The 72,089-nt window shown below is 32.2% G+C and overlaps 1 protein-coding gene across 3 annotated transcripts; it reads left to right on the top strand.

Moving 5' to 3' along the window:
- Window positions 1-50,775: 50,775 nt before the first annotated feature.
- Window positions 50,776-71,886, top strand: LOC127706340 (caprin-1-like). 3 transcript variants are annotated; one of them, XM_052210889.1, is made up of 11 exons: window positions 50,776-50,977; window positions 57,473-57,535; window positions 58,250-58,336; window positions 59,551-59,712; window positions 61,319-61,862; window positions 63,231-63,263; window positions 66,220-66,572; window positions 67,003-67,135; window positions 68,881-69,027; window positions 69,731-69,853; window positions 70,975-71,886. In XM_052210889.1, exons 1-11 carry the CDS (start codon window positions 50,864-50,866, stop codon window positions 71,070-71,072), a joined length of 1,857 nt encoding a protein of 618 aa, XP_052066849.1. In that variant the 5' UTR covers window positions 50,776-50,863; the 3' UTR covers window positions 71,073-71,886. The 3 variants fall into 3 exon arrangements, with proteins under 3 accessions (XP_052066849.1, XP_052066847.1, XP_052066850.1); XM_052210887.1 differs by having other exon boundaries at window positions 70,972-71,886; XM_052210890.1 differs by lacking the exon at window positions 63,231-63,263 and having other exon boundaries at window positions 70,972-71,886.
- Window positions 71,887-72,089: the final 203 nt, after the last annotated feature.

The raw sequence follows: 72,089 nt of genomic DNA, 5'->3' as shown, positions 1-72,089 counted from the left end.
CATATTCCAGCCACACAAAACAGATCGTCTTGGCATTCCGTCTGAGAATAACACTGCATACCGAATATCTTTTCTGTAATAACCAGTAATTATGGAAATGAGAAGGTTTAATTAAACTACTACTTCTTGGTGATTACTATTTACCATTGAAAGAAGCTATGACCCAACTATGTTTGCCCTTGAATTCAAAATTTAAAAGAAAAAAAAAATTAACAACTGTCTGCTTGAAAATGTCCACATAATATCACTGTAGTTATTGATCAAATTGCAATTAATTTTTACGTTTTACATATTAGGTCATTTTCAATTAGGCATACCCAAACAAAATGACAATCACAATGTTCAGGTACACAATTAACAGCAACCAGGCTCTTTCACATGAATCATGTGGTAACGTAGCATAGTGTAATCCTATTACAATTGTTAAAAGTGATATTTGAAATAAACCTTAAAAAACGATCGAAGACTTGATTATTAATTATTATTAAGTTTATGGTCAAGCTAAATTATTTGCAAATCTTCAATTATGTTTTGAGTCACCTTGTCTGAAACTTTTTATCTCTGACATGATTATTACAACATCAACAGTCTTGTCTGTAAAATGTAATGTTAACGTATAACCCCACCCTTTCAAAATGTGGAAATCAAAATGCTTACTCGTAATGCAGTTGGTGCCATTCCAGGTTAAATCTGCAACGCACTGACAGGTACCATCTAAACACAAAAGTTTCCCACTGCATTCCAATGAATTTCTGCATGTGGAATTAACCGTGTATTCTGTGAAATAAGCAAGAATATCTTGTATAATACAAGTTCAACATATATTACCACCGGAACAAGTTATATTCGGTTTTATGCATTCTGAAAAATTAAAGCAAGTTCAGCTTAGTAGTCAGTGATTCGGTAATGACATGATTTATAACATACCTTTCTTAATTCTCCGTTCATAAATTAAAGAATTAATAAGAAACTAAGGTTAATGAAATAAACTTACACTTAAACATATACAGATTCCTTATGCAACGTCCAGTAATAAAGTTTGAGCCAATACAAACTGATCAACTGGTAAAGCGTTTTAGCTCATTGTTTCATTGAAAGGTTGTTAGTATGAACTGAGTGCAGGGAAATAATGATGATGCTTACCATCCAAATCCAGTTTTTTTATCTGTATTATGACATATAAATAAGATAAATAACTTCTGTAATATAAGGACACTGGTTTAAAAAGTTTGGCTTGGATATGAAAACTTATATCATAAATACTTGTTATGAATAATTTGTTCTAAACATTGTTTTGTTGGTCAATAATTTATTGTTTTATTTGTTTTCTAGCAGGGAGTTATCGTGTAATTTTAATGTGTATATTTTTTCTATAGCAATTGCTTTTCCACTTATCTAACAAATACATTTCAGTGGGGTTTTTTGAACGCATGATAATTGTTTAATAATCATGACACAATATTTATAACAAATTACTTATAAAATGTCAATATAAAAGAAGTTGATAGTTGACAAAACATGGACATTTGCTGATTAAAAACATGTAAGTTATTTCCCTCAATAACAGCAGATCAGTAATTGCAATAGAAAAAATATACAAATTACAATTACACAATAACGTCCTGCTAGAGAACACAGCAATACATTACTGACCAACATAATAATGTTTAGAACCAAATATTTATAAAATGTCTTTTTCAAAGTCAAACTTTTTACAATCAATGGTCCTTATATTAGAGTAAAAAACTTGATCGTCAGATGTCATTAAAACAAGTTGAAATTTTAAAATATTGTAATTGAAATATAAGAAACAGTGCAATTGGAATGTTAAAAATGAAAACCGTATTTAGACTGATTTAACATGACAAAGCTTTGTAAACGTTATTGATATATCATTTCACCAACTTACGGCAACCAAAATAAACTATTTATTTCAACATGCAGAGGCACGCGTTGTCTTGCCAGCCCCCCTTTTTCAAAATCCTGATTCTCTAGCTAACATGTTTTAATCAATCATCATCTCATAACTTGGTTTACTGGTAGTTGTTTTGTGAACATATGGTCTCATAAGAATGCAACGAAGACATTTAAAAGCATGTGGATAGACTTATAATTTCAAACAATTAAAATTTGTATACATTTATATATATAAAAAAATAGACAGAGGAAGAAATATTGGCTCAGCCAACTTTTCTTTCTTGATTTAGAAAAAACTACAAATCAATTTTATATTATTAAGAATAGAAAAAAATGAGCCCAAAGATAAAAAAATTGTGAACAATCACGGGGAGATCAAATATAAAGAATAGAGAAAAATTTGCATAGAAAAATAATGAATACAGAAATGGTCCTCATTCAACCACATAAACATGCCTTACTTTCTAAAATATTTAAATGACATGAACTACAAACAAAGTTTGAAATAAGAACACACTGTCAATGGTATCCTGCCAAATGCCATCCGCTGATCATAAAAGAAAAATGTCAGAAACATGTAACATTACAGTATATGCACTTCATACATTTTATTGTATAGATATTGAATTGAAAAAGCTAAAGTTATTTAAATTTAATGTTGCTAGAAATTTTGAAAATTGCAATTAACTGAAATTCTGTAATGTTTAGTCTACTTTTGCTACGATTGCAATTCAATAAAAAAAGATAAGATTTTGAAAACAATATCGATTTTGGACTTTTTTGTATTTAGTTTTAGTTGGACAACATGAATTTATATAGTTTTGTCATCATCAAACAATCTCTTATCTGACAGTTTCACCTTTTGAAGCAATATATGTGAACTCAATTGACTTTGTTAACAGCTAACAGCCACCAAACAAACCACCATGATATCAAAATAAATAAGACATTGCTTTCCCTTCTCTACTTAGAATTACAAAGAATTCTAACATATTCTCCACTTATAATGTGTTAATTGTACCAAAACTACGGTAGAACATATTTCAAGCAAATTTAATCTTATACAATGTCTCACTGGTTATTCTTTTTGCTTTTATATCTCTCTGATATTTATTAAACCTTTTAAACTTTCAGATTTCTAATTTCAAATTGGGCTTTTGACATTAAAGACGAGTAAGAAACCATGGTTTTTGGCAGGGTTAGTGTTGCTTAATCTTTTGTTTTCTGTGTAATGTTTTGTAATGTTGTTTGTCTTTAAGTCGTCTTTATTCGTGGCTATATTGTTGTCTGGTTGTTGAATTTTACTCTCTTTTTATATGAGGATCAACCACAAGCAATGTTTCGTTATATATATAACCTTGAGTTTTCATTTTTCCTTCTCAATAATTTCTGAATACTGTTGAAGTTGCTCGTTTGTCCTTCTCGATTTGTTCTGGATATTTGTTTTAATGCATCTCGTATTAGTTCATCTGTGTAATTATTTTAAAATAATATTGACAACTTCAACTTTTAAATTAGTCTATTGATTTTAATAATTATTTTACTAAACAAAAAAATGTTGCAAAATTGTAATTTCATATGCCTTTAAGTGATCGTGCTGTCAATTTTTTTCATTTGACTTTGAGCCTTTCTAACATAATTAACTTCTGAAACCTCTTTAACCACAGGATATTTCCAAAGTTTAATTTTAATGAATCCGAACTAGGTCATTGATACCTGGTACAGCATTTCACATCCCAGTTTCTTAAATGTAGATTTGAATCTTTCTTAGTCAAGTAGTTTTAATTTGCTTCCTATTAAATACAAAACTTTAGATTAAGTATGACAAAAAGGTACAATAACAAAAATACCGAACTCCAAGGAAAATTCAAAATGGAAAATCCTTTATCAAATGGCAAAATCAAAAGCTCAAACACATCAAACGAATGGAAAAACTGTCATATTCCTGACTTGGAACAGTCATTTCCTTATGTAGAAAATTGTCGATAAAACCTGGTTTTATAGCTAGCTAAACCTCTCACTTGTATGACAGTCGAACAAAAGTCTATTATATTGACAGCAACGTGTGAACAAAACAAACAGACATAATTGGTAAAATGTCAAAATTAGGGGTACAGCCGTCAACATTGTGTTAAAATCTTAATCACTATAAAAACAAACGAATATGTCAACAAAGAAAATAAAATGGCATAAAGACAAAGCAGATAGGCCAAAATGAAAGACAAAAATACAAAAAATAAACATAGCACAATGACAAAGTACCGAGCCACGCCAAAAGGATATTACAAAAAATAGACTGTAAAAGTTAATAATTTACAAAGACAAATAATATAACACTATAACACGTAATTAAGATGATAAACAACGTCAGTACCTAGAATCTATACTTCAAGACCATCATGTATTATTTGTGAAGTCGATACGGAATATTTATCAACAAGGTCTTGAATAAAGAAGATGTCTGATTTACGTCAAAGGGATAGCAAGCAAAAATGACATAATAAGCTAAAAGAAAACTAGAGGATATTTAAATAAGAAGATGTGGTATGAGTGCAAATGAGACAACTCTCCATTAAAGTCATAATGTATAAAAAGTAAATAATTATAGGTCAAAGTACGGCCTTCAACACGGAGCCTTGGCTCATACCGAACAGCAAGCTATAAAGGGCCTTAAATGACTAGTGTAAAACAATTCAAACAGGAAAGCTAACGCTCCAATCTTATTCAGTAGTGACATAATGAATTCGTGAAGTATAATCAATGGGCTACGTTAGGACGGAGATTAAATCTTACTCCAGGAGTAAAAAAAAATATTTCTTTATCATTTATAATATATTTTTTTAATCATGGAGAGAATAATGTGTTTTAATTTTCACCACATGGTGATAATTGTTTTCTTTTTGAATGTCAAAGAAGATGACATACGAGTGTAGCTGTTATTTCAAGAGGTACTAAAACGCACATAACAAGTTATTTTTATCTAAAAGTTCGAAATAATTGATAAAAAATGCAAAAAACCTGATGCAATTTGGTCCACTAATTACAGAGATAATAGCGTGTAAAGTTCAACTATTTTTACCTTAGGAAAATCCAATCAACGCTACTTCCGGAAACAGCACTAAAACCAAATCTACCGGAAGTGACGAACTGTGGGTCACTTCTTCGGCTTATCTAAACGTTGTTTAATAAATGAACTTTCTTCTGATCGTTGATTTAAAGCACTGCCAATGAATTCGCTACCTATTCAAGGCTCATTCTTCATTATGACCAATTTGTCAAAAGGAACAAAATATGTTTCAGAAGGGAAGTGTATTTATAACGTGTTTCAACAGAAAAAGGGGGGATCGGGGGTTGGGATAATTCAACATTGAGCTTTCAACTGAAAACATTGTTCCTGATCGTAGAACTGAGACAAATTGACGGTCAATATATTATTAATCTAGCTATTAATTTGAAGAAAAAAATATTGAGTCGACTGAGAAAAAATATAGTTTATATTTACATGTACGTAAAGTTGCATAACATCTTGACAAGATATGACGGTAGAGGCTTCTGTTCCATGTAATAAAAATAATTAATTGCCAGTTAAAAACCGGGTAATTTTGTGTAATACCTTTTTAATAATGTTAATTATCAAACTATAAAGTTTATCACTTTATGAACAACAGGTGGCATTTCTGCATGGCCAAGTTGTTAATTACCTGAGTGGAGGGATAATAGCTACTGTTTGATCTTTACAACCTTACTGTATACAGGATGTTTACTTATCAGTAGTGTCAAAGTGCGGACTGTTTTAATTATCAGGATCAAAAGGTGATCGAGAGGATTAATATTTTTCTTGTTTGGTTATTTATTTGTCATTGTTTAAATTTCACATGAAAGAAAAGTGCAATATTTTAAAAGCAGTATGGTATAATTTTTTTTTATTTACAAAAAAAAATTGGTGTGATCATAACATACAGGATTTAGGAAACAAGTTATTTGGGAATGCGCACCCCTTTTTCTAAAGATTTTATATCAATGGTTTTGTTGTAGTTTTAAATGCTCAAATATATTTTAACTTATTTAATAATTCTATTGCTCTTATATTTCTTCGATATAGGTTTTTTCTAATAACAAAAAAAATAATATATATTTACATATAAAATAGGCATGTGATGACAAACGTTCTGAAAGTTACAGGACAGATAGTAACAAATTTGATAGTACAAAAGTCACACATACTATTTTTTTAGTTTTGTTTGAAAACACAGGAAAAATTTCTACAATTTTTTTTGGTTACTTGCATATATTCATTTTACAATTTATGAAATAGTTCATTTAAACCTAGAGTAATGAATAGATGTCAAATTTTATGCATGAAAAGGATATATTTATTGGCACTATGTCATAATGAAACCATTTAAGTACCAATCCACTTTGACAAATTGTTATCTTTACAATTATTTTTTATTATTGATTTTTTCAGAATAAATTTTGTTTACAAAGTTGCCATATAAATAAAAGTTCTAGAAAAAAATACAAAAATTATTTTGACAAATGTTTTCTTATTCACAAAAAAAATAAACTAAAAACTGACTTGTGAATTTTTGTACTGTGACTTTCCTACATTCGTCCGTAGGTAGGACTATGCTCATGATGATGGGTCTGATATAACGTTAGTATATATGACACAAATAGCATTATTTTTACATAAGGTCCAAGGACTATGACAATCATATATATTTATACTGATTTCCATTTTAAAATTTTGTTTGATTTTTAAATCTACGTATAGGTTAATTACAAGTCTATCCAGTATTTCATTTTTAATGAAATAGCTTGATCAATACATATACAGGTTTTTGCTAAACCAGTCAAGCAGATTACTGTGACTGACAGTTCTCAATTCTTCACATTATCTGGAGAATAAACTTATATAATTTTGAAATGCTGCTGTAGCTAACTAAAGTCGTAAGAAAGAGAATTTTTATTTTTTTGTAGCTCAGAAAAACATAGTTTAATTTAACAAATCGAACTCCGTCGTCTTTTGGAAGCACGTGTTGGGAGTGTCCTATTTTGAATGCCGTTTTTCCGCCATGGAAAATAACATGCACGGTTCTACTTCTGCTTCTACCGCCACTTTAGGATGCACATGTTAATATTTTATAGAAAAAAAGGTTGATTTGTACTTTTGGTTTTTCAATACTTTTCTAATTATAAACATTTGATTAAAATATTTATTTATGCGATTATTAAGCCTCGATAAATGGTTATCAATATTCTCAATGTAATAATTGTCACCGTTATATTTTACTTAGCAAGCCGTGATCTGTTTGCATACGATATAACACACGTATTTGATTAGGGTGACCCACTGTGCGTCACTTCCGTTGGGTATAAGTAGTGCGTTGTAGTGGCGTGTTTTACTAAATCGTTCAGGTGTTCAAATGGCAATCTGACAGTAATTTGCAAATATCTCGATAATTACAAGATGAAATTTTATCGGTTTTTTTGCATTCTTAAACGTTTATTACGAACTTTAGAATAAGACAAACATGATTTTAGCGTTTTAGTACCTCTTTAAGACTTTTATATAGTTTTAGGTAATTGTTGAAACCTTGGTTTCGAAGTTGGTAAAAACAAATACAACCGATTTATTATATATAAAACTAAACGTACGTTACATGTGATAAGTGTACCGATCGCTGCGATATAGCCTTTACTAACACAATTCTTTATTAACATTCTTGTAATGGTTAGAAAATAAATAAAATAACACCATTACAAACTTAATCCCAATTTTATATTCTATATTTAGAAATTTAACTGTGACGTCACTTTTTGTGACGTTGATACATTCGTGTGACCCACAGTTTATAATTTTATTGTTGTGTACATAAATTCATAAGAGGTTTCCGTTGTTATTCTGTGGTTTACATGTTGTAATGTACTTTTATATTATTTATTTATGTATTTCTCTGTCCTGAGTGTTCTTGCGTTTATTTGTACTGTGTTCCTGTCTCGTTATGTTGTCATTTGAGCGGTATTTTTAACATTGCTATATAAGCGGCTGGTTTGGCTAGCCATAAAACCATGTTCAACCCATCATTTATTCTTAAAATGTCCTGTCAGGAATATGGCAGCTGTTATCAAATAGTCCGTTTCTATGAATATGGGCGTTTGTTTTTGTAGCAGTTCAGTTTTTCTGTTGTTCCGTTGTTTTCCTCCTATAGTTGATGTGTTTCCCTCGGTTTTGGTTTGTGATCCGGTTTTGTTTTCGCTTAATCGATTTATGACTATTGAACTGCGGTATACTACTGTTGCCTTTATTTAGGTGCTGATTTGGCGGAAAACTATCACAAATCAATCAATAAATTAACAAATGGAGAGTGATTCCCGGAGTTTATAGATATCTATAAATAGCAATAAGCACAGAGATGCATTAATGGAGTACTCATTTTTGTGACTCATTTAGCTCAGTATGTCAATTATTGTCCGAAAATCGGAAGTGTCACAATCCAGTTTCTTTTGAAATGTAACTTTGAATCATTCTTAGTTAAGAAATTCCGTACTACCCTTGAACAGACTGAAAAATATGAAGTTTACAGTCAGTATGACTAAATGGTGGTGTAGAATATTTGTCAGTGAGACTGAAAAAAATTAACACATTTAGAGGTCAACACATATTCTAACCAAGAGGCTGTCAGATTAACAGCTTACCGGATTTTCTTGCATGAAAATGATATTTGCAAAACTGAACCCCTGAATAGGACCAAGTAAATAAATGAATGAATTATATCCTTATCCTTATTTATTCAATTGTGACACATATATTATGTCATGAAAATGTAGTTTAGCACATGTTGTTCCTTGACCAGTTATCTTCAAAACCGTGTCTCAGATTTCCAAAAACAAGAGCAAACCCAATTAAATTTAGTGATTTCTACTGAATTAAGGTTGCAAACTTAATTGAAGGTTTTTGAGAGAATGAAACACAATAGGAAAATCTGAGACAAATTTGTGGAGGTCAAACTGTGTTGCTCAAGACTCTATCAAACATTTTGGGATGCTATGAATAACAAAGAAGCCAATTTCATTCAAAGGTGACATCATAAATTAGCAACTAATTACATAATAATCAATTATTTAATATGTAATAAGGAAATTATCAACATTTGAAAGATTTATCTTTTTTCTTTCTTTTGGTTCCTCATTTATACATTTTAGAGCTAGGTGAAAGGAATTACATCAGTTTAAAGTTGTCTGATTAGGGGTGAAAAAAATCTTTGAATTGTTCTACCTTAAAGGTCTACAAATCATCAACGATATAATATAAAATTGTAAAAATCAAACTTGACCTTTATTTAGTCACAGGAAACAACATATCTTAATTTGAAAAGATTTCGTCAAAGAGTTTATCAAGTTATTGCACAAAGGACACTGTTAGGCTGCCGCCCGATGATCGCCCAATCGCCATACATCACAAAATCAACTACCGATAATTCCCTTTAGAAATTCGGTTAAAAATAGAATAGTGTCTATCAAACAGGTCAAGGGCTAAATATCGGTGATTCTCTTTGAGTTTTTTTTCTGTTGTCTGTAAATTTATCTTTTTTTTTGGTCGGACTCATATAATACAGATTTTCAGTCGATGTAAAACAAGATTGCACATGTAGTCGTGCAAAGCAAACCAGCACTCGTGATTCAATGTGTCTTAAAATAGGATGTAGGTGTCTAACATGTCTGAGAAGTGCTTACTCGTAACAACTGGTAAAAATGAAGTAATTCTGGTCAATAGTCATCGGGAAGCTGGTGACGAAAACAACATATTGAAAACATTTAAAGTATCGGAGAATAGGAAACAGATTGAGGAAAAGTGATTACACGTATATCTGCTTACATAACATGAATTGGTTTCCTTCAGAAGTACATGCGAAAAGTGTGACGCAAATATTTGTTGGACGAACAGACGAACGGAAGAACAGAACAAATGAATATCAGTAGGCGGTATAATGTTTCATTTTTTTTTAATAAGAAATGATCGTTTTATCATCACATTATGATTATTACATACAATTGTCAATTACAAATAAAAGATCCGTAAGGGTTCCGCGGAACCCAGTGTCTCGCCTGCTTTTGCTGTTGTTCATGTTTTCAGTGTGATAGGGGAATGCACATAATAGATTTACAGTTAATGAAATAAAACGTTTGAAATGTATGAAAAAAGTCAACCCACCATTTTTTCTTAAAATGTCCTGTACCAAATCAGGAAAAAGGCCATTGTTATATTATAGTTCGTTTCTGTGTGTGTTGCATTTTAGTGTTGTGTTTCTGTTGTGTTGTTGTTCTCCTCTTATATTTGATGTGTTACCCCCAGTTTTAGTTTGTAACCCGGATTTGTTTTTTGTTTTTTTCTCAATCGATTTATGAATTTCGCATAGCGGTATACTACTGTTGCCTTTATTTATGCTTGTAAAAAATGAATACAATAAAATACGGATAAACAGGATTTTTTTAACAAAATTTACTTCTGGATACTATTTTATGATCATAAACAAGCTTCTGTCCAATTTTGGTAGAAATCCAGGATATTGTAAGAAAGTTATTAAAATTTTTAAAAACAATAATAACAGAGTGAATGTAATGTTAACTGGCTGAAAAACTAAGCCCATTTATAAGTAAAATACGGATAAACAGGATTTTCTTTTTACAAAATTTACTTCTGGATACTATTTTATGATCATAAACAAGCTTCTGTCCAAGTTTGGTAGAAATCCAGGATAGTTTAGGAAAGTTATTAAAATTTCAAAAACTTAAACCATAGAGTGAATTTTTGTGGACGCCGCCGCCGCCGCCGACGACGACGATGGAATGTAGGATTGCTATGTCTCGCTTTTGCGACAAAAGTCGCAGGCTCGAGTAAAAGAAAGAAAATATAGAAAACAAGTAAAATTACAAAAATAGAAAACAACTGTCATATTCCTGACTTGGTACTTACATTTCCTTATGAAGAAAATGATGGATTAAACCTGGTTTAATAGCTAGCTAAACCTCTTACTTGTATGACAGTCGCATAAAATTCATTATATTTAGTGAGCAAAAAGAACAGACATAATAGTTGACACCTTATCATGTTCCATATATCAAATATAGATAAAACCGTTCAGAGTATCTATGCTAAATGGAGAACTCTTATTAGACGAGTGACATTTTTCAAAAAGACGCGTAGTAAACGACTTTAATGCACCAACCTAACATACGGCTATATTATACATCATTCGAAAGCTTATTATCTGTACTTTCTGTTTTGCCCGGTCGTGCAATTTTTGTTAATTCAAGGTCAAAGGTCAAGAATGAACATTCATAAATTTCGTAATAATTAAACAAAATGATCTTTGCTGGTTTTTTATGATATATTTTTTTGTAAAAATCATATGAACATAATAGAACAGAATACCAGAATTCTAAATCAGGTGCACATTAAAATGTTAATTGCGCAATAGGTACAGCAAATTGCATTTTTGAAAAAATCTTTCAAAAATGATAAAATTGCGCTAAAAGCAAAATATTTCTTTATGTATCAATATTTATATGTCAAAAAAAAAATAGATTTATTGTTTATAGGTGAAGAAAATATTTTACTGCAATTAATATAATACTGGTCAGGAATCAGCCTTCTAAAGAAGCTTTTGCAGTTGCCCTTAAAACCACCATCTGCATATTATGATCATTTTGCTTTTCATTGTTTAGATAACACATCGTTTGTTGTCAATATCAAATGAAAATAATTAACCATATTTAAAAGGGGGTAATAAAAGTGAGTTAAGAATATACAAGGTATATATAATAGAAATATGTTTTATTCGATGTCGAAAGTGAAAACATATTAAGATGTTTATTCTCGTTCAATATTCGAATAAATACTGTTTGCACCACACGCTTTCCATCACAAATCATTTATGTTAGCACATTATTACATACTTATTTATTATATTATTTGTTTTTTATCAAATATGACTGAAGTTTTATATTGTTGAAGATTGATAACCCTTCCAGGCCAACTTCAATCACTACTGGTTTAAGGTAGAGTTCGTACATTTCTGTGTAGTATTTCGAGAACTGTTTTTTCGCTTTTTTCATGGTGTTATATGTGTGTTTATTGGAAATGTAAAAATCATCTTGTCCCTACACCCATTTGTGTTTTGTTCTTTCCTTTCATATGTACATCCATTTGTCTAAAAAAATTTGTAATGAGCAATACTCCTCTTACATCGCTTCGTAAATTTTAGTGAAGTTCAACGTTTTAACGTGCACATTTGCATATTGTACAGGAAGGGATTTTATTCATGATCAACACATTCAAATAGAGTTAAATAGAAAGCAATTCAAATTCACCATTACAGTCCTAGTTGTAAGTGATCTCATTTTTAACGCTTCTTTATCTCACATTTAAACATAAAATTTTGTATGGTTTTTTTTAAGGTCAAATAATAACAGACACATAATGCAGTTATGAGATCTCACCATTTCTCACCATTAAAAAAAACAAACCAACAGATTATAACATGCAAATCATTGGAATGTAAAAGAACGATTTTACTTATTCAAGTTATTGTTTGGATAAAGTTTTAGAGGTTTTAAATTAGATACTTCAAATCAACTAATTTCGGCAAATAATTTATTTATTTGACTTTTGTGATTAAAAAAAATAACGCCATAGAATTAACCTCGTTCTTCTTTAGTATGAAAATAAAGTGTGAAAATTATCAAAAATCGCTGCCAGGTCAACAACAGTTGGGCTTAACGCAGCAATATGAAAAATGCTATGTTTTGTCAGAGGTTGCCTACTTTTACAAAACATTCTTGGTGATAATTGGTTGAATTGTTGGTGAGACACATACCCAGTATTTTTTTTTTTCTTCATAGCTTTTTATTCTATATGTAATAATTTAACTATTTAGGAAGTCTAATTATAACCATAATTATTGCTAGAATTTTCACATCAAAAGAAATAGATTGTAAGTCAATGTAAATACAATCCTCATAGACACCAAGCTTAAAATGTTGTACGCCAGACGCGCGTTTCGTCTACAAAATATTCATCAGTGACACTGGAATCAAAAAAGTTAAAAAAAGGCCAAATAAAGCACGAAGTTGAAGAGCATTGAGTACCAAAGATTTGGAAAGGTTTTGTGAAATACAGCTTAAGGTTATCTACTCTTGGGGTTAGAAAAGCCGTAGTATTTGTAGAAATGCAATGTTTTGTAAACAGTTGATTTATAACTATGACCATATCATTGATAATTCATGTCAACGCAGAAGTGCTGACTACAGGGCTGGTGATATCCTCGGGTAGGAAACCCCCACCAGCAGTGTCATCGACCCAGTGGTTGTAAATAAACTCTTAGATACCAGGCTTAAATGATGCACGCCAGACGCGCGTTTTGTCTACAAAAGACACATCAGTGACGCTCGAATCAAAAATTTAAAAGAGCCAAATAAAGTAAAAAGTGGAAGAGCATTGGGGACCCGAAATTCTAATATTTGAAATTCAACTTTTCATTAATTTACTTTGTAACTATGTAATTATCTATTTATGTTTTTAATTCTTTTGGGCTAGCTTAATATCTTTATATAAAAGCCTTTATTTCTTTTAATGATAATCATGAAATAACAAACAAAATAACAAGAAATGACAAAAAGTGTTTAACATGCTGGCAACTACATATTGTAATTTGAATTAGCTCCCTTAATTCCCCTTAAAAGCATGAATCCTGCGTGTATTATTGCCTTCATACATATTTGCATTTGTTAATTGTGTTTCTTCAACCTAATATCGACTACATATTTTTGTTTCACGTAAAACAGCTAAAAAGCAATCTTTTTGCAGATGGTTGTATTTTTGGCAACTGTATAGGTTGTTATGATTGGTTGTGTAATTAGCAAGAAGTGTGATTACAGTAATATGATGATGCAAAAAACTTCATTAGCGCCAAATGAAATATGTTATGTAGTTTTATAGTGATTATCAATTAAATCACAAATAAATATTTTGGTTTTCACTAATTTTTATCATTTTCACTGTAATTTCTGGAAAACAGCGCTACCAATTAAAAATACGTCATTAATATTTTAAAGTGTTTTTGATAATTGACAAATAGTCTCTGTTCTTCTAGTTTTTTACATTTCAATACAGAATTTTATCATTTCAAAGACAGAAAATGCAAAAATACGAACGTCTTGTAAAATGAGAAATTGTCCGTCCTTGACCTTTCATCGCGATTTGACAAAAAATGCACCGTACGAAAATTTGACGACCGGTCAAAAAAGATAGTACAGATGATATGCTTTCGAATGGTATATGATTTAGCCGTATGTTAGGTGGGTGCATTCAAAATGAAGTTGTGTGGTTAATGTTACTCGAATATATACCATGATATAGCTCAATTAGGCCTAACAAACTGTGTACGAAATAAGCATGAATATCATCTTTAAAGCACTTAAACCTAATTCAAATAAAACACTTTGTTTTAAATATCAAAATCTTTCAAATAACACAATTTAAAGAATACTTTTCACATGTCTCGATCAATTGAAGTCTTTGTATCGTTGTAATTTTTTTTTTTTAACGTAACAAAAACAATTTATATACTTTACTTCCATTATTTACCGTTTATTTTCAAATATATGTCGCCCAGTAGTATCATAAAGTCTATAAAATGACACATCAATCTTTGCAATGCCTTCCATCTAACATATATTGGCAAAACAAAATGAACTTCACCAGGCATACTTAAGCTTAAGACAAAAAGCTAACATTTTGTACAAGTAAAGAGTGTTTGATATAACTTACCTGGTTTTAGTTGATCATTCTCGTCATTTATCAAATCAACAAATCTTCCCTCATTAACTGCTAAATTGAATATTAAAATTATAACAACTACTGTTGAATACATTTTTAAGATCATTTATCTTGAATGTTTCAAACCCATATTTTTATATACTTGTTGTTTGGGGTACTCGCAAGGGTTATATCTGACTTCATTTGATTAATTAAAAAAGCTGCGAATATTGCTACAAGACTAGTTGTTTGCTATTTACTTTTTTTAATAGTGGGACGAAACACAATGTTAACAGAAAATACAGTTTGGTTTTTTTTGCGAGTATATTAGTATATTAGGTAAAGATGGCGATTTTTGAAGCGTTGAATTTTATGTGTCTCGCCTTTTTGATGGTTGATATGGGTATACAAATATGGTTATCTCTGGATTTTTCCTGTACGTAAATAACACCCTTGCTGAATCGAAGCGTTCGTTTGCTATGCAGAACGTAGAAATATGCAGCCATACCCGTCCGTTCGGAATTGGGACGTTTAAACACATGACCCGTGTATGTTGAGTGCCACTCAGTGCGTTAAAAAAAATTCATAACAGCTTGTGTGGGGGTCAATAGGTGGCATGTTGCGAGGCAAAATGTTTGTCCCTGATTATATTCATAATACCCTAAATTTTAGAGTTGCAGTCAAAATTCCCCGTCCTTCACAGTCGACCTACTTCACATAACCTACGATTTTATCAATTGGTCGCTTTCTTAATTTGCATAAAATATTTCCCACTTCACTGAACAAGCAACAATCAACCAATCATAATCCAGAAGTTGTTTTTTTTTCAACAACAATATTGCACACGCTGTTAACAATTACTCCACTGATACATCTATCTCACTGAAGGTCCCCGTTTCAGGAGTACCAGAAATTCAGGGATTCTTCAGGTAGATAAATATTTTCATGCATATCAAGGATAAATTACCAATTACCAAGAGGTAGCGTATGCATGGTAGATTCAGGGTTGAAGAAAGGGACGTAAAGCTGCCACTGGCAAAAGAGTATGAGGGAACGGAGCGGATATTTTGCTTTCCAACCTACCATTAACGAGCCCCTCAGAGAGTTTTCGAAAGGGTCTTACGTAACGTGAGCATGGCGTTTAACCTACAAAGGTAATCGGATTTAACATTCCAATTCTTATGGACGTGCATGGTTGCGTATGTATTCATCCTGCAATGCAAAACGGACGTCCCAGTATAGTAAAAAGAAGTGTTGTAATGGGAGTGAGAGAATTGATGTTGCAACATAGTGCAATGAAATGTTTGGAATGTGTGACGTCACTTAAAGTATGTGGTATTTAAGGAATGTGTGTCATCAATTAATATGAAAGTCCTGAAATATTTCAAAAAGGTCATATAATGTTTAATTACATTGTGTATCCTATTCCAGCAACTACACAGTAATCAACATGTCTTCATGGAACTCTCAACAGCTAGACCGTCTTGCAAGTATAAGATCAAGTCTGAGTTCCATATTCCAAAATTATGACTTCCATTTGAAATTGGTAAAAATGACTGGAAGTGTGGTTCTCTTGTCGCTATTAAGTGGTACTGACGAATTGTATGTATCAAATGGAGAAGGCAAATAGGTACAATAGGTCGAAAAGCATTCAGTAACTTTGTATCCCCAAAACGAAATGGACTGCTGTACCCCTATTTTTGACGTTTTTACCTATTATGTCTGTTTGTTTTGTTCACACGCCGTTGTCAATATAATGGATCTTTATGCGACTGCCATACAAGTGAGAGATTTAGCTAGCTATAAAACCAGGTTTGATCCACCATTTTCTACATAAGAAAATGCCTGTACCAAGTCAGGAATATGACAATTGTTATCCATTCATTTGATGTGTTTGAGCGTTTGATTTTGCCATTTTATTACGGACTTTCCGTTTTGAATTTTCCTTGGAGTTCGGTATTTTTGTTATTTTTCTTTTTTTTATATAATACATTATGCGACTACCTGAAACCATTCCAACTTCCAGGAGAGTACTTTGTTACTGTTTGCTTGTATCTAAAAATGTGAGACTTGATTTTCGGAAATATTCAAATGGTAAACCAACAATACAAGGACTGTAATTAGATGTGAATCAGTGGAACTATTTAAAAAGGCTTGAGAATCATACTGACACTTCTATTAAATCTGAATGAAATAGAAACATTTAAAGTTTTATAGCAATTTTTGTAATCTTCATGAATTTTATGAATATTTATTTCTGAAGAGTCAATTCATTTATATTACACCTCACATTTGGAGATACTGTCATTAAATGGAGATTTTCAGATAATTGACCATGCAGTTTATTGCATTTAAGTAAATGATGATGATGATCTTCAAACGACCATCTGTCATTGAATAGTCATTTTTAGATGATTGGTCAATCATTACATTAAAGCAAATGATGAAGGTCATTTTCAAATGACCATCTGATTTCAAGAATTTTCATCCCAAGTAATTTTCAGTTAATTGAGCGATCGTACTATCTATTTTAACGATGATGAACGTTGAGTGGTGAATTTCAACGATTTTCAAATAATTTGAACTTTTAAACAGTTAAACTTCTATACATGTATTTGAGCAAAAATAAATGAATTTATCAATTGAATTATTATGAAAATGATAACATATACAACAAAACAAAGACATTATTTTGTTGTTTTTTTTTTATTGTCTTTTAATAAAAACCAGAATCAGAACAGTGTAATAGAAAGTTCATGTATGTAAAATTGAGGTTTTTTAAAGGCTTAATTGATTATTAAGTACAAATACTGTAATATAAACATAACAGCATTTAAGACTTCTTACTTCGAGATCATACGCACACTTAAAGTAATGAAAAAAGCAGATGAAATTAATTTTGATAAATGACTTTAGTACAAATTGAATGATTTGTTAAGAACAGTAAAACTCCAACAAATCTACTGTATATCTGCATTCAACACAACCAGTGACAAATTCAGTGGAAAAGACCTCAATCACATAAAACTTTCTGTCATAAAAGTAGTATAAAAACTGTATGTACAAAAATGTAATGCAAAACATATTATTATATATAAACTTTACCTATAAAGAAACATGTTCATCTTAAGATTTAAAAAAATGAAGATTGAAACTTGTAAAAAAGGGGTCTGAGGTAAAAGTTGAACGACCTAATAAAAACACATATACTATAAAAAAAAATCACGAATCCGCGTAGTGCATGAGTTAATTATCAGTGTTGTTCAGTCACGAGTTGAATATTTTATATGAGTATTTAAATTCTTTGATTATTTATTCTTTTTATTACATTGACAATGGGCTTTTTAATGGAAATAAAGAAGAAAGGGCAAGGAATTCTATCTTTTTCTACGCATTCACAATTTGTTTTGATGCAAAGTCGTCGACAACGTCTTGGCAACACCAATTGCTGTGTGACGTCAGAGGAGTGAAACTATCGAGTTTATTAAACATGTGAAATTATCGGTTTTTATTTCACTAGGAAATCACGGTAATTCACTGCATCAAAGTAATAAAAGCAATTATCATAACATCAACAGTAAAAAAGTCAAGTTACAGATATGAAAACACCGTTTGACATATTATGTAAATGAACTAAAGTAGAAGAAGTTTGGAGGAAATAAAATGTATTTAACTTGCACTTTGTAACATAACACAAAAATTTCAGCTACATTTAATATACATATGATTCATTTGAAATTAAGAATCTGTGATTACTTAACAGTGTCAAAATTTGGATGAAAGTGATGTTAATGGTAAAAACCAACAGAATAAAAACCTGATTTCATATTACTGTTCAAGACAGATTTGAACACATATGTGGCAAATGAATGACACATTCTACACATTTAAATAGATATTTTAGTTCTTTTGCAAGAAAAAACTTACTATATATAGCAAAGGGAAAATATATGTGTATCATTCAAAATTCAACAATTGACCATGATGGAATCACACATAATAATGTTGATAAAAACATAAACACCAATATCAAAATATTTACAGTGTAACATCTGATTATATACTCAACAACTTAAAATTTTCCATAAGCACCATTACAAATATAAAATTCATAAAAAATTATTGTGAAAGCATAAAGCTGCCATTAAATTATCTACATATTGATAAAGGATAAAAAGATTGAAATTGATAAATTACGGGCGTAAGTACAAAATGTATGATCATGAGAATGAAGTATATACAGTTAAAACAACTGTGCATTAAAACATGCGTATTGAATAATAATCCTTGTACATTTAATAACTATTTACACCACTGGGTCGATGCCGCTGCTGGTGGACGTTTAGTCCCCGAGGGTATCACCAGCCCAGTAGTCAGAACTTCGGTGTTGACATGAATATCAATTATATGGTCATTTTTTATAAAGGAGTAGGTCCAGTAAGACCCCTTTTTGGCCCCAAAATATAGCAGTTTTCCAAAATTGTTAAAATATAAACTTTTAGCTATTTATTGGAAAGAAGAATACTTCTATTACATAAATATGGGCTGTTTTTGACAATACAATGCACATGTATCGGGTACTAGCATCATTAAGTCATGCTAAATTACCGAAATCTTCACAATTTTAGCATTTGAGCTAATTTTTAGACGGTTTTCGTCTTAAATGGAAGTGGCCGCATTCGTGTTCATTCTTAATATTTAAATGTAAGTTGTATTTGATGATAATACATATCATATATAAAGGTCGAGGATGAACACGAATGCGGCCACTTTCATTTTTGACGAAAACCTTCTGGAAGGTGACATATTATGGCATAATTGATAGATATTTAATATTTAAGCCTGAATTTGAGCGTCTTTAGTGACTAATTCGGTCCAAATCTTTCAGATAAACTAATTGAATCTACTAAAGTAGACACTTGAGTGTTTAAAAAGTGTCCAAAATATTTCATCAGATGAACCTGAAATTTGAGGCCAAAATCGGCCCTTACCGGACCTACTCCTTTCCTGTTACAAAACTTTGAATTTTTCGGAAAACTAAGGATTTTCTTATCCCAGGAATAGATTACCTTAGCCGTATTTTGCACAACCTTTTGGTATGTTGGGTCCTCAATACTCGTCAACTTTGTACTTATTTGGCTTTAAAACTATTTTGATCTGAGCGTCACTGATGAGTCTAATGTAGACGAAACTCGCGTCTGGCGTATTAAATTATAATCCTGGTACCTTTGTTAACTATCTGCAATGAGAATGTAAATCTACAGTAAACCATTTAAAACAAAATCAACTAAACAAGTGGAAATATTAAAAATGTGGAATAAAAGATATATAATGGATAAAAAAATTAGGATGCTTGTGGAACAATATTGTAAATATAAACTATGACGAATTTTTTTCTTTTAATATAATATGCATTCTAAAATATTTCGCAAACTTATATAAAACTGATAAACTTAATCGTCCCATCGAAGTGAACTTAGAATGAACGGCTGAAATTGACCTGTTTCTTATTTTTGTGTTATTATTGCTTCACCTTTTCACAAAGTAGATTTAAACCATATGCAAATAATTGCACTGTCCATATAATTCTTTAAATAAAGGACTAAACTGTTGCACTGTCCATATAATTTTAAAATAAAAGGACAATAGAAGATAAATTTGATATTTAATTTGGTCACACTTCTTCACTAGCAATTTACTCCATAGACTATATATTGAGAAAACCTTGCATATTCCATACTTGCAAAAATTTCACAATTCAGAAAATGGATTCAATAATTTATAAGATGAAATATCATGAGGCTATATTTTGCAGCCATGTTGTCTGTGCAGCTTGTGTAATAATACCAAAATTGAGGTTCAAACTATGCTATCTTGCATAGGTAGTGTATGTTCTTATATTGGTACAGGAGTGACGTTTTATTGTGGCCGTATGAATTGATCCAGTCCATGAGGGTAAAAAACCAGATTTTAGGCAGAAAGATTCTGGAGATAGTTTTGTTTGTTATACAAGAAAGGTAACATTGAAAATTGTGTTTAAAAATTGAATGATTATTACAAAGTCAGCCTTTGCACTGGTCGTCTTATCCGGTCTCTGAGGAGAGTTAGGTGGAATACCATCTTGAACTTCATTGTTTGGTTGATTATTACGTCTGTCTTGGTTAATGTGCTGAGGTGGTTTAGGTGGAATAACATTTGGAACTTCATTATCCGGTTGATTATTGCGTTTGTCTTGGTAAATGTGCATAAACGGGTTAGGTGGATTGACATTTTGAACTTCATTATTTGGTTGATAATTGCGTCTGTCTTGGTTAATGTGCTGAGGAGGGTTAGGTGAAATACATTTTGAACTTCATTATTCGATTGATTATTGCGTCTGTCTTTGTTAATGCGCAAGCTTGACCTGGTAAATGCATTACAAGGTGTTGTAATTACTTGATAAATTTATTTTTCGGAAACATTCGATGTAATATTAGTGGGCTTAGCAAAATCATGTACTGCATGTTACCTATAAGCATCAATATTTAAAAAAATAATTAGAATAATGACTTCCACATGACTCAGAAAACGTTAGAATGCATATTTAAATAATCAAGTTATAAAAATCAATCTATCTTAATAGCTTCAGGGACTTCAAAATGTTTTCTTTGTCGGATTCCGAGATCTTGATTTTAATGCATCCATAACAGCAGGCAATCAGGGCGATAACAATGACTGAAAAGAAACAGGGGAAAATAGAGTTATTTCCTGTTTATCATTAGTTTGTAAATCAGAGCTTTATTTTTACCATTTGATAACATTATGAATGCCCTCGAAAGTATTTTAAGCAAAAAGCACAAATAAGTAGACCTACACATTCAAGACAATTTGTGCCAACAGAATTAAGATTGATGATTAATTCCATGTACACTACACAATATTTCTATCGTATACATATTGTCTTCAACATTAAAATGTATATATGAAGATTTTTTATTCAGTAATTAATTGCTTTAACTTTTTTTTTCAGGTATGGAAACCATTTGAGAGAATAAAGCCATAGAAGCATAGAAGTGACAATTGAAATTCAAAATTGAAGAAATGAACTGTGGGATATAATTATATTATGTAATGTCAAAGTATTAGTATGAGAAAATTGTAGTTTAACGAGTTAAATGTTCATTAGTATTTTTAATTGAAATCAATATGATGTAATAAATGTATTCAGTGAATATTTTCAGCGTGGACAGAAAACAACACATACAAGAACTGAATGTGTTCAGCTCAAACAGAAAACAACACAAACAAGAACAGTTTTAAGCAGTAATTTTAGACCTAGTCTTGTGAAATGCAATCTAACATATTCTCCACTTACAATGTGTTATAAATACCAAACGTACGGTGAGACTATTTCAGGTAATTTTGATTTTATACATGTCTCACCGGTCATTCTTATCAAGCCTTTTAAACATTCAGATTTCTAATTTTAAATTATGCATTTGACATAACCGACGAGTGAGAAATCATAATTTTTGGCGGGATTAGTGTGTTTTCTGTGTAATGTTTTGTAACGTTGTTTGTCATTTAGTTGTCTCTATTCGTGGCTATAGTATTGTCTGGTTGTTGCATTTTACTCTCTTTTTATACGATACATCAATCACAAGAAATGTTTCTCTTTATATATTAGCTTGAGGTTTTCATTTTTCCTTCTCAATATATTCTGAATACTGTTGAAGTTATTCGTTTGTTCTTCTCGATATGTTCTGGATATTGTTTCAAATATATTCATCTCATATTACGTTTTAAGTGATCTAATATGACTTTGAGCATTTCTAACATAGTTAATCCCGGAAACCACTTTTTAATATTCTTGTAATGGTTAGAAAATACATAAAATAATACCATTACAAACTTTAAATTCTATTTTTAGAAATTTACCTGTGACGTTGATACATTCGTGTGACGCACAGTTCAAAATTATATTGTGGTGTACTGTGTGTGGAAGGTGTCCGTTATTATTCTGTGGTTTACATATTGTTAAGTACTATTATATTATTAGTTTATGTAATTTTCTGTCATGAGTGTTTTTTCGTTTATTAGTACTGTATTACTGTCACGTAATGTTGTCATTTTAGGGGTACTTTTAACATTCCCATATAAGCGGGAGGTTTGGCTAGCCATAAAACCAGGTTCAATCCACCACTCTTTCTTAAAATGTCCTGTACCAAGTCAGGAATATGGCAGTTGGTAGGAAATATTCCGTTTCTATGTATTTTGGCGTTTGTTTTGTAGCAGTTCAGTGTTTCTGTTATTCCGTTGTTTTCCTCCTATAGTTGATGTGTTTACCTCGGTTTTGGTTTGTGACCTGGATTTGTTTCGCTTAATCGATTTATGACTATTGAAGAGCGGTATACTTCTGTTGCCTTTATATACAGCAGGAAATTTCCAAAATTTAATTTTAATGAATCTTAACCAGGCCATTGATGTCGGGTACGGCATTTCACAACCTAGTTTCTTAAATGAATATTTCTTAGTCAAGTGGTTTTAACTTAAAAATTACTCTCTACCAAATACAATATAAGATTAAGTATGAATAAAGTAGATGTCTGATTTACGTCAATGAGATGGCAAGCCAAAATTACATAAGTAGCCAAAAGACAACTAGAGGTTAACATCGTCCTCAGCAATATGTCAGTCTCTTAATCGTACCTATCAGATAAATAAAGAAGGCTGTTAATGGCTTTTTGTGTATGAGCGTTTCAATCAAATGGTTTTGAGCATTACCGTTCAATTAAGGAAACCACTAAACACACAAAAAATTTGGAATGATCGATTTTAATATAAACGATATTATTCAGTAGTGAAGTAGTGAATTCTGAAAGAAAAATCAACGGGCTACGTAGAGAGGGAGATTGAATCTTACTCCAGGAATAAAATAAAAAAATATTTGTTTATCTTTTGATAAATATATATATTTCATTTTTAATCACGGAGAGAATAATGTATTTTCATTTTGACCAGATGATGATGATTGTTTTCTTTTTTAATGCCAAGAAAGATGGCATACGTTGATAGCTGTTATTCATGACTTTTACCATAGTTTCAGTTATATGTTGACAAATGATAAAAACAAATACAAACGATTTATTATATAAAAATTTAACGTACGTTAATTGTGACAAGTGCAGCGGTCGCAGCAATAAAGCCGTTTTGTGCCGATGCGGCGTAAAGCAATTACCAATTAATTAACAAGTGTAGCGTGATTCCCTTGAGTTATTTGATATCTATGAATAGCCATTAACACCGAGATGCATTAATGAAGTACTCATTTCTTCGACTCTACTTTAACAAACTGAAAAATATAAAGTTTAGAGTCAGTATGACTTAAAGGCGGTGTAGAGTATACATCAATGAGACTGAAAAAAAAATCGACAAGTGTCTATCCAAAAGGTCAAGAGCTAAATATTGTTTGTTCTCTTTGATTTTTTTTTAAATTGTCTGTTGTCTGTAATTTTGTTATGTTTGGTCTGACTCAATATGATAAAAATTTTCGGTAAAAATAAAACAAGAATGCACATGTATTCGTGCTGTGCCTAGCACCACTAAAGTATCTGAAAACAGGATGTAGGTATATTACATATAGACAAAAGTGCTCACTCGTTACAACTGCTAAGCTAATGGTAAAAAATATGTCATTCTGGTCAGTAGTACTCAAGAAGTTTGTGAGGAAAACATTATATTGAAAAAATCAAAGTATCGGAAAATAGGAAGTAGATATAGGCAAAGTGATTACACGTTACGACTCATGTCTGCTTCTACTTACCTAACATTAAGTCGTTTTCTTCAGAAGTACATGCGAAAAGTGTGGCGCAAATGTCTGTTGGACGAACAGATGGACGGATGAACGAAAAAAATGGATATCAGTTGGCGGTATAATATTTTATTTAATGGTAAAAGAATGATCGGTATATTATAATTATATATTCCATACAATTGTCAATTACAAATAAAAAAGAGAGTACATATAATTGTGACAACTCATCATGGTTCATATATCAAATATAGATAAAACGGTTCAGATTATCTTTGACAGAAGGTGAACTCTTATACCATGATATAGCTCAATTGGGCCTAACAATATGTGTGCTAAATAAGTGTGAATATCAACCTGAAAGCACTTACACCTAATTAAAAAAAACTTGTTTTAAATATCAAAATCTTTCAAAGAATACTTTTCTCATGTCTTGATCAATTGAAGTCTTTGTATCGTTGTACTTGTTTTTTACCTAAAAAAACAATTTATATACATTACTATCATTATTTACCGTTTATTTTCAAATATTTGTCGCCCAGTAGTATCACAGAGTCTATAAGATGACACATCAAACTTTTCCAAACCACCCATATGACATATATCGGCAAAACAAGATGAATTTCACCAGGCATACTTAAGACAAAAAGCTAACGTTTTAAATTAAAATAGTAAAGAGTGTTTGATATAGCTTACCTGGTTTTAGTTGATCATTCTCATCATTTATCAAATCAACAAAACTTCCATCATTAACTGCTAAATTGAATATTAAAAATTGTAACAACTAATATTGAAAACATTTGTAAGAACATTTGTCTTGAATGTTTCAAACCGATCTTTACATACACTTGTTGTTTGGGGGTACTCGCAAGGGTTGTATCGGACTTCATTTGTTTAAATTGAAAAAGTAGCAAATTTTGATACAAGACTTCTTGTTTGCAATTACTTTTTTTAAAGTAGGGCGAAAAACAGTGTTACCAGAAAATACAGTTATTTTTTGTGATCTGAGTTCTTCAAAATAATGATTTATCAGTACGTATAAGTATATTAGGTAATGATGACATTTTTTTGAAGCGGCAGTTATACCCTTAGTAAATCGAGGCGTTCGTTTGCCTTTGCGGAACGTAGAAATATGCAGCCACGTTCGTCCGGTCGGCATTTGGGACGTATAATCAGATGACCTGTGTATGTTGAATGCCACTTATTGCGTTAAAAACATTCATAACAGCTCTTGTCGGAGTCCATATAGGTTGCATGTTGCAACATTTCTGTCCCTATAATTATATCGATAATACACTTATTTTAGAGTGGCAGTCAAAATTCACCGTCCTTCATTCCAGTCGACCTACTTCGCAGAACCAACGGTTTTATCAATGTTAATGTGTTCGCTTTCTTGATATGCATAAAATATTCCCACTACACTTAACAAGCAATAATTAACCATTCATAATCCAGTAGTTTTCAACAACTCTCCGAACTTATCCCTGTAAGTGATCCAAATTCGGAAGAAATTACCCCTAATTTATTTTTTAGTAAGAGTAGAAAAGTTCTTTGTACAGAGTCAAAAATATATTAAACTAGTGAAAATTAAATACTAAATAAAGGCAACAGTAGTATACCGCTGTTCAATAGTCGTAAATCGATATAACTGAAACAAATCCGTGTCACTAAAGAGTTTAAATACTATACCACCAAAATATTTTCATTTGCTGTTCTTCAAATAGCTCGTGAATACCTTTTTAATAAAGTATTGCAAACCAAAGTTGTGTATTTTTTTTAGTTGGTTATAAAGGATAAATTGATCCGAAATAAATTCCTTTAATTTGGTAAGAAAATATATAGTTTCCTTTCTGATAGACGTTTTTGGGGGTGTTTGAATGTGATCATCCTATTAATTTTCGGGGTACTTACTTTAAACTATACATTTTCAAACTTTTTCTTATGCATGCTTGCCTATAAAAGAGAGACGAAAGATACCAGAGGGACAGTCAAACTCATAGATCATATAAAAGTAGAACACATTAATTAAAAATGGGACAGTTACATGTGTAGCGATTCATAAGTTTCATGGCAGGCATGCTGCGTAAATCAATTATGCATCAAAATGCAAATGTATTCAATTAACTTAATATTCTTTTGATAATTTTTCTATGTTTTCCATGAATTAATATTGCTGGGGTCAAAGTTTTCTCCTTGCAGAGTCTGATACTGATTACATACATCAGATGGGTTGATGTAAAGCTATGTTCTACGGGTAGCGTCGTATTAAAAGCGAATAATGGAGAATCTGTCCATGGGACACAGATGATGCCCCCGCTTGCATATAACGTTATAACGGGGCATAACTCAAGAACGAAAAAAGTGCCGCCACCCAAATTCGAACTTGATCTGTATTTTATGGTAATAAACATTGTGTATAAGTTTCATAACATTTGGTTGGCCAACTAAAGTTAGAGAACGGAAATTGATTTTTGGGATGTACGTACGGACGTACGGACAGACAAGGGTAATATTTAATGCCCCCTCCTCCGCGGCGGGGGCATAAAAAGTATCTTCCTAGTAATTACATCAATACAAAAAGTAAAATATCTCCTAATACATATCCTACCAAATTCAAATCAACACCGGGTATCCCCATCCGAAATCCGCAAAAGATCCGAATCCCACAGAGCAATTACACGAGACTCCAAACTGTGGGTGAGTAAAATATGGATTCCATTCCCACGGAGGATTATGTTGAATGAAATTAGCGATATTGTTTGAAAAAAAATATATGTTTATTTCTGAAGTGGTAAATAGTGACAGAGAATAATCAGAAACGTATATTCAGTTTATAATCAGAAAATAAGTGTTGTCGATTTATCAGATCAACACTTCTCCTTCTGCGACCCAGAAATGATATATGTAAAACTGTGGAAATTATTTTCATAAATAATATCTTATGAATTGTTGGTAAGAAATACAACCTACTCTCTGTTTTCAACAATGCAATGAATAAATTCGTAGCGATCGTTTTTTTGTAAGGGCATGTTAAGATCCATTTATTACACCTTGTGATCCGTTTATTTGGCAATCGCCAATGGCAGTCAGCAGGGTTTAAGAACATTTGTTGTTCGACCTGTTAGTCAAATGCGTTTTGTTAAAATATATATATATATGACAGCACAACTTTTGGTTCCATATTTAACTACAAACTTCAGGAAATGCCTAAAGATTTCGGAGAAGAAAGAAAATCTACTAGTAGAAAGAAAAAGCTCTTTAATGAAATGCTCAGACGTTATGTGTACAGATACTTCATACATTTAATTCCAGGTAAATCATGAATTAAAGTTTAAATCGTCATTATTTCTTACGTCAGAATTAGTATTTAGAAAATATGTACTGGCTACAAAATCTTTTTGAAAAAAAAAACTATTTCAAGCTTCTAATCTAAATTTGAGTAAAATAATGCATTTATCTATCAAACTATGATTCTTTGCCTTTTTGAAATACTAAAAATGTCCAGTACACACAGTTTATACCATCTGTTAGTGATTAGTTTGAATTTTGAATCGTTACGAACACAATAAATCAATAAAGTGTTGTTAACTTTTATGGCTCTGGGTTGAAACCATTGACGGTGGACTGTTCTTCCCCATGTGTATCATCAGCTCTGTAGTCAGTGTATCGGTACTTACATGATTCATAACGGACATTTTTAAAATTCTCCATTGATAAAATTAACAATCATGAAGAATCTAAGGTTCCAAGTCCCTCAGGTAAAGTTGACCTTATATGAATTTGGTTATATTTTACGTATTCATGAACTTATAAAACTTTGGCGTTCAATTGCGTTCATGGTGACGGTAAATACAAAACAGAAAGGCGCTTCGAACGCAAAATATTTATAAAGTTTATTTTAATCTTCTAGCAAATTGGTTGATAGCACTGCTTGTTGACTGTTGTATCGTCAGATCAGTAGTCAGTGCTTCGGTACTTACATGATTTATACTATAATTTTCAAAAATTCTCCGTTGATTAAATAAGAAATTATTCATGAAGTAAGGCTCTTACTCCCTCAGGCAAAATTAACCTAAGATGAATTTGACTTTCTTTTTATGTCCCTTGTGGTCATATTGCTCTTAATGTATTCACGTACTTCTAAAATCCTGATGTTAGTAGATCCAGAAAAATGATACGGACGCCACACATAAGTAAAATGTTGTCTTCGTTTGATATATTCTTGTTCTTCATATAAGATATCATTTCGGCGATTATAAACACAATTAAAAGAGCATTTTCTAAGTGTTTAATCTGATTGTTGAATAAACAAACACAAAGAAGCATATGCCGACAAAATGCGTTAAGTGTGTGTTTTCTAATGCAAGGGGCCGTAATGTAAAAGAAATCAAATTGACAGTTTTCTTTAAAGTTTATGGTTGGAAGATCATATCAGCCATGAAACATTTACTAAAAATTCAAAAGCATGCACCATATCTAAATAATAATTGACAAAATATAATCAATTGCAACACAACTTGAATTGAATTGTATATTTATGGTCTTCCTAAAACAATTTGGTTGATGATCCGATACGCCTTCAAACATTGCATGTTACTAAAAAACACAAAAAATAACTAATCATTTAAAGAAAAATCCAAAACATGTGAAGGACTAATTGATTGATTGATTGTTGGTTGTTCTACATAATTTCTATTTTAAAAGTGACACCTATATTTTTTATTCATATCGGTCCTCCTTTTCTGGCATCAATCGTAACAGTCACTGTCATTTTAGTTAGAAAATTTCCCAAAAATTGTTCATAGAGGCCCAATTCCTACGTAACTTGCTTTATTTATACATTAAATGTAATTTAATCCTCTTCAAAGTTGTGGTTGATTTTCCGATTTCCTTAAAAAGATGATCGTCAATATTACTAAAACAGAAGGGGAAAATCAATAACAAATTGTATATAAACATTTAAACGCATTTTGTGGTACCAATTGCTTGAAAACTTTTGTTTAATAATATATTTAATATCTCCTTGTAGAGTTGTGACTAACAAGTAACCAATTACTACCTAGAAATTTTAATTTTTGTACTTAATGACCCCACCCTTCTCTTTCGGGAGGGTTTTAAATTTTCATTTTTTGAATAGAGCACATTTTGATGTTCAAATTCATATTTCACATGACTCCATTTGGCAAATCCAAAAAAAAATGCAATATCTATTTTATAAGCAGAAATTATGAAACTTTCAAAGTCAATGTAGAACATGAAAATTTCAAACCTTTTTTCTTCTTTATTTTTTATCAAATGTTTTATGTATTAAGTCAAACATATAACTATGTTAAACTCTTCAATTTTTGAAAATTTTAGGTAGCTAGCTGTTGATTCTGAAATATATGTCCCCCCTAACAAAATTTCAAACTGTTATATCACTAAAACGACAACAGATATCTCAAATCTGCTACGTTTAAGATGATTTGAAGATGAAGTACATCACTGTCAAAACATTGGGGCAATTCCATAGCGCATTAAGGGCACGACGAATAATCAAATATATGATGCAATGTCGAACTTGAGTATCGGAAGTCGTAGAGACATGGGACTACCACAATGAAACTCAGGACCACTTGAACTTTCATAAGTCACAAGGTCAAGGTTATAGTAACCTTTGAAAGTCAAAGTGAAATTTCGTCATGACCTTAACATTGACCGTACCTTGAAGGTCTTAAAATTATTTCAGATTTAAATAGATTCAGATTTTCGTGTTGGTTAATAGGTGGTTTCTCAAATAGTAAAAAAAGTAATATATAGTTCTATGAAAGTAAGTTATCGGTTGCTTGATTACTAAAGTTGTAACATTATCACTATTTTTACCTCTTTTTAAAATAGATCGACAAAATGAAAGTAGCATTTATAGTTAGTTTTTTTTTAATCTACAGCTTGACAAAGCTGCTTGCAACGATACCTCACATTCTTTTGGTTAACCAAAAAAATGATTATCAAAAAAGATTTTATGCTTCGACATGTTTTAAAAACGGAAGAAAGACGTACAGTTTAATGTACTGTTTATCAAAATAACAAATGAACTGGATATATATACAACACAGTGGTTTACCGTCAAGATACAAGAAATTCTGAGATATAAATGGTGTGTTCTTCCTCCTATAAATGACAGATTTGAGAAAAGATTTCATTACTTCGCATGTCTGTTTTATATACTTCTATTTATTTATAATCTCTTTGTTGGTTTTTTGAAAAAATTTTGTAACATATTGGAAACTTTCCAAAAAAGATATCATTAACTTTGTCGTGCATAAATAGGGTGCATGAAAGCGAAACTGAAGGCGGTGGTTTAAACAAGTTTTGGAATAAGGTATGTTTAATTGTTCCATAATTGCACTTAATACCCCATTCAACTCATTTTTGGGGGAACAGGAAGTTGATATTTGAAATATACACATACTGACCTCTCATTTGATATGCGACAACCTTACCTTCTAAGACAATTTATTTGTTTGCACTCAATGACCCCACCCAGCCAATTTTTGGGGGACAGAAATTTGATCTTTGAAATGAACACTTTATAGACTTTCATTTGATATGCGACAACCTTATAAGTTTTAATTTTTGCACTTAATGACCTCACCATTCTCATTTTCATTTTTGAATAGAGCTGATACAGATGTTCAATGTAATATGTCACATGACCCCATTTGGCAAAGTCCACAAATGATGTAATATCAATTTTTTAAATTGAACTTAGGAAACTTACAAAGTCCATCCAAACTTTTTAAGCTTTCGTCTGGTAAAAGAAAGACAACTCAATTGCAAACATGTCTGGTCACCAAGTACAAATGCATTCTATATTTTTCACACATGTAAAACGTATATAAAAATATTATGTGCTTCTGTTGAATTATCTAATAGAATTTTGTTTGATGTTGTAATAACCCGAAGGTAAGCTAATCAAGTTATCAAGTTATGATGATATGAATTGGAGAAAAGACTCTATGTTTTGTTTGTATACTTTTTTATGTTAAAAATCAATATTTCGTTTCCAATAAACGTATTTTAAGACCATTCAGTTTACCCATTCAATCGTTTCTATCATCATGTATCAAGTTGAATCAATGTGTACATACATATATTGATAATGTGTATATGCTATGAGGTTTAAACCGAAAGTAAGTGCAATTTGTGCATTAATATAATATATAAATATAATACGCATTTCAAAGTAGATTCTTTTGAAAATTAATTATTTTTTATTACTATACATCGGTTATAATTAATGCCATCATATCGTTGTTGCGTTTCCAAAAGATAGTATGTCATTTTAATATGTATTTTGTCTTGTCATGTCCATTTTCATAATATGATGTGCTTTTACCATCATATAATAAAACGAGCTCATCAAAAATACCAGGTTTATAATTGTGTACACCAGACGCGCGTTTGTCTACAAAAGACTCATCAGTGACGCTCGATTAAAAATAGTTAAAAGTCTAAATAAAGTACGAAGTTGAAGGGCATTGAGAACCCAATATTCCTAAAGGGTTTCATTTGTCAATTAAATGGTGTGAAACGACATTATAAGATTCACAAAAGACATTATATGATGTGCACTTGTCATTATCATGATTATAGTATGTGCACTTTTTATTTTTTACATTCTTATATTTGCGGACGCCATTACGAGTTGGTTGACCGTTATGAAATATCTGTTTCACAGATGACGACGGATATATTCCTATTGTCATAACAAAAATCCCGTCCTCGTTTCCCCGAATGTGACCTACCAAATAAGAGTTATCATGGGGTTTGTACTTACACGAGCAACACGACAGGTGCTAGATGTGGAGCAGAATCTGCTTACTTTTCCGGAGTACCTGAGAACACCATCGGTTTTTGGTGGGGTTCGTGTTGCTCAGTCTTTAGTGTTCTATGTTGTTTTTTTGTGTATTGTTGTTTGTCTTTTGATCTTTTTTTTTGCCATGGCGAGGTCAGTTTATTTTCGACTAATGATTGGGCATCTTTCGCCTCTCTTTTATGTATAATTTCATTGCGTGTTGTGTTTTAACCATTATAACATGTGTTTTTCTTTATACGATACGGAAAGGACTTATTGTGATGTGCAATCATGATGTATATGCAAATGACTTTATATTATGTGCATACTGCTTTATATTATATGTTATCCTTATAATATGCACAAACATCTTTATATGATGTGGTCTGGTCATTATATTATGGGCTTCAACTATGATATGATGCGGAACGTTTTACTCTACTAGGTGATATGAAAGCGTCTTTTTTATGATGTGCTTTCGTCGTTATAATCATCAATAAACATTATTACGATCAGACTGATTACCACATCAAAGCTGATTTATATCCGCTTATCGACAATCACTTGTAAGGAGAACAATTTAAAAAAAACACATTTATTGACAGAAAGCTTACATGCATAGGTATTTATGATTTTAGATGGCCCTCAGAAATATTGTGATGAGGTATATTCATCAACTCAATCATATGTGGATTCTTAAAAATTCTAAAGATCAATTCCAAAATCTGCAAAAATCACAATCTTTACACTTTTGCAGTGATATCAACACTTCTATTCCACATAATATTTGAAAGATCAACTACATCATCTCATTGAACAGAGCTTTTTCTACAACAATGGGAAACGTAGATACAAATTCCTTGTTTTTGTATTCATATGAAGCAGAATTCATACAGAACTTCCTCCAAGACAAAACAAAAAAATCAAAGTGCAAAATGCTTTAATTCCACTTTAAGAAATATATTAATGATGTTTTGTCACCAATAATTCACATTTTAATGATTGCTTACATCTCATATATCCTGGTGAATAAAGATTATGAGTGGTACCGTAAATACAAGGTCTGCTTCATATTTGATCTTTTCCTCGATATTGACATAGATGGACGACTTCAAACTAGAATATATGACAAACTTAATGATTTCTACTTTCCAATTGTCAAATCCTCAAATATCAGTAATAACATACCCTCTGCTCTATCGTATGGCGTTTACATATCTCAGTTAATACGTTACGTTCCTGCATGCTCACAATAAGGACTTCATTAAGAGGGGTGTGCTCCTTACACATATATTGCTCCAACAGAGTTATGAGTAAGAACGACTGAAATCAACACTTCAGAAGTTGTACGGTCACCATCACTAATTGGTTGACCGATACGGTGTGTCTGTGTCTCATCTCACTAGAGATGTTTTCGCGGTCTTAGATCGTAAGATATCAGTATTGTCGCCTGATCTGTAATTGTACCGATTGTATCCTATTCCCAGATAGAGTTGTTGCAAGGGTTATTAAGCGTACAGAGAACGCGGTACTCACTCTACATAAAGCATCGACGTCTCTTTTCCGACGTACATGACTTCAAATTTATATACCTAACAGAGTCAGACATACGCCCTATCTAAAAAAGACTCAAATGCTCGGGTTGCACATGAAGTTTCTTTAACAACTCAATAATTAACGGTCCACAACTCTTATAGGTGTGCACCTTTCTGTGGGTACAGCAGCCAACAATGTATTATAATCTTAATCACTATTAAAGAAAATAAACAACTATTTCAAAAAAGAAAAGCAAAATAGACACTCTATAGACAATGCACATAAGCAAAAATGAAGGACAAGAATACAAAAAAATGACCATAGTACAATAACACAATGGCGGGATTCATAAATACGCCAAAAATTTATTACCAAAAAAGGACTAAACATTAAGTGTTATAAATATACAAAGACAAATAAAAATCACGTAATTAAGATTACAAACAACGTCAGTGCCTAGACTCTGTACTTCAAGACCATCATGTGATACAGAATATTCACCAAAGGTCTTGGTATCTTCCGATGAACTTTTGTAGAAAGGGAAGTTTTTAGCAAGTGAACAACCTCAATATGTGTGGAATCTCTCTGTGAAGTTTCAAGAATTAAAAACTTAGTGGTAGTTTCGGGTTTGTAAATTTTGCTTAAAACAATGCTGCGTTTCCATGTCTGGAAAATTAAGGGAAATCCTCAAACATTCCATAATAGCAGATGCACCTCAACTTGAGTATGTGTGCATTTTTTTTTTAAATAAAGTTGACTAGACAGAAAACTGGAAGAGGAGTTGATTACACAAAATATGTACATTTCATACTTTACTCAACCCACCCAATCGCCCAACATCACCTTACAATACGACAGTTTGAACTTCGTGCTACCCTCCCAACATTGTAATTTAAACAAAACTTTTAAGCAAATCTGACCAAAAGGATAAAGTGTGCTGTTCTCATCATTTGACGACAGTTGTCTGTTAGCTTTTACAAAATCTCCTCTGATACTATTAGGCCAATTGGAAACAAAATTGGCCCTGTTTGTTTTATGTGTCCTAGTTAGCAAATGTGACGATGGAAACTGTAATAGACAGAGAGAAAAAACATTGACCTTCAAGTCAATTGTCCAAAATTGTCAGTCAACTACGTTTACGTAAAGAGATTTGAACATCGGATAACCACTATTGCCTCGAATGTACCTTATATCTTAAAAACTATAATAGAGAGACTGAAACGTTGTAAGCAAAAACACAGCTACAAAATACCTAAAAAAAATACTTGACACTGTTAAACATGCAGATTTGATTAAATTATCAATGACATGTACAATAAAAATAAATTCTAAGTTAAAGTAAAAAAGACCAAACATTTGCAATTTTTAATTAATGTTTTTTTTTTCCATTGTCTTATATTTACAGTCAAATATAAAGTTGAGCCGACATATTGACTTGCCGAAATAATAAATGTTAGATTAATGCAATAGAATTGAAAATGAAACCTTTGTAAAAAAAATGCTTCCTAATGAGATGTTATACGATTATGAAGCCTGCTAGTCATATACATATATACCATCTACTTGCCACTATAATCCTGTACTGTACTACAACCCTAGATAAATCCGGCGTGAAAAGGCATTACGCAACTAACGAAAGCTATATTTCATATAGCCTAATTGGTCGAGTGGTCTAGGGCGCTATACACAGTGCAGGCGGTGTTGCCATGGTTTATACAAAGAAGACACGTCCATGGGTGCATGTAAAATATTGTTTGGTAAAGGATTTAGGCTTTCAATTGTCTTTAAATTATCAGTAGTATCTTGAATATAAGAGGAGAGTTCTTTAACATGAGGTCTTCAGTGTCTTTTCTGTTGGGTCTTCATTTGCTGAAACAATTGGTCGACTTGGATTGCCTTTTTTGTGTATTTTCGGCAAAATATAGAATCTTCCAGTTTTGGTTTCGTTTTAAAGCGGTTGAAGATAGTCAAAGGTGTCATTATCAAAATGTTTTGTCGTACATATCTTGTAGTGTGGTGTTGATCTTTCGAATGGTATGTTCTGTTGGTTCTGTGGTTAATTGCTCATAAACATTTTAGTTTTGTCTATGTTAACTGATTTGTTCATAACAACCACAGCTCCCCTTTATCGGCGAGTTTAAGAACAATATCCTTTTGTTCTTTTAACGTTTTCAAAGCGATGCTTTCTGCTTTGGATAAATTATTATGTCGCTTGTGTTTCACAGGATTTTATATCAGACCTCACGTAGTTAATAAATGACTCCAAGTTTTCGTTTTACTTATATGTACAGACAACACAAAAATCACATTTTCAGTATAACTGTTAGCGTTTTTGACCGTTCTTTCGGCTCTTTGGACAGTAATTGAACGTTGTTCAAAAAAATAATTCATGCAAGCCATAGATTTGTCGGAAATTTTCACATGGCCTGGACCGTTATATTCGAATTTTATCTCGAGCATTAGCGAGAGCTAAAATTAACGAATATAACGGCCCAGGCCATGTAAAAATAATAACAAATATATGACTTGCATGAATTATTTCGATTCTAATAGGACAAGTACGGTAATTTGAAAAACTGAAGCGAAGAAATGATTGCCGTGTGTCTGACTGTTCTATTTTACACCCTGTAAGATAAAAGCTACAAATTTCAAATAAATCTAAAGCTTGCATGAATTATTTCTTAAATAACCACTGGAAAAAATGTGTTCAATCCTTATATAATTTTTAACCCAAAAATGTTTTTTTTCGGTGGCTACTATCTACTGTCAAATCCACAGTTGACATGTCGTAACTAAGGAGTGAGACGCCATGTTGACGTGCTGAAATCCATGAATGTGCGAATGATGCAATAGAATAGAAAATGAAATAACACCTACCCCAAAAGTCCATTTTAATGCGATATTATCCGAATTTAGAGCGTACACGTACAACGGAATAATCTTCAGCTTGAGAGTTTTCATTCGTATGATGTCATGTTTTGACATGACGTTAATGCGCCAAGATCATTCATGAAATTTCGCGGAATTATATCTTATTTTAATTTTACACATTATTTAAGATCTTAATATGCATTAATTCTTTTTGATATGCATTAAAATAGGAATAACGGTTCTGTACTTTCTTTTTCAATTTCAATTTGAACACAACGAAATCCACATAGTGTATGCACATAGATTACGATACATGTTGATTTACGTGGTAGGTAAATTGTAACAGCCATTAATATGTGCATCTCTGAGTCTGCGCTAAGTATGGATATATCGAGAATTTTATCACGCTGTTGTTTAAAAAGCAAAAGAAGCACGTCATATTAAAATATCCAGCAACGTGATAGTTACACGGCGGTTGTGTAGATCCTTTTTGGCCTAATTTTGGTTTTTACTTTTGTACAAAGTGTTCTTCCTTCGCGATTCGAAAAGCTTCATTGTCAACGAATATTTAAAAAATATTGAAAATATCCGAAATGAACTCTTTTCATGGCGAGTTTTGTACGTACGGATCTATTATTCTTATATATTATGTATGCTCTTTTAAACGGCTAAATATTCCATCAACAGTTTGTCCAATGTAGTATTCTTTACAGATCGGACATGTAGTAAAATATAATAAATATATGGGTTTACAATTCGTTTTTGCGTTCAATTTTAAAGAATCTCCGGATTTGCATGTGATAGTTTTAACCTCATCAATGTAACCGCATGACCTACGCCGAAGGTCTCCACATTTCTGCACATTTAGAATTTCTTCCCTAGATGCGAATTTAGTATTAGTTAAAAGGTTTCTTTCAAATTGGGTGTTTGTCTTCTGCTGTTAATTAGAGTGAATTCGGTTATTAGTTCCTTCGTGAGGATTGATGTAAAAAAGGTAGAAATTCTTTTTTTCGTCCAAATATTTTATGATTTCTTGGATTGCGTGTTTTTACAGAAAAAAATATTTTATAATCAGTTTGATTTGTTTCCTTCTGTGGTAAAATCTGCGCATCGAAGAGGTTTTGAGGGTAGTCTTGCCTTTAAAGGTTTTTCTTAAATTCTGTCAGCCAATTATCCCTCAATCGTGATGAATTTATATAAACAGCGAGTCTAAAAAAATAAAACGGAATTTTTCTTTTAGTATGGGATGCGTGACAGGATCTGAGATTTAGATTTAGACGAATATTTGCCATGGCGTTTTCAGTTTATTTTCGACTATGAGTTGAATCCCTTTGGTATCTTTCGCCTCCCTTTTAGAGCCTTTAAAATTAAGATCTGTGGTGATAGTCTCATTTGTTTTAATGATCAAACTGTCCAAAAAAGGTAATTGTGTCGCATCAAGGTCCTATGGTTAATTTTAAGGATTCATGTAGATCATAAGTGATAACGTGGAATTCTCCAAAACCCTCCATAGTTTTGTTTCAAACGATAAATAAATCGTCTACGAAGTGGTTCTAATTTTTTCTTGGTGTTTATCTTTTTGTCCATCGCTGTACCTTTGATCTGAAGATAACATTGATCATTAAAGAAAAAGTGTCATAAATATCGGTATAATCGTTGGAATATTTTATCTGGATAGTTCAAACCAGAATCTAATTGCATCAAGTCCTAAATATTCTTATATAAGCTACAAACATTATAACGGATGTAAGTAGTGTCTTGGTTAAATTTACATGTTCATGAATGTAACTCAAAATATCAAGCTCGTCTCTGATAAAGCTTGGTACTATTTTTGGTTTAAGAACTATTTTTAATAGACTACTTAATCTTTGTGTGCCTTGTAAAATGGGTCGTAGTTTTAAATCTGATGGTCAAACGGTTTGCAGGTATAAAGATTTCCGATCTCTGATGTTTAGTTGGATTTCTTTAGAATTGTGAATTTTTTAAAGTCTATTAATATTACTAAACTTAAACTTAAACCTCGAAATTAGTTAAACAGTCAGTTCCTTTTTTGGTTATTTGGTCATCGAATCTTGTATTTAATTTCTTTAATTATAGAAAAGGTTGTTATTAACCTACAAGTAGCATTGGATCCGTCGCCATTTTTTTATAATGATCACATTGTGTGTGGGATTCGTATTTTTCGCACATCAATTTTCTGTAGTGTTTCGTGGGATGTTGTATTTTCGTTTTTTGTTTGTTCTGTCCATGTTTTTTATATGATTTATCATTGCAGCATCTTACTTTTTTTAAATATGAATAATTATTTCACCTTTTAACTTGATTTTGTACTATGAAAATCAAAGAGATTCACATTTTTAATTAAATTCATAATATCTGTTTTACTTTCAATTTTCAGAACGGATTCAACATACACACACTATAAATGGATGTTCTTGAATTTTTGGTGGTAAGGTTAATACTATCAATATCACCTTTCATCTTATTAAAAATAATCGATACTAAAGTAGAATTAGAGCTATGGTGGATATGTATACCTATTATGTGGAGCATTCTTGTCTCTGTTTTTCTGCCGAGAAAAATTAAATGGGTATTTAAATATTTAACGCCTGTTATTATATTATCATGTCTGCGTAGTAATGTTTTCAACAAGAAATATGAGTCAATTGAGGAATTAAGCAAATACAAAGAGATGATCTATGATTGCTTGATTTTAATGAATGTTGCATCGCTCATGAAGGCATTCCAAGATGAACTCCTATCTATTACAAGTGTTGTTATATATTTACTCTATAAATGGATATATAAATTTGGTCTGAGTAGGGTTCTATTATATATAATGCTGTGTGTGGTTAACGCTTTTATATTAGTGTTCTTGTCTGAATATGTTGTGTTTATTGCTCAAAACAGGATGCATTACTTTCATTATTTAAAGCCGTCCACTGTCTCTGTACAACTCGAAGCTGATTTACGAAATAGTGATTATACATTACCCGAACTGCAGTTGTATGAAAAACATCATTCTTATAAAATACTTACTAATGGTGTGTTAACATATGAGGGGTCATATGCCAAAATAAACACCATTCGTGCACCATTGTGTAGAAAAGTGTTTTATCGAGTTCCAGGAGTGGATGTCAAAATCTCATGTAATGCAAAAATATGGAAAACGCAATTCCTTGACTATAGAAATATAGAATTCATTGATGAATATAATTCGTATTACTGGGAACAAAATTTAAAACCAATTCAGGATTTATACAAAGAATCATACAGAAACAATAAAACTTTTTACCTAGAAATAAGATCAGTAAGACCTGAAGACTTCAGTACAGAATTCACTTTATGGGTTGAAACAGATGTAATCTATCTAGGCAAAATTCTTACACTAAAGGTTAAGATTGGGTATTTTTTTCTGCAATTACAAAAATACATTGAACATTATATTCACGTTCCAAATGGTTTTGTTTTAAACATTTATAATCTCAAGTTCTACGCACGATCGACCTACGATGACTTAGTAGTGTCGTACAATGTATCTAGTATTGTGAGTAGAACTATTACTGGCGATACCTCAACACTATGCGATAAGAAGTTTGATGGTTGTAGTCCCTTTGTACAGTATTTATACAAACTTATCTACAAATCTGTTTTCAACAAACGAGAACTCAATTCAGTTCATCTGTCACCTTCAAGTAACACGCATTATTATGCCAACTCCATTTCTTGTGTGTGTAATTTCGTTTACGGCAAACATACGTTTTTTGTGCACAAATTTACATTTATAAAGAAGCTCAATAGATCTGTGTTGACAGAAATAGAGCTACCATACTCTTTTGTTGTTCTGCCAATAGGTCTGACGAACTATACAAGACAAAAATATGACAATCTAAGGAACGATGTTCTTGATCGGATATCAAGGAGTGAAGACTGGAGATATTCCTTTCAATTTTTCATAGATGACGAAAAGTTATTTTATTATTGCATGCACTATGTGGAAAATGTGGCTATTTTTTTATTTGGTAGTGGTCTTTGCATGATATTCGTATTACTGGTCAAACTTTATAATTATATATGTGTGCGACAGGTAGCGAGGTGGTTTCTCATTCAGAATCCTCAACATGCACTCCCTAATACTTGTCCATGTAACATAGGAAATTTGTCTAATACTGAGGATATGAAATATGAATATGATATCATGATAATCTATAATGAAAAAGAATATGATCTTGTGAAAAATTCTTTCGTTCCGTTTTTCGAAAATCATAACTTATCAGTTTTCGTAGATGACCGTGATATGATACCAGGTAGAACCAAAGTGCATGCTTATTCCAAAGCTGTTCAATCGTGTAGGAACTATGTTATTATTGGATCGGAAAAATTCGTAAATGACCAATGGAACAATGAATTTATTTTGGGGGATTTAATTCTACAAATGATTCACGAACGTCAAGGACATCACGTCATAGTGGTCAAATGGAATAATGCAGAAGTACCACGAGCATTCCGTTGGGATCCAAAAATAACAATTATTGAATGGTCTGGTCGTAGATCAACGTCGGAAAACATGGCAATTTTTAAAAACAAAGTTCAATCAATTCCATGTATTGGGAGAATGTTTTGTTAACTGCCAAAAAATTAGAGCAACAAAATGATTAATATACAATGTAAAAAGCAATGAAAAAATATATCTTGAGATACAACCATATTAGGTAAACGCAGTATCAAAGCAACAAACTTCAAGGGTCGTTAAGTTGGTTACTTATTCCTTATTTCTTATCCGTTACTTATTCCTTATTCGTTACTTATTCGTAACTAATTCCTTATTTGTTACTTATTCGCTTTTAATATGTTGCCCCCTTTAAATGCATTCTTTTCTTGACTCTAGTGTTAGTTATGGGTTCGCATTTTATATGTTGCTCCTTTGTAATGATTTTTTTTATGTATCTGTTCTTAGTTCTGGGTTCGTGTTAGTGCATTTGTACCAGTTTCTGTGCTTTCAAAGCGGTATTACATGTTACTTTTATTATTCTTCCCTTAGTTTATTTATTTTGTATTTACATTGTATCATAGATCAAATTTATTTGTTCAGTGTATGTTCACTGGTGTTAATATGTCCTTTGATTGAGTTAAGCCATTTCAGTTGATATCTTATAGTGTGTCTTTCTATGTTGTGATCTTACACTATTGTTTCAGATAAGGGTGAAGGTTTGGTACCATTAAAACGTTTAAACCCGCTGCAATTGTTTGCACCTGTCCTAAGACAGGAATCTGATGTTCAGTAGTTGTCGTTTGTTGATTTGGTTCATAAGTGTTTCTCGTTTCTCGTTTTTTTATATAGATTAGACCGTTGGTTTTCCCGTTTGAATGGTTTTAAACTAGTAATTTTTGAGGCCCTTTATAGCTTGCTGTTCGGTGTGAGCCAAGGCTCCGTGTTGAAGACCGTACTTTGACCTATAATGGTTTACTTTTATAAATTTTGACTTGGATGGAGAGTTGTCTCATTGGCACTCATGCCACATCTTTTTATGTCTATTAACTGAAACCCTGCTACTTCTTCCCTTCTTCGTTTCTTATTCGTTTTTATACGTTGCCCCTTTTTAATGATATGCATTTCTTGATTCACCTTCACTGCAAAAGGCAACATCATAATAAAATTTTCCTTTGTTCTCTCTATTCAATTTATGATAAAGCTGAAGTCAGCCATTTGAAAAAGTTTTAAGAACGCCATCATGATTGGAAATATTTGAATCATAGAGAAAAAAAACTTATGTTGCAACTGTTCCAATCCTCTTTACCATAATTGTGACATCACCAATTGAGTCTTGTCACCAATTTTACTTGCTAGCAACAAGACTGGTGCCACTATCAGAATAGCATTTCATTACTTACTCTTCTTGGGCACCTCCGATTTTTCGTGGTATTCGAGTTACGCAGTCTTTAGTCATCTGTGTTGTTTTTCGTAACCTTTGTAAGTCTTGTCGCCGTCATTATTTATGGTAATGGTATTGTCTGTTTTTCTTCGACTCGTGCAAAATACAAACAGTCCTCAATAATAGACAGGTGTCTATACATTAATTCAAACTATAAATTGTCCCGAGGGAAATTTGCGAACAAATTTAACAGTATCAAAGATCTGCAACCAATGCCAAATTTTCCTTATAACCCTAAAAATTAGTTCCTCTACTTGGGACAGGCACATGAATAAATGACGGAGTTCAACTTGGTGTTTTGATATGTCAACTTATCCCTTTTTAATTTCAAACTTGAACTTTCATAAGGTACATAATAAAACAAATAAGAAAAATCGGATCAGGAAAATGAGACATAAAAGAGATTAGAGGAGATACTCTTTTGCATGATAAATCCAGTGCAAACAAAAATGAACAACATATGGTTCTGTAGCATGTTTTCTAACTGACACAAAATGTGAAAGGGTTAACATAATTAAAGAACGGAGTTCTAATGTCTCCCGCGTTGCACATATTTTACCTGTCCACGGAAAATAACTAAACAAGAGTGCTCACGCTGAAATGTCTCGCCTGCTTTACTGACCATTGATTTTATGTTGATAGTCTTAAATATATAGTTTTACTACATCAGTATTACATAAACTTAACATGATCAAAGAAAATGAGATCACGGTCAGATAAACCAAGCCAGAAATACATGTACACCTTAAAATCATTCCATGTATCACCAAATATAGTTGACCTATTGCTTATAGCATACAAGAAACAGACCTAACCATGAAAACTTTATATTGAGCAAAGAACCATGAAAATGAGGTCAAGGTCAGATGAACCCTGCCAGACAGACATGTACACCTTACAATCATTATATGCTTTAAATATAGTTGACCTATTGCACATAGTATCCAAGAAACAAACTTAACCAGGAAAATTTAACATTGATCAATGAACCATGGAAATGAGGTCAAGGTCAGATGAACCCTGTCAGACAGACATGTACACCTTACAATCATTACATGCTTTTAATATAGTTGATCTATTGCATATAGTATATAAGAATCAAACTTAACCAGGAAAACTTAACATTGATCAATGAACCATGAAAATTAGTTCAAGGTCATGTGAACCTTACCAGACAGACATGTACACCTTACAATCATTACATACTTTAAATATAGTTGACCCATTGCATATAGTATCTAACATCTAACATTAACCAATGAACCATGAAAATGAGGTCAAGGTCAGATGATATCTGCCAGACAGACTTATACACCTTACAATCATTCCATACACCAAATATAGTTGTCCTATTGCTCATAGTTAAAGAAAAACAGACCAAAACACAAAAACTTAACATTGAGCAATGAACCATAAAAATGAGGTCAAGGTCAAATAAAACCTTACAGACTGACATGTACATCGTAAAATATTTTCATACACCAAATATAGAAGACCTATCCCTCATAGTATCTGTGATATGGACTTGACCACGAAAACTTAGCCTTGTTCACTGATCCATGAAATGAAGTCGATGTCAAGTGAAAAGACAGGCATGAGGACCTTGCAAGGTACGCACATACCAAATATAGTTATCCTTTTACTCATAATAAGAGAGAAATAAAAACACTAAAAATCTTCACTTTTTTTTCAAGTAGTCACTGAACCATGAAAATGAGGTCAAGGACAATGGACTTATGACAGACGGAAACTTCATAGCATAAGGCATCTATATACAAAGTATGAAGGATCCAAGTCTTTTACCTTCTGAAATATTAAGCTTTTAAGAAGCTTGTTAACGCCGCCGCCGCCGCCGGATCACTATCCCTATATCTAGCTTTCTGCGACAGAAGTCGCAGGCTCGACAAAAAAAACGGATTGAGAGCAAATGCAAAGCAATTTCCGTTATAATTAATATTTCCAAGGGCATAACTCTTAAAAAATATTTGATCGGCACTCATTTTCGAAATTGTCCTAAACATTGCTGATATAAACCTATGATATAAATTTTATAAAAAATCTGGCAAACATTTTACATGTGAGACCGCTTACAATGCAATTTTCCATATAATTAATATTTCCAAGGGGCATAACTCTTGTAAATATAATTGGTCAGCACTGATTTTCATTATTGTCCGAGATATTGCTGATATAAACCTATGATATTAGTTTCATAAAAATCTGGCAACAACTGTACAAATGAGAGCGCTAACAATGCAATTTCACATATACTAAGTAACTAATATTTCCAAGGGGCATATCTCTTTAAAAAATTGTTGATCGGCACTGATTTTCGAATTTGTTCTAGACAATGCTGATATAAACCTGTGATATTAGTTTTATGAAAATCTGGCAAGAATTGTACACATGTGAGCGCTAACAAGACTGGACGGACGGACGCCCGGTATTTCTATTTCACCCGCAAGGCATCGGAGATAAACAATAAGGAGATACGGTATGATTGCCAATGTGACAACTATCCATCTGAGTCCAAATGACGTGGATGCTAGCTTACCAGTTTTGCGAGCGCATATCCCCTTTTTAGCTCACTTGGCCCAAAGGCTTTTCTCATCACTTGGCGTCCGTCGTCCTTCGTCGTCCGTAGTCCGTCGTCCGTCGTCACTCCAGGAAAGCACTTTATTTCAAGATAACAGTATAACAGATAAAAAAAATATAAGTACAAACAAACAAACAAACAAAAATGACAATATTATACCGTATCAAAAATCGTTTGCAGTAACTAGAAGGAAGTCAGAAAATCATACCACCCTACACTTATATGTAATAGTATATAAAAATGTTAACTGTTGAAGAAACAACCAACATTTCCCCAAAAAAATGTTATTTGCGAACAATAGCCGCCTTGCTTGATGGATACTTTGTTTGGGAGCTTATTGGTAAACGGTCTTTCTACAATTTAGGATTTTTTTATCCTGCCTTTTTTGTATCATCCCCCTCTTTTTTTTAACTTGCCCGAGGTCAACACACTGCATTTAAGTCATAGTTTAAAACGTGCTGGTAGCCTTATTTATTTTTCCAAATGTGCAAATGTACTACATTATACATAACCATAAGAATTATGAGGAGCGTAGCGTTTTCATTTGCCTGTGCACTGTTTGCTCTGAGCTCATTGTGACAAGGAAATTATAATGCACACATATACTTATGTAGTGTGTCTGTACATCAACAAAATTGTCCAGACGAAATTTTGGAGAGTTAAGGGCCAGCCATTTTGCTCAATTTCGCTTTTTTTCTCTCATAGATTTCAAATTATAATATATTTCCAAAACCAAAACGAAATTCTGTCCTGGGTTTATGCCTGATGGTTGGAATTTAAGCTATGAAGTCGTTGATGTAAATTAGAATTTAAGATAATCCTCCGATAGGGTTAAAGCTGTGATGTCGTTGACAAAAATTTAAATTTACAACAAAAAATAAGGTCTATTAACACTGAACGCAACATTTTCAAGATTTAAACAGTTGCTAGATTCGTTGTAACTCAATGACGAGGATATTGTTGTCCTCCAAACAAGGCCCTAGATACTTGTGGTACCTCAATAACAAGTATAGTGATGTCCTCGGAAAGGCCCAAGATATTAAGATGTAAAGTGTCATTCATATTATATCAACTGTTTGATTATCGAATTAGGTATCGACAATTCAATTGGAACAAAAAAAAATATATATCCGAAAAACTCGTGGATCTTTCTGTGTTCCGTTGGAACTTTAACCAACGATGAAGGACTTGGTTTTCCTTCATTCTAATCGTTTTATAACATTCAACGTGAAATATATATCTGAGTCTATAAATACTGACACGAAATATCTTTCCAAACTACTAACAAATATTCTATCAACAATCAATTCCAAAGATTTGTTAAAGTACTAGTACATATAACCGTTCCCTTCGATGTGCAATATCATTAATCATTTGACATCTACTTTCGCACATTGATGCATTCTAAGCTTAAACACAAATTACAAAAATTGGGAATCCCCTTAGGTTACAAGGTCACGTATAAAGATTGCCTCAGGTCGTAAGAGAACATGCCAAAACCATCTAAGTCAAGAACAATTCAAACGAGAAAACTAACGGCCTGATTTATGCACAAAACAATGAACGAAAAACAAATATGCCACATGATATACAGTAGAAACGACAACCACTGAATTACAGGCTCCTGCGTTGGTACGGGCACATGCAGATTGTGGCAGGGTTATACTAGTTTGCTGACGCCAAACACTAACCCTAACCTGCAACAATGGTGTAACAGTATAACATAAGAACAAACTATAAAAATCAGTTGAAAAGGGCTTAACTCATCTGATAGATACAGAGCAGAAAAACATCTAACAAAAACACAGACTGGGCGTGGCAGGGTATTCATACATCCCCGTAAGAACAAAAAACAGTTACTGACAGCAATTCCAAAGCCAATATCAACTAATAAAAAAAATCATGCATCTAAGACTAAAATATCAATCAGTACATACCCAACATCCAATGAATATAGTGTAAAGACGTCATTAACAGTCAGAGAAAAAACCTTGTGCAATGCAAAGATACAGGTATCGACAGATAGTACGCAGAGCCATCAGTGTGCATGGGTATATAACAATAATATTTTTGGTAACCTTTTAGAATAAGTCTATTTAAATAAAGGATCGATAAGTTGACCCGGATCGTATCTAAATCGACGGACTCGGGTAAACAACATCTCCGTAAAAATTAGGATGTGCTATCCCGTTTGAAGTAAGTTTTCTATAGGTACATGTACAGCCAAACTTCCAAACCAAATATGTGTATCTATGGAAGAATTTAGTTAAAGTTTTAAGTAATTTGTGGTAACGAAATCCCTGACTTAATAGTTTTTAATAATTTACCAATAAATACATAGATTACGTCCATTGAAATCCAAAACGTCACTACTGGCAAGGGCATAGCGAACGAGTTGTAATATATAAACACCGTAAGATGGTGGCAAAGGAACATTACCGTCAAAAAAGGAAAATTAACAATAGGGAACGAAAAATCATCCCTTTTGTCGTGAATTTTTGTGTTGAGTTTCCCGTGTTTTTTTGTTTTTTTTATCTTAATTTAAAAATTCAACATTTATATACAATAATTAGATTACATATTACACAAGAATATCCACAAAACCATGGTTAAATGTATAATGTCATATATCATCAACACAATAGTTATTAGTGTTTCTCGCTGCATTGAAGACCTATTGGTGGCCTTCAGCTGTTGTCTGCTCTATGGTCGGGTTGTTGTCTCTTGGACACATTCCCCATTTCCATTCTCAATTTTATTGAATGCAATGACACCTTCAGTCTCTTGCACAAGTATATTGTCCTTTAAACAGTGTTTTTTTTTTATTCAAAAACATTTCTCATGCATCATCTTACACCACACAAATATTCATACAGGTAAGTTATAAAAAGTCTTATAAGATCAATATTACTGTTCATATTTTTAAATAAATTCCTTTCTCTGAAAATACAATATCTCGCTATATCCTATAAATAACATGAAATTGACAAAACTAACTTTTACACCATTAATAAAAGATTCAATTAAACAAATCATGAATACTTCTTCATAAACTATTGTATTCATTTTATCAGAGTCAACATTACCAAATAAAACCAACAACTTTTGTTGCTCAAATCGTGTTAAACTGAAATATAAAAATCTACGAAGGACGACGACGATGGGGGTTTTTGACGACCTTGACTACCCATGAGGGTCTTGCACGGTCGGTAAAAGGAAAATTAACAATAGGGAACGAAAAATCGTCCCTATTGTCGTAAATTTTAGTTTAGAGTTTCCCGTGTAAAACTGAAATACCTAAATCTAGGAGAGGATGATGATGATGGGGGTTTTTAACTACCTTGACTGGCTGTAAAGCCCTCGCACGGTCGGTTAGGAAAGGACAGTTATTATCGTTTATATTTGATTTATTTAAAGTAATTAAGTTCCTTTGGGTAAATTTCTTCAGTACATTTACAAAATCCTTGCTTATTTAATAAAAAAAAATCATCAAAATAACGGTAATTGTTGTTGAATTTAACAATTAAATGCAATTTATACGAGTCTTTACTAAGTTTGGCCATAAACTGTGATTCATTACAGTACAAGAACAAATCTGCTATTAAAGGGACGCAATTGGTGCCCATAGGAATACCTACAACTTGTCGATAAACTTTATAGCCGAAACGTACATAAATGTTAACAAAGAAAAAAATGACAGCTTCAATCATTTCATCACACCTCCAGTAAGTATATCTAGCATATTTAACTTTCTCATTAGAGAAGACGGCTTTAAATGAGTTGCAGCAAATATATTTGCAATCATATTTATCAAACGACCATTTAATTAAATAGGAAAACTTTTGTCAGATGAGATTGTGTGAAAGTGTAGTGTAAAGAGTTGAAAAGTCAAAACTGTCAACAGAATTAAATGAAAAGGACCATGAAGAGCACGCAATTTATCTAAAACATCCAAAGATTTTTTTTACACTCCAAAATTAGTTAATTCCACTATTTTCATATGTTTTATTACAAAAGTTAATAATAAGTTCTTTGGTAGTATTTAAGGAACTAGTTAAAAGCACTAAAAGATTAGTTGTAGAACACTTACTAGAGGCCGAGATGAAACGATATCTACAGGTTTTTTTGTAGTTTAGGTAACCAATAGATAGTAGGGACCTTCAAATGTTCAGACGAGGCCTTAAGCTGTGGTGTGGTTATGATATGATTGTTTACTATTTGACTCTCTGTTGAGCACACGGACTTGAATGTAGAAAGAAGTCAAAATTTCATTCTTATTTACTTCCGTCTAATCGATTTACGGCATATACTACCACCAAAAATCGGTTTCTCCTATCATCTTCTTCTTTCGGTTTTCAGTAGTCCTTCATTATCTGAAGATTATGTACTGTTTTGCGCTGCGTGGCCTATATATATATTTACAAAAACACAAAAATAATTGAAAATGAATTTGGAGTGCGGATCGAAGAATTTTAGATTGTGATTAAAACTTTGTACATAGGCTAATAATGAGTTAAATGAATTTGTGGAGAACAGTTGGTGTAAGCTGTTCTCTGAAAGTGTCGACTGTGGTTACAGCGACTGTGTGGACTGGTAGTAAATTCCACTGAGTAATGGTGTACGGAAAAAATGAAAATTTATATGTATCTTAAATTTTTTGGTAGAAATGTGTCTGAAAGTGAAACTATGATTTTTGCGGGTTCTACTGGGCTACGTGGTGACCCCCTATGGATCCGTAGGGGTTAGTAAATTGTATAGGGGGTTCATGACGTCACGTCTACTGTTAATAGTGACGTCATCTATTAATGTTATTGTGTTTAATTGTTTATTTCTCTACAAAACACAGCGGAAAAAAGTCTCGCGGGCGATAAATTCGTTATACGGTTAACTACTGACCCCTACGGACCATAGAGGGTGAATAAAATCCATAGGAGATTCGGCCTTCGGCCTCACCCCCTATGGATTTTACTCACCCTCTATGGATCCGTAGGGGGTCAGTAGCGAACCATATAACTTATAATAGCTGGAACGACCTGATACCATTGTACAAGACAGTTTAATCACATTTAACCTGGGACATAATATATTGACGTATAATAGTCCCAAATTTAACGTACATTTTTTATTTTCACATTTTGTACATATACTTGTAGGACTCACACAACCCTTGGATTTTGCCACGTATTCATAAATAGTAAATCGTACTGACATAAAGACAAAGATAATTGGAGTGCTCCAATTATATCTGGTGATTTATATTTATAACAGAACGCTTACCTCTTTCTTATTTTCAACTGGAATTTCCTTACACTATGCTCAAAACTAAACAGGTATCCAGTTTACTCGGTGCTCCTTAAATTTATTTAATTGGGATTCAACTAATGATTCAATATATTCTCGATCTCTTTTTTTCTAAAATAAGTGCTTTTCGACTGTACTATTTGCACATTTATTCGTCTCTTGTAATCGAAGGGTCAAAACTCCGTACTCTTAAGACTAAGGAACTACGAAAATTATCGAAGCACGTGAAAAATCTATGTCGAGTTGTTGCCGTTGAACGATGCCTGCCGCCTCTACAAAAGCAGAGAAACAAGTCAATTCGGATGCTGGGGATCCAATGAAACAGATCCTAGCAGTTTTAGAAAAAAAAGTTCGAAATCTTGAGAAAAGAAAGGTAAATTATTGTGAACTAGTATTCATTTGATCTTAGAAATTCGACCCTAGCAACTTCTGTTTCTTCGTTTATTCTCAAACAATTACTATTGCAGTATATTGTATGTTTCATGGCGTTAAAGATTGATGATTAAAGATGCCACATTTCATATTCTTGTTGTAGTCTATTGGATTGTATGTACAAAGACTATTCAGTTTTGTTCAAAAATGGTCATGACGCATTTACGAGACAAAATGGCGGACAAAACCGGAAACGTATTAAAAATGCAAGGTTCTCTTATAATTTCAAAACGGTCGTATGACAAGAAGTCGAGTTACGATAGCTTAATACCATTTGATGAAGTAAGACGTATATTTCAAAGCATGATTTTGTTCTTTCAAACTACAATACATAGATCACTTTTAGTTCATTGAACATGTTGGGGAAGATCATCAAGTTTTGGGTATACCACTCATAAATGGGAATAAAAACCTTATATACAAGAATCTTCCACAGCCTGGTGAAATAAGATACTGTATCAGCTACTCACTTATCAGGGTCACTATTTCTTCCAATTACTTGTAATTTTGAATGTACTTGCTATACTTTAGAATCTGTGAGACAACCTAGTAATGTCGTACAACAATCACTTTTCCTTGTGGCATCAGACATTTTCTATTGTGATTAAAAAAATTTGGGAACCTTTATGATGTCCAAATTTATACATGCATTTCATATGCAACTTGCCTGTGTTTTAAAAAAAAAAGGATTCTTCATCTTCTCTAGCAAAATTAAACACTATTTGAATAATTTCTCTTATATTTTTGTTTAAAGGCAATTAAATTATTTAGGGTTGGCAATCAAATATAGGTACATGTATAGTTTATTGGTTTTGCTCATTGCTGAATGCCTTAGGGTGTCCTAAAATTGTTAACCTGTGAAAATGTATATCCGACATTTGAACTCCCTATGCAAACACTGATCAATCAAAATGTTCAATATTAGGAACAATATAAGCTAGGATGCTATTGATTATAAGTTTGCAGTAAACATTCTGGTTATGAAAGCAAGTAGAAATAAAAGCAATTAGATATAAGAAGATGTGGTATGAGTGCCAATGAGACAACTCTCCATCCAAGTCACAATTTGTAAAAGTAAACCATTATAGGTCAAAGTACAGCTTTCAACACAGAGCCTTGGCTCACACGGAACAGCAAGCTATAAAGGGCCCCAAAAATTAGTGTAAAAACATTCAAACAGGAAAACCAACGGTCTAATCTATATAAAAAACGAGAACATTTATGAACCACATCAACAAACAACAACCACTGAACATCAGGTTCCTGACTTAGGACAGGTGCAAACAAATGCAGCTGGTTTAAATGTTTTAATAGGCGCCAACCCTCACCCTAACTGAAACAATAGTGTAATGTCACAACATAGTAAGACACACTATAAAATATCAATTGAAATGGCTTAACTCAATCAAAAGACATATTAACAAAAGCAAGTGAACATACACTGAACAAATAAATTTGATCTATGACACAATGCATATATGTTTATCCAAAATTAATAAAACAAGGGGTTAGATGTAAAACAATATCAAAAAGACAACCATAACCTTGGACAAAATCCCGCCAAATAAAATAACGTACACAGGTAAATAAAAAAAAAATTGTTGTTCCTAGTACGAGAACAAAAGTGAAAATATATCGTCATACTTAACACTTATCGAAGGTGGTATATATTAAAAATAGTGAGAATAGATATAACACTGAATAAGTAAACATTAATTAGATATAGGAAGATGTGGTATGAATGCCAATGAGACAACTCTCAATCCAAGTTACAATTTATAAAAGGAAACCATTATAGGTCAAGGTATGGCCTTCAACATGGAGCATTGGCTCACACCGAACAGCAAGCTATAAAGGGCCCCAAAAAATTACTAGTGTAAAACCATTCAAACAGAAAAACCAACGGTCTAATCTATATAAAAAAACGAGAAACACTTATGAACCACATCAACAAACGACAACTACTGAACATCAGATTCCTGTCTTAGCTAGTATGTTTATCTATTAACAGTGTGTGAAACCTTTGCTTGCCAACTTGCCTTTGCGAGTAAGAAATGAATATGGCAAGCACTGATGCTTGGTAACTCGCCAATGTGGCGAGTGATATAAAGTACTTCAACTGGCCAGGGAAAAAAATCTCTGGCCAGTTGAAGTATTTTGACAGTTGTTAGGCCTTATATTGTCAAAGGTCCATGAATTTTAAGTCTGTTATAAAACTAATTTCAATGTGTAGTGTTACTAAAAATGATATTCCTAGCTCCTAAACAGTTTATTTATCGCGATTGACAAATTAAAACATTATTATGATGACCTTGACACTTCATTGAATCAGTATGCTAAAACCTACTATACGATCCCCACCTCACGGATTTTTATTTCTTGACATGACTGAAATAAACATAGTATGCATACAGTTAGGTATCAGTGAGATACAAATAAAACATTTAATATTTATTTTACCTTCCTATGGTCCATTTATGTTTATTTTCAGCAAATACATGATGAGCATTGTATTTGAAAGCCATTTTTGGGACATGAGTGCCGTCAGGCAATCTATAGACTTTTACCATTGACTCCCTTCCAAGACTCTCACGTCAACCGTTTTGTGTTTACATTTATAGGAACAACTCAGATTCTTAAGATCGTCCTGTTATAAAAAGTAAAAACAAACAAGAGATGGAACGTTAACTTATTCAACATTCTGTTAAATTTCTTCACATAATCCTCCTGTTTTGATATCTCCCTTTTTCATTTGCGTTTATTTTCCAATACTGAAAATCAGAATTAAGCAGTATTTATATTTAGGGTTTTATATATTTAGAATCACGTCAGAGAGGGAATTCCATAACCCGAATAATCCAGTCGTCATATTACGATCACTTCGATCACTCCATTAACGCCGGTCAACCGGAAATTAAAAATAAGCTGCATCATGGGATCAATGTATCCTGACGTATGGCAGTGTTCTCCCCAGGGCCTTAAAGGACAGCGGGCCCGCAATGTATAATTTTTTACCGTGGTGGTATCGTTCTTACCGCGATGTATTATATTTCTCCGTGGTGCTAAAATTTTGGGTTAAAAAATCGGAAATCGGTAAAGTTTTAAACGACTTGTTAAATCTTTTCCGTGCGGTATAAAATTCCAGTTGAAATTTGACCAGTTCAAACCAGTTCAGATTGTTTACACCACGAGATCGATTTACCTTTATGAGGTTAACCTTTGTTGATTGGATTTAATCGATGTAATTAACACTTGAATCAATGATTCTTTTGTGTTTTAATTAAGAGATCATAACTTTATGATGGAAGATAACTATTTTATGGCTTCACTCACCACCTGACAAGTCGGCAAATACTTTGTTCAAAAACCTTGTTGACCCGATAGTTGTACACACGACGGTACACATTTTGTACATTATAAAGTTGGCTCATAATTACGTATAATTGACCATTATACACTTCTCAATACTTATATAATAGTATTATATGTCTCTGATTAAACCATGGCCAAATTATCTTTAATATTTAATATGATATTCCGGACAAGAAAAGTTAATATTTACATGAAATCTAAGGAAAAATGTTTAGAAATTTATGAAAAATTTCTTTTTATTAAAATTTAAGATAGAAACTGGTTCAAATAGTAATACAATATTTATTCTTGTTAATTTTATATCTCCTTATGACAGGAAGCCTTTCACAATACAACATCTTTCATTCTAGAAATAAGAAAGTTTTTTAAATTGAATATTTTTGTTCTCTTTTGATTGATATTTTATTCTTATTGATCATTGATTTTATAAAAGATTTAATAACTTAAATTTAGATGTATATTTTGTAATGTATCTTGTTTTATTTATTTTTAAAAAATATTAAAGTATACATGTCAAACTGTTTATTTACTTCTTTTTTACCAATAATTTTCAATGTCTACATAACACAGTACCACAGCAGTAAAACAAAACAGGAGACATAAAAACTACAGTTACTAGAAATATCGCTAGGCAACGCAACGTGACACGACACAACTGATTGTATGAATCATTTCACCAAGCAGTCCTCACGCGTTACCCTGGTGCTATCCAAAAATCCTGGGGAGAACACTGTGTATGGCAGAAAAAAGGAGGAGTTTAAAATTGTTTGTAAACGTGCAATGGAGCACGAAACGTGTTTTCAATGTACACACGTGTTTGAACAGAAGAATTTAGCGAAGGAATGCAGACGAAATATTCAGAAGATTCACGGTGAAATCGATATAACTATTAGAAATTTTGAAGTCAATTTACGGTGGTGTTGAACTGCATGATGGTTTTGAACAAGAATGTTTTGTTTGCAGCAAGAAGTGCCATAATGTCATACAGGGCATCCCGAATAATCCAGTCTTTATATTACGATCACTTCGATCTCTCCATTAATTTGAATTTTCCAAATTTCATAGAATTTTTTTGTACTACCTGGATTGGGTAAATTTGTTCAAAAGAGCAAAATTTTGAAGGAAAAAACAAATGTTAATGTAATTTTTTCTGTATTTTACTGAGAAATTAAAATGTACTCAGTTATTTGTAATTGGGCAAAGTAATTTAGACATCAATGAACATGATGAATAGCTTTTCTTTTTTAACAAGACATCAATGAATAGCTAGTATTTATGTGTCAGTCATCAAAATTTCTTTAAACATGTTTAATGTATTAAATGAACAGTGGATATAATCAAGAAATGCATCAGAAGAAAAAGGTTGATTATTTCATACTAACAGAAGATACAGAAGCATGAGTAGCAAAATCTCATGTACAAAAAATGTATGGAACTTATAATTTGGTACGCTAGAAATGCTACATAAAACTCATCAGTGGCACATGAATCAAAACAGTAAGAAAGTCGAATCAAATACAAAGTTGAAAGTTGAAGAACATAAAAAATAGGGTTTAGTTTAATCCATTAGATTTTTTTGTTAAATTGAGATACCGTTTTCAAAAAAAGCTTTTCTTTCATGATAGAATTTACAATCTTGCCCACGATCATCATTTAAATGTGTGCAATTTTGGAAGACGTCTAGGATTTTAACATTTTGGGCCATATGAATCCTAAACCCAAAGAAAGAATCAATTGACTTTTGTGTGCTTGTACAAATGTATGTTTTTGACACTTAGGTGGGATTGATAACATTTAGAAGGAATCTATACTACTAAAGGAAGAGACTGATTTTATTGAGCCCCAAATCCCATACAAAGTCAGAAATTTTTGTGATATCATGTATAAATCTAGTGTTTTGTTCTTCCTAAATTTGTCTTTGAAACACTTGTTTTTACACAGAAAATGCCAATTTTTGAGAAAATATCCAAATTTCTGAGACTGTTATTGATCTTTGTCTTATACACTGTTGTGCATGTCGTGCATGCTCAATCGACGTACTGCACGCGAAATCTAACTAATATAGGACAATGGTGTTGATTGAAAATTACGACATTCCAGGCACGATCCCAATAGTACCTGTTACCTGTTGCATAATCTGTACTTTCCGACTGTCAGGTGCACCACCAAACGGTGTATATAGGAACACAATCACACCTGAACTTTGTCATTACACTGACTAATATCAATGAAAACAATGGCAATCGTATCCCTCAGAGCAATCATGCTCTTTGATTTATACTTTTCTGAATGTTCAACAAGTTCAATCTGGAGGAAAATTATGAAATAGTAATTTCAAAATGGAAGAGTTCTTATGGCTGAATAATTTAAACAAACAAAAGGAACTAAAAAAAGCAAAACCAGAAACAAAACATAAAAAGGCCTGTGGCGCAGAACAGTGTAATTATTCATTTTTTTTTAATAAAGAATGTGATAATTATAGTAGAAGAGGCTGCTCAATTCAATAACTCCAGCATTTGTACTAAGATTTATCCATAATCATTGGAATAAGGAAGTATGGTTATGACAAAAAAACTTTTGACTTGTCAGTTGTGGTAAAAATGTATTTGAAACTCCTCTCCTAAGGTAATCACAAGATAAGTTGACTGCTCTGCTCCCTTATATAACTGAGACTACTATATGTAAATAGTAAGTTAAATTGTCAAGTTACATGTACCAGTTACAATAGATTAAAATGATGAACATAAGTACATACATTTAGTAAGTGGAATGGAAGAATACGTTTTAATAATTATGTATGTAAAAGACGGCGAGTTCCAAAAGTAAATCCCTCACCAAGCTGGCAAGTGGAATTCAATTTGGCGAGTTGAATTGAAAAGCTGCTCGCCAATTTGGCGAGTAAGGAAAAAAGAAGGTTTCACACACTGCTATTAGTATTGTTAATTAATGGAACTAATGATTTGTTTGCCAATTGAAGACTATGCCAAAATTGAACTTGTATTTGAAATCATATTTTTATGTATGTATATAAATCCAGACTGATTTCTTCTGTTCAATTTTGCAGGGAAAGTTAGATGCTTACAGGGAGAAGCAGGATAAGGGAATTCCGTTGGAGAAAGACCAGCAGGTACAGTAGTGTATGATACATGTAAATGTATGTACTACAGCTCGGGTGGAAATCTTTTGTTAAATTTGGGTGGACAGATCTAGACTGAGCCAGTCTAAAGCCTCTTCCTTTCCACCCAAATTTAACAAAAGATTTCATCAAATTATTAAAAACAATAGCTTAATCTTATTGTTCCAAGGTATTGTATGTTCAATTTTTATGACAAAAAAAGAAGTAACATCCCCACACAAGGATGGGCATCTGGGACCATCTACTAGTTTTCTGCACTCCTACAATTGACTGGTGGAAAAGATCACATCCAAATGAGCTGTAACATACTTGTTCAAATTTTATCTGTTATTTAAGTGCAGTATTGTGACTACAAACATGTTAAAAACCATTGTATGTAGTGTGTGTTTTCACATAAAGAATCCTACAACATACTAGAATTGATCTCCAGTTACATACTGAAAAGTTCAAAACTATTTTTACCTGTTAGCCTTTTTTGTACAGTTTGCCTAATAAAAAAATTACATGAGGCCATATGGCAAGTGTATCAGTGACTTGAAGTTGTTGATGTTTTGAATTCTTGACCCCTTTTGGCTGTTGCTGACAGAAATGTATATAAATTTGCTACATCTAATGTACAAGTAAAGATGTTAATTTAATATATGAAATTTCCACTTAAATAATGTGAGAGATGTATTGTGATATATAAAATAATAAATTTTGCAGGTTGCAGTTGACAAGTACAATGAAGTTGAACAGAACTTGATCTTTGCTCAAGAACTTATGAAGCAGTTTCTTTCTATCAATGCTGATGTAAGATCATCTTGTACTGTTAATAATTATAATTTCATGCCAGTGTGTTGAAATTAAATGACAATTTCTACTGTTATACTTGCAAGGTGAAAAACCAAAAGTAAAACAAAGGTCAAAATTATCAGTTAAAGAAGTTTAGTTTTAGCATGTGGCAGTTCTTAAAGAACCAAACGTCTTTGTTCAGTTCAATTTAAAAGACACAATTTTAAATTCAGATAGTTGGCCTTTACAATAAGACACAGATGAACAAACTGAACAAAGCTTACGAATAAAAAGTGAGGGCTGTAATCATTTGACAGGTTTCAGAAAATGGAAGACTTGATTATAGTGCATTTATTAAACCATGCTGCACCCTATATTGATTTCTACACCTGATCCCTTCTTTTCAGTTCTTAGATATCAAAATATGATGCTTCAACACAAATTTATTTTCAATGCATAATAAAAAATTCGTAAGGGTTCCGCGGAACCCAGTGTCTCGCCTATTTTTGCTGTTAATCGCAGGCTCAACAAAAAAGAGGAAAAAAAAAAATATTCCTCTCGATACTATCTTTTGATTGTAAGAAGCTTCTGTCCAAGTTTAGTAAAAATCCAGGATAGTTTATGAATCTAATAAATGTTTTAAAAACTTTAACTGCAGACTGTATGTAATGTTAACTGGAAGAAAAACTAAATCCATTTATAAATAAAATACGGAAAAACAGGAACAAAATTTCCTTCTAGATACTAGCTTTTGATCATAAACAAGCTTCTATCCAAGTTTGGTACAAACCCAGGATAGTTTAAGAAAGTTATTAAAATTTTAAAAACTTTAACCACAGAGTGAATGTAATGTTTCCTGGCAGAAAAACTGTCCATTTATAAGTAAAATACGGAAACTGAAGACTTTTTTATGATCATAAACAAGCTTCTGTCCAAGTTTGGTAGAAATCCAGGATAGTTTAAGAAAGTAATTAAAATTTCAAAAACTTTAACCACAGAGTGAATATTTGTGGACGACGCCAACGGAATGTAGGATCGCTTTGTCCTGCTTTTTCGACAAAAGTCGAAGGCTCGACAAATGATAACAAACTAAAAAATGTAATCAGTAATTTGTTCAGATTTGGTGTTTCACACTGTTGGCAGTGTTATGTTTTAGCTAAAGGTCCTTCAAACATTTAACTTTTGAAGGTTAAAAAATCACTTTATATTTGATATGACATTTATTATTTTAGGCTGAAAAGTACAACAAGAAGCATGCAAAGAAGGAAAAGTTGGAACGTCAGACTGCTGAACTTAAACGTGTGAAGGAGATGTTGAGGGTTCAAAATCTTCTTGACGGTCTAGGTTCAGATCAAGTGAGAAGTGATTTCCAGAAAGGCAGACATGGAGCTGTGGTAAGTTAAATTCTTCTTGACGGTCTAGGTTCAGTGTTAAGTAAAAAATGATTTCAAGAAAGGCAGACATGGCAGAGTTCTCGAAATCTTTTTTTGCCTGGTGGTCCTTGAAGAAAATATGAAGGTCCTCGCTATCATTTCTATTGCAAATTACCAAAATTGTGTTGGTCCTTCCCAAAAATGTGGTGGTCAAATCCCTTGGCCCACCACTTATCGAGAACTCTGACATGGATGGAGATGTGGTTAGTTTGGTGGTAGAATAATAATATCTCGCACAAAGTTAATTTATCTTTTGTGCTTTGACCATATAACAACGGTTCCTGGTAGTATGATTTGTAGTAATACAAATTTCTACAAACACTTTTGATTTGCAATGATGACATAAAAAAGAATATAATAGAACATGGAGACAAAAATCACAGTGCTTGGTATTAACCTGATATTTTATTCAAAGAAGGATTTTTATGTTCTTGTTCACAACTGACTGCATGAAGACATGTCACCCAACTCTTACAATATTTTTCTTGCTTCTAAATACTGCTTGCTTGACTTGGAAGCAGTAAAAACCAGTTTTAAATTCTTTTGATTGACAGCCAGGGAATGAACCCATAACCTCCAGTATTGAGGTTAGCACCAGACAACCCTGGCAGTTTAATTCAAGGAAAATGTTTTATGCCCTTACCATAGCGGAGGGGGCATTAAGTTTTACCCTTGTCCGTACTTCCCTAAATTGGTTTCCGTTCTCTAACTTAAGTTTGCCTCAACCAAATGTTATGAAACTTATACATTATGCTTATTACCACTATACACAGATCAAGTTTGAATTTGGGTGGCGTAACTTTTACCTTTCTAGAGTTATGCCCCTTTACAAATGGAAAAATTGCTGAATTTTTCATTTCTGTTCTCTAACTTAAGTTTGCCTCCACCAAATGTTATGAATCTTATACACAATGCTTATTACCACAAATCTTAGATCAAGTTTGAATTTGGGTGACGTAACTTTTACCTTTCTAGAGTTATGCCCCTTTACAAATGGAAAAATTGCTGAATTTTTCATTTCCATTCTCTTAACTTAAGTTTGCCTCCACCAAATGTTATGAATCTTATACACAATGCTTATTATCACAAAACACAGATTAAGTTTGCATTTTGATGGTGTCAATTTTACAGTTCTAGAGTTATGCCACTTTTTGAATTGCTGAAGTTTTGGTTTCTCTGACTCAAGTTTGCCTCAACGAAATGTTATGAAACCTATGAACAATGCTTATTACCACAAATCTCAGATCAAGTACAAATTTGGGTAGCATCACTATTACCGTCTTGAGTTATGTCCCTTCATAAAGTTATGTGGAAGCGGGGGAAAATTCCCCATTTACTTTAACAATATTTAAGTACATCAGTTGCCTGTTAAGTTTTTTTAATTGACTATTTATTGTACCTTCACTTTTTTACCTAATCATGGTCACTTAAAGAAACTGTAAATTTTTCCATTTATAACAAAAAACTGGTTAAAAGAAACAAGAAATTCACTCTTTATATAAGTTTTCAGAATCTGTTAATAATCAAATGCCATAGCATGTTTTAAAGTGTGCAATTTTAATTGCAGGTTTTGTCGGAAGAAAATCTTAATCAGTTAGACGATTTGTATAAACTGATTAATCCATCTCGGGAAGCTGACGTTGATCATCTAGCTCAACTAACCACTGCCGCAGATCATGTTGTCAACTTAATTGATGCAAAGGAGAAAGAAGTAGTAGGAACAACATACAAGGTATTAAAGGCACTCATTGATGATATTAGTGGGTGTGGCTACTTTGAACAAGCTCTCAAGGAAGAAACTGCAGAGGAGTGCAATACGGAACAGGAATTTGTGGTTGTCAACTCTCAGGAAGTTCCTGAACCAGACTCTGTAGAGGTTCAGTCTGCATTACCACCAGATGTGTCTGAAGAACAACCTGAAATGACAACAGAAAATGGACAACCAACAATGAACAATTTACAGGACCCAGATTCTTTTTTCTCAGAAGCTCCAACGGCAACAACAACACAACAAGATGTCTCTTACCAACGCCAGCGACCATTCCAAGAAATAGTCTCTTCAGTTCAAGGCAACTTTAATTTTTTACAAGAATCAACAATAGATATGGAATGTAAGATATGCAATTAATGCACAGCATATGCCTGTCTCACTTGAGCAGTAATTGACTCTGCCACTATACTGTAAAGTGCGAAATTTTTGCAAGGTTTCAATTTTCAGAAATTTCGGGATCATGAGACCATCTCTTGTGTAAATTAGATTTTTTTAGGAGGATTAAAACCAGGGACAAGAAAAACGTTAAAAAGAAATCTTGCAAATATGATTGGTCCTATATATAAACTGTCAAATTTTAGTCTGCAAAAATATCTCACTTTACAGTGTTCATTATAATACTAAAGCATTTGGAGTTCACCCACCTTAAGATTCATTTGATTTGACTCTTATAGCAAACAGGCATGCTTTCTATTCATTTCTGTGTGAAAGCTTTATGAAATAAATGTTTGATTTATATTAATTTTACTGAGCTTAGAGAAAACAGTTTCAGGGTATGATACAGGTTTGGATGTAGTTTGATAGGGTTGTTCCCCGATTTATTGTTGGAAAGAGGGGCAGTTGTGGGAGATGAAGAGGTTTCTTTATATTCTAAATAAAAGGTAAAAATTCTACATAATACATAAAGAGTTCTCTAGGAAAATACAACCAACCACCAGTTATTGATTCTTAATGCCCTTTGACCCCTGCAAACCTTTCAGTTCTTAGTAAATTAAGATACTTAAGTACCAGTAATGGGGAATATGATACCTTATTGGTTTGTTGTTTCTCACTTCTTGTAAACATGGTAAAGAAACAACATTTACCAGAAATAGGGGAGGGAGTTGTATTAAATTGTTGTTTTCCTGTATTATTTGCTCCTAGATTTTTAACATTTATAAACTTAAGGTGGTACCCAACACCTTGACTAGCATTAATTTGGCTCGTTTAATTTTCATAAAATTTTGACAAAATGTTTACTTTGACCCTTTGACAAAAATATAAAAATTTCAAAAAATTTGAACCAACCACTTTATCAGAAAAATTTCTTTGGTTATATAGCAGTTTGACAAACACTAATTTTGATCATTGAGAAGCTTAATATTTCCTTAACAATACAACGTAATTAAAACGTTTAGCTGATTTTTACAGAGTTATCTCCCTGTAGTGTTAGGTACCACCTTAAGAGGCAAATTCACTAATCTAATTTTAAGGAATACAGATTTATTTTTATTATTTTTTTGGCAAACTTGGCTACATTTGTAGTTACTAAAATGTAAATGACTCAAATTGACCCATAAGAATGTTAATGTGAGATCTTTATAGATTTTAAAATAAAATCCAGTTTCTGTTTTACTGTTTATGATATGAGGATGTGTCTGTCCTTTTAAGTTTGGCATGTTGAGGGTCTCGTGCATCAGAGAATCAATGAATTATTGATAATTATTAGGTGTTAGTCTGCAGCTATCAGCCATGGACTGTTGTAAGTATTGGTTTGCTGTGTATTAAAATATTATATACAATTAACATATAAAAAAATACCCATTTGATATACAAGGGTTGAAAAAGTACTGATATGACACCAACACATTATAAAGAGAGCCAATATATTTTTTAGGCTTCTGATGCTTTTGTACTATAGAAATTTGTATTTAATACAGACTTAATATCTTTGTTCAATGGAAATAAAAGGGTTTTGGAATAGCAGTATCTGACATTATAGAGCTTTGATTACTGTAGTCTATGAATAATAGTCCTTAGTATTTATAGTATATATTCAATTTTTGTCTCGCCTTGACAGAGTCAAAAAGTGAGACGGGTATGCTGTTTCCAGCGGTGGCGTCAACAATGAATTAGTTTGTGATAAGGTCCAGTTTATGGTGAACCACTAGTGGTAGGTCAATGATATTTGGTATGCAGTTGTATTAGCATTGGCACATCTCATTTCCCTAGAGATTATTTGGCCCTGCCCCCTCAGTCATCATGGTCTATTGACTTTGAAACTTTGAAACTTTTTGCTTAATTTACATGTTTTAGTTTCTGATTAGGTCAGTTTATGGAGAACCTATAGTGGTAGGTCAATGATATTTGGTATGCAGTTGTATAATCGTTGGCATATCTCATTTCAATGGAAATTATTTGGCCCTGCCCCCTCAGTCATGATCTATTGACTTTGAAACTTTTGCTTAGCATGTATATGTTTGTGATTAGGTCAGTTCAAGGGGAACCATTAGTGGTTGGCCAATGTTAATTGGTATGCAGTTGTATAAGCATTAGCTCATCTCATTTCCATGGAGAATATTTGGCCCCGCCCCCTCAGTCATGGTCTATTTACTTTGAAACTTTTGCTTAGTTTACATGTATTAGTTTTTGATTAGATCAATTTAAGATGAACCCCTAATGTTAAGTCAATGATATTTAGTATGCAAATTTATTGGCATTTGCAAGTCTCGTTTCCATGGAGATTATATAGCTCCACCCCCTCATCATGGTTCATTGACTTTGAAACTTTTACATAGTTAACAAGTTAATGTTTGTGTTTAGGTTTTTTAAAGCAAACGGCTTATGATAAAGCAATGGTATTTGGAATGAAGTTGTATTAGCATTGGCACATCTCATTCCATGGAGATTGTTTAGCCATGTACCTTCAGTCATGGTTCATTGACTTTGAATATTTGCATAACTTACATGTTAAAGTATTGCTATTTTAATTTAACATTTGCATTATCAAAATTACAAAAAGGCGACACATATCTCTGTTTTAATTTTGTTCAACCTTTACTTTTTATTTCTGAATGTTTTTATGTATGAAACACAAAGAAGTGGGGGTCAAAATTACACTAAAAGTATCACAAAATTATGAAGTAACATGGTTCATCAAACAGGTTTAAATGCGTACTGAATAAGATAAATTGTATATAACAATCACAGTAGACTTGATAATTTTCCATGCTAATTCAGTTAAATTCACTTTATAGGATGGTTATAAATTGTAATGTGTATTACAAATATACAATGTCATCGTTATTACTTATATGTAAAATTGCTTTTTGAAGATTTAATTAGATTCAAATATTTACATGTAGTTTAATTTATATAACATTGCCTGTTTGCTGTGTGTGTGCACGATTTTATATGACATTTACCACACGTATATTTATTGTTGTCTGCAATATATTTTAGCAGTGTAGTTACAATTTATAATTAATTCTTTATACATTTAGTTTAGGAAAGTAACAGAGGGAAAACATCTGTATTTGAAAAATGATGAATAAAAAATAATTTACAATGAGGGGACAACACCATAATTCAAGAATGGGCATCAGAAAATTATTCCTGTTGTTTGGTCTCCAGTTGTAGACTTATCGATATTGGAATTCTTGAATAGTTATTTCTTTTACTTTCATTCACTTTTAATGTAAATAAAGTAGAAAATGCAAGGAACTATATTTTGCCTCGTCTTCTCACTTTGTTTTCATGGAACATAATTGACTAAGACATGACCTTTGTTGTATGATGTCGGAGGTGTGATATTATGGGTTTTCATCTGACTCAGAAATCTCGGTATTTCATTGCGATCAAAGTAATATTTTACTATAATTGACTACAGAAAAGTGTAGCAATTGAATTCCATTAGCTGTTTTTTTTGTTTGCACTGGGAAACAATACATTAGGAAGTGTACATACATTGTAGTTATTTTCTTGTATAGATATACTAGTGATTGATATATGTAGGTCTAGATATCATCATAGCAGTGGGTTCAGTCATGTATAGATATAGTAGTGATTGATATATGTAGGTCCAGATATCATCATAGCAGTGGGTTCAGTCATGTATAGATATACTAGTGATTGATATATGTAGGTCCAGATATCATCATAGCAGTGGGTTCAGTCATGTATAGATATACTAGTGATTGATATATGTAGGTCCAGATATCATCATAGTAGTGGATTCAGTCATGTATAGATATACTAGTGATTGATATATGTAGGTCCAGATATCATCATAGTAGCGGATTCAGTCATGTATAGATATACTAGTGATTGATATATGTAGGTCCAGATATCATCATAGCAGTGGGTTCAGTCATGACACTAGCTTTATGTCCTTCATTGGTCGAATATTTATTTGCAAAATAGATTGTACACTGTTGAAAACAAACTATTGCTTTATTGATTGATAAATTATCATATTTTCAGTCTCTTAACTCAAAATACATGTAAATATAAATCAACCGACAGCAAAAGATTTTTCTTCAGTGAAATAAGGAAAAGTTCTGTAACTTTTTTCAACCTGACATATTAAAATAAAATCTTATTACTAAATCATATACAGTACATATGAGTATTGGTGAGACATCTACCCAACAACTTAGTAAAACTAAAACATTAGGATTGTTATGACAATCAAAGCTTATGTTTGATATATTTTACAGCCCCTCACATGGATCCAGCTGTGGTAGCAGCACATCCAATGCCAGGTAGACCACAATCAAGACAGACCGATAGTGGTATGTCACAGACATTCACCAACTCTGGTTACGGAGGAGATGTTCATCAGCAGCAACAAACACCATCATTATCACAGACAACAGAAACACCACAGTCATATTCACAACCTGGGCATTCATCACAATCATATGGACAAAACAGTGCAGACTCTTTATTCAGTCAGGACACTATTTCACAAAAAGTTTTAGGACAAAGTGTGCCGGATTCAACAATTTCCCAGTTTGAATTGCATTCACAGCCCTTACCTATGCCACCTGGTCGCGATTCCAATCAACAGGTAGGATTCAAGCTTTGTAAACATAATGATGGATAAAGTATTTTCTCATCATCTTGTGCCATGGATTGATGAGTATTGTTTCATACATAGTGTGTGTACACATGTAATAGGTTCAGTTAAAAGGAATAAAACTGTAAGTGAACTCTGTATTCTTCAATTTTACTAAAATATAGGACTGTAAGGAAAATTACTTTCATTTGTGTAGTCATATACTGTCTGTAAGTGTTTTTTTTTTATTATTATAAAATGCAAAAAAAAAAACTTTAATGTGAAGATTATGTCTTTCAACATTTTTATTATAAAATGAAATTCAAGAAATACAATTATGGTCACTCAAAACAAAATATGTGCTACAACTGTTAAAATGGGTAATTCCAAGGTTTCGAAATTAGAATTAGATGTTAAATAGAAAATTGTATTCTTTGAACAGAACTCACAGTCCTCCGAGTCCCAAGCAGATAAGAAATTTACCATGAATCCAAATGCAGGAGTATTCCAGTCTCAGTTATACTCATCCTCTCACACAGATGGTGAAGACTCACCACAAAATGAACAATCAGAAGGTATGTACAGGTAGGAAAAATAATCACCAAATTAAATGTATGTATTGATTTGTGTGTTACTGTAGATTGGGGTTATGAGTTCATTTATTGCCAGTAAAAGGTGTTTAAAAAGGTTTAAATAAATTTTGATTTCCTCAGGTTTTATCACATTAGCGTAAGACAATCACATGATCAATATTTTTTGTTTATCTCTGATTTTACCGTAATTGCAAACAATTAACAAAAACGGGAGTCAATTTCTGGTAAAAGTATTTACAAGAAGCTAATCTTGATTGTGATATAACTCAGCATATGTAGCAATGACGCAGGACACACTGAAACCTGATATGGCAGGTCAAGACAGAAAATGATGAATCCTTGAACGTGCCTTTACAAGAACCCTGTTTGGTTATGGCATGCCAATCACGTTATCTTATTATTCTTGGGTTTAAACTTTTGTTTTACCCTGTTGTTTGGGTCACATCAACTTGAAACTACACATGTTCCTTGTGCAGTGAACTAATATGACACATTAATTAAATTGACCCCGATTTTTACAGTTCACTGAACATGGACATATGAAAGTGATGCTCCAATGGATACATATTCTTGTATACTTATAATATCTGGTACAATAGTCAATTATATTGGACCAAAGCAAAAAGAGAATAATGAGCCCAAAAGGGAAAAATATGTATTCGACATGCATTAAAAGACATTTGGTTAGATCCCCCAAATTTCGTTTGTTTCTAATTTGAACAAAATTATTTTCCTCATTGAACTAAAATTGATCAATTTCTTTTTCTTTTTACTTTTTTATTCTTTAAATATGCAAGGGGGTCTAGGTAGTTGGTAATTCTGAACAAGTGAAAAAATATGATTGTGTAACTATAAATTACTAAGACATAAACTGAGAAAACTATTACTTAATGATATTCTAAGGCATGAAATAAAATTGGATTTGAACAATGCCAAAAATGAATTAAATACATAGGATACAAATGGCAAGATATATCATTGTGAATACCAAACATAGTTCCGCAAGAGAACTTGCACTTCTCTTTTAAGTCTCACCACTTCTCCGTATCAGAATTAATATCAGGTTACTTCTCCTGCCTGGGATGAGCATTCTGAATGGCTATCATGACAAAATCAGGCAGAACATGTTTTTATGCCCCTGCTGTAGCAGAGGGGGCATTAAGTTTTACCTACGTCCGTACGTCCCAAAATTGGTTTCTGTTCTCTAACTTAAGTTTGCCTCAACCAAATGTTATGAAACTTATACACAAAGCTTATTACCACATAACACAGATCAAGTTTGAATTCGGGTGGGGTCACTTTTACGTTTCTAGAGTTATGCCCTTTACAAATAGAAAAATTGCTGAATATTTTGTTTCCGTTCTCTAACTTAAGTTTGCCTCAACCAAATGTTATGAAACTTATACACAATGCATATTACCACAAAACTCAGATCAAGTTTGAATTTGGATATCGTCACTTTTACCGTTTGTGAGTTATATATAGGCAAGCGGGGGCATCATCTGTGTCCCATGGACACATTCCCCATTTATTAAATAAAATTGTAGGTAAAACATTTGCAGGTTTATCAAGGCCGAAAGGCAAGGGTGTTAACAAGACCACTGCTTACATTATATATATAATTAATATCAATGAAAATATCTCTATGAAAAACTAGAATTAGGTTCATCAGATAATCTCACATACAGGTTTAAAAGCTAACACTTATGGAATTTAATTTTTTGAAGGAGGTAATTTCCAGTCAGGCAATAGTTATAGAGGGAACCAGTGGAAAGGACGTGGAGGTAGAGGTGGTGATCGAGGTGGAATGTCAAACGGATATGGTAACAGAAATAACCGTGGATCAGAAGGCAATTATAGGGGTGGAAACAGGGGTTAGTACTTGATACTTTAAATTAAGTTCAACTTTTTCTACAGATTACAGAATGTTATTTTAATGAAAGGTTGTTGCCACATAATAACTGCAGATCAGAAAATCTATTCTGTAAGTTATTTTCAACACTGACATCAGCAAAATCAAATCATCTGTAGAAGAGCATTAACATGATCACTTATAAATAGGTTGCAAATGAAAGTTTTTGCTAAACAGTAGACTATTAAATTTACATTTTTTGTGTATCCATATAAGAGAAGAACCAAGTTTGACATATTGTAAAATCAGAAATTATTGCATGCATTTATTATTGTGATTTTTGAAAAATTGACAAAAATGCGAGATTTATTATTGCGTTTTCATGAAATGCCCCATACAGAAATATGTATAAGATAGCAGAATGCGAGTCTTAACTATTGCAATACTCACCCAGTGGCAGTAATAAAAACCTCGCAATAATTTTTGAAATTACAGTATTCAACACTTCATAGTTGCGTTATTTTGCGATACGAAAAATAAATAGCTCAGAAATATGTATCTTAGTTTACAGTATACATTATAGTGATACAAAGTAGATCACTCTCATTAATTATCCTACAAATACAATTGAAACCCAGTCAAAGATACAAAAAGCATTTTCTTGATATTTTCTTCTCTTTTTAAACCATTATGATTAACAATGTGTAAACCATTTACTTATTTAGGTGGTTACCAAGGCTACCCACCAAGAGACAACTATCGTCCTGATGGTTACCAAGGTTACAATGGCAACTATTCTGGTGGTGGAGGATTTAAACGTGGTCAATCACGGGGTGGACCTCGGGGAGGTGCGTGTCAACTTTGTACATCTTTATTGGCACAGATGTATTATCCACAATACTGTTACAGTTATAATCCTATTTTTGCGTTAATGTCATTCCAGAAATTAATGTCTAGTAATAAGCATACACACAAACAATCACGATATCAATTAACTAATTGGTAAAACATTATTATTAAACTCTAATTTTTACATACCAAAAAAAAACGGTTATTATTGAGTCTTGATAACATTCGTAGTAACAAACATCATATCTGAGATGGCTGTATAAGCTTCAGATTTATAAGTGGTCATTAACTATACATTGAAGGATGTTTGGAAGACTGCACCAACCCTGTTAATATAAGAATGCATTTAAGAGGCATGCAAAAACTGCTCTCCCTTGTACATGGGCTGAGAGTGATGTTTGTTTTGCATGGATTTTGTTCTTGGAGCATGATATTTGTTCAGCCACCCAAAACAATTATATTCATGTGATGAATGTTATGTCTATAAGTTGTTTCTGAAATAATACGTCGTCAAGTTGGAATTAATGAGAATTTTGGTTGATTTGAATTTCTATAAAAGAAAAATTCATTCCTTCAATGAGTTTTCTTTTGTCTACACTTACATGTTGTATTTAAGATTTGGAAATTAGTCCTTTGAAGTTGTTTGGTCCGGGGAATTTAAATTTTAAATTTCTAATCTTTTCGTTTTCCTTGGGGGAAAAAATCGAGCATGAAGTCATTTTATTGTCCCCATTCTTTGGCCTGTGTGTCCGAAACAAATAGTTTCTGGATGCAACTTTAGTTTCTCTGCTTGATTGGATGAAACTGAAAGACATAGGCAAGTGGATGAATTCTTCATGCTTTTGGGGTCAATAGTTTCAAGTTCAAGGTCACTGTTACTAGAAAATTTTCTTATTTTGAAATAAATGATTATTGGATCATAACTTATTTCCCTTGCTTGATTTCAGCTGATTTTTGGTTTATTTTTGTGTCATTTCGACATCTCTAGTTAACATTTGTAGGCCTCTGTTTCAAAGACTTCAGAATTTATCAGATCATTTGAGAAGTTGAGTTTCTTATTCTGAATACATGATTCACATGCCACTCAGCTTTTAAATATAACACATTCTCATTTCAGCAGGAAGAGGAGCTCCAAGAGGTGGCCGTGGAAGTGGAAGTGGACATCGTGGTAGCTCATCAGGTGGCTTTGGAAAGCCACAGGCACAACAAGTGTCATAGACAGCATGTCGGCAGCTTTTATATATATTAAGTTGTGGATGATTCAGCATGTGGACTTTGATTTATTTTTTATAGCATTCTTAATAGTTGGTCTTTGGGCAAATTTGATAACAGATTTTCAAAGCTTTTTGTTTTCCTTGGGCTTTAAATGTTTGAACCATGCATTTGTTAACAAAATCTGAACATCCTCATTTCACTTCAAAATTTAAATTAAATTTCCTATAAATTCATTAATGTATTGATTGTAAGGGGTACTTTTAAAATTTGTATGTGTGTAAATGTGTCAGACCACTCTTTTTTGTCCACAACTTGATGTATAAGTAGCATAATTCTGCCATTATAGACGTGGCAAGGCAATATTCAACGGCAAACAACGTTTAAACCTAAGTTGTGATTGTACAGATTAAAATGAACATCCTATGAAAGTGCTTCACTCAGATGATTTTTTGTACTTTAATAATGTGGTGTTGTAGAGACTGATATGAACTCTTTTGTACAAAAATTGATCAGGAATTGATTCAATACCAAGTAACTTGCATATTTTTTGTTTATTCATTCAGTGCTATGGTTTTGTTTATATTTGCATCTTTGAACAAAACACAAAAGTCAATCAAAAATAGTATTGATTGCATCCAGCATTTTTGTCAAAAAATAGAAAAAAAAATTTTGAAAAAAAAAAAAGAAAAATTTTCAGACAATGATGAAACTTTGAATGGTGTTATTCAGATTGTGATATAGTGATATATCGGTGGATAATGTTTCTGTAATATTTGTAACATTTGAAGTTGTGCATTAAAAGTTTCATTTAAATATATGTCTTTATTTATGTCAATCTGTTATGCCTTTTATTAATCCTAACAGAAATTCTTACTTTGAATCCAACAAAAATGTTAATATGGCACAGAAACCATGACAAAAGTTATTAATAGTCTGCAGTATGAATGATCATCTCTCAATGTGGATTCAAAATAAACCAAATTATAGGATGCCAGGAGATTGCATATGAAAATTAAATAG

This window comes from Mytilus californianus, unplaced genomic scaffold, assembly GCF_021869535.1.
Source record: "Mytilus californianus isolate M0D057914Y unplaced genomic scaffold, xbMytCali1.0.p SCAF_6, whole genome shotgun sequence".
Classification (NCBI taxonomy): Eukaryota; Metazoa; Mollusca; class Bivalvia; order Mytilida; family Mytilidae; genus Mytilus; species Mytilus californianus.
This window is presented reverse-complemented; position numbering and strand designations above follow the sequence as displayed.

Bases quoted from the DNA above. Each gene is read 5' to 3' on its own strand.
- LOC127706340 (XM_052210887.1), top strand. From the start codon at position 50,864: ATGCCTGCCGCCTCTACAAAAGCAGAGAAACAAGTCAATTCGGATGCT. The intron at 61,863-63,230 runs GTAAGATATGCA...GATAATTATTAG, and splicing joins ATCAACAATAGATATGGAAT to GTGTTAGTCTGCAGCTATCA. The intron at 66,573-67,002 runs GTAGGATTCAAG...TTCTTTGAACAG, and splicing joins GTCGCGATTCCAATCAACAG to AACTCACAGTCCTCCGAGTC.